The sequence below is a fragment of the Notechis scutatus genome, chromosome 1 (assembly GCF_049901735.1).
Source record: "Notechis scutatus isolate UNSWTSFEM ecotype Mainland chromosome 1, rNotScu1.2, whole genome shotgun sequence".
In the NCBI taxonomy this organism is placed as follows: Eukaryota; Metazoa; Chordata; class Lepidosauria; order Squamata; family Elapidae; genus Notechis; species Notechis scutatus.
This window is the reverse complement of record NC_142009.1, coordinates 333,779,932-333,852,020: the sequence shown is the minus strand read 5'-3', so window position 1 is coordinate 333,852,020 and position 72,089 is coordinate 333,779,932.

Here is a 72,089-nt window from a genome sequence, read left to right as displayed (position 1 = left end):
GAAACTGAACAAGGAGAGATTCAAACTGGAAATAAGGAGAAACTTTCTGACAGTGAGAAAAATCAACGCATGGAACAGAAGTTGCCCTCGGAAGTTGTGGGAGCTTCATCCCTGGAGGCTTTCAAGAAGAGACTGGACTGCCATTTTTCAGAAATGTTGTAGGGTCTCCTGCTTGGGCGGGGGGTTGGACTAGATGACCTACAAGGTCCCTTCCAACTCTGATTATCTGTGATTTGTTATCTGTTAGAAAGAGCGCAGAGAAGAGCAACCAAGACAGTGGTGGCTTTCCCAAAAAATTTTCCTATCCGTTCTACGAGAGTGTGCTTCGTATTTCCACTGGCGGTACGTCAGAACCGGGCTGGACCGGCTGAATACCACCTCTGATCCAAGACGATTAGGGGACTGGAGGCTAAAACATAGGGAGAACAGTGCAGGAATTGGGTAAGTCTAGTCTAGTCAAATGGAGGACTAAGGGCAATGTGATAAAAAACCAACCATTCAGGTTTGCATATAACTGGAGATGCGTGAACTATAAATAGGAGCTTTATTATGGAGCTTTTACAAAAGGGGATTCTGTGCTCATGGGTGGAGCCACAGAAGACATTTCTGTGTTTATATACAGTTTCTGGGGTTTATATACAGTTTCAAATATACAGTCTCTGACCCTTTCCGGATTCACAATCTATCCAGCTACGGATCTCCCTACGCAACACCCCTATCATTGTAGCATAACATCTGTTTCCTTAACCTGTTTACCCGTTTCAATTTCCAGTAATCTCCATCATTAACATGACATTGATAACATGATAAAATAATAGAATATTCTTACATAATATTCCAGTAAATTATCTTAGGTTAACACAGAGGTTAAAAATGGCATTACTATTGCTTTATATTTTCACAGGGATAATTTTACATATCACAGGTGACATGATAGCAGTCTTCCAATATTTGATGTGCTTCCACAGAGAGGAGGGGGTCAAGTTACTTTCTAAAGCACCTGATGGGCAGACAAGGAATAATGGATGGAAACTGATCCAGAAGAGATTCAACCTAATTGAGAACAATCAACCCATGGAACAGAAGTTGCCTTCAGAAGTTGTGGAAACTTCATCCCTGGAGACTTTCAAGAAGAGGCTGGACTGTCATCTGTCAGATATGGTGTAGCATCTCCTGCTTGGGCAGGGGGTTGGACTAGATGACCTACAAGGTCCCTTCTAACTCTGTTATCTATATTGCCAACTCGGAGAGGTATAAGATCTTTCCTGTGTTGTTGGTTGCTTATTTAAATCTGGATTCAGAGGCTGATTTTTTTTTTTAAAAAAAGAATCATCTCCAATGAATGGAAGCAGAGAGATTAAACACGGGTAGTCCTCAACTTACGACCCCAACTGAGCCCCAAATATCTGTTGTGAAGTGAGACGTTTGTTCCGTGAGCTTTGCCCCATTTTATGACCTTCTTTACCACACTTATGAAGAGAATCACTGTAGTGGTTAAATCAGTGAAATTGTGAATCTGGCTTCCCCATTGACTTTGCTTGTCAGAATGTTACAAAAGGGGAATGACTGCAGAACACTTCGACCGTCATAAATATGAGTCAAATATATATTGCCAAACACCTGAATGTCAACTCAAAAATATTTCTGTGGTCTTTTAGAGTTGTCAGCAGAAAAGGAGTGGGGGAAAGCAGTGCATTCCTTAAATGCTTCAGATAATTGCTAGGCAGCCGAAGCTTCTGGCGCACAAGATTATTACTGGAGAGCATGATTGATGACTTTTGGCTATGGATGTGTCCCATTGGAGAATATACACCCAGGGGGTGGGGGGAAGACCAGAGTCAAGGCTGAGATGAATGATGTGTCTCAGAGTCAGCTGCACCCATGGCATGTTCACTCCTAATAAATGATTTTTTTTAAAACTCTGAGAGATGCGGCTAGAGACTCACAATTCGAATGGGGGTGGACTGTCGGAGCCCTGACACTGGGCTCAATTGCAGTCGTACGTCGAGGACTACTACCTGTACTGCAAAACCAAGATGAATACCTTCGGAGGATGGCCCTTCGGCGTGTCGATCGATTCGAGAAGGGGGAATTAAAAACGACGACTGAACAAATTGCTGCTTTGAACTTTCAAAGTGGTGGCAACAAATTTCTCCCGGAACGGTTTGCGTGGGAATCAATGAACAGCCTGTGAATTATAAATGTAAAAAAAAACAGGAGAAAAGAGAGCTCCGTAATAAAGCTGGGGCTTTTTGTTGTTGTTGTTGCAGGCATTATATACAGGTGGTATACGACTTACGACCAAAAGGACACATACAGACTGGGTGAAACCAGGCTCAATAGCAGGAACTGGGAGAGGGATCTCGGAGTCTTAATGGACAACCAGCTAAATAGGAGCCAGCCCTGTGCAGCAGCAGCAGCCAAAAAAGCCAACACAATCCTAAGTTGCATTAACAGAGATAACAATCGAGATCAAGTGAGGTACTAATACCACTCTATAAAGCCTTAGTAAGGCCACACCTAGAGTCCTGCATCCAGTTTTGGTCACCACACTATAAAAAAGATGTTGAGACTCTAGAAAAAGTACAGAGAAGAGGATGATGAGGGGACTGGAGACTGGAGATGAATGGTGTGTCTCAGAGTCAGCTGCACCCAGGTAATGCTGGCATTTTCACTCCTAATAAATGATTTTTAAAAAAACTCTGAAAGATGCGGCTAGAGACTTGTGATTTGAATGGGGGCGGATTGTCGGTGCCCTAATAGCCAGCCGACATTCCCAATAAATCACTGACTGAGGTCCTGGGTTCCGGCCACTCCAATTGCTCTCCGACATCTGGGGTGCGTGGAGAGAAACTCAGGCAGCCAGGGCAGAGATCGGGTGATCAGGAGGAGAAACAGACTTGGCCTCCAAGTTTGATCACGGGGATACAGGGATGTTGCAAAGGGTCATAAACTTTTAGCTATGCAATATGGAACGAATTCCCTTTCACCAGGAGACGGTGAGTTCTAGTCCCGCCTTAGCCATGAAAGCCAGCTGGTTGATTTTGGGCCAATCACCAGGAGACGGTGAGTTCTAGTCTTGCCTTAGGCATGAAAGCCAGCTGGTTGATTTTGGGCCAATCACCAGGAGATGGTGAGTTCTAGTCCCGCCTTAGCCATGAAAGCCAACTGGGTGGCTTTGGGCCAATCACCAGGAGACGGTGAGTTCTAGTCCCGCCTTAGACATGAAAGCCAGCTGGGTGACTTTGGGCCAATCACCAGGAGACAGTGAGTTCTAGTCCCGCCTTAGACATGAAAGCCAGTTGGGTGGCTTTGGGCCAATCACCAGGAGACGGTGAGTTCTAGTCTTGCCTTAGACATGAAAGCCAGCTGGTTGATTTTGGGCCAATCACCAGGAGACGGTGAGTTCTAGTCCCGCCTTAGACATGAAAGCCAGCTGGGTGACTTTGGGCCAATCACCAGGAGACGGTGAGTTCTAGTCCCGCCTTAGACATGAAAGCCAGCTGGGTGACTTTGGGCCAATCACCAGGAGACAGTGAGTTCTAGTCCCGCCTTAGACATGAAAGCCAGTTGGGTGGCTTTGGGCCAATCACCAGGAGACGGTGAGTTCTAGTCTTGCCTTAGACATGAAAGCCAGCTGGTTGATTTTGGGCCAATCACCAGGAGACGGTGAGTTCTAGTCCCGCCTTAGACATGAAAGCCAGCTGGGTGACTTTGGGCCAATCACCAGGAGACGGTGAGTTCTAGTCCCGTTTTAGCCATGAAAGCCAGCTGGGTGACTTTGGGCCAATCACCAGGAGACTGTGAGTTCTAGTCCTGCCTTAGGCATGAAAGCCGGCTGGGCGACTTTAGGCCAATCACCAGGAGACAGTGAGTTCTAGTCCCTCCTTAGGCATGAAAACTGGCTGGGTGACCTTGAACCAATACCCCTCCCTCCTCCCTTCCTACCTCACAGGGTGGTGGTTGTGGGGAGAACAGGAAGAAGAAGGCGATAGGTTCAACACCTTGGATAGTTTATAAAAAAGAAATAGTAAAGGCAAGATATTGATCAATAAATTGTAGGAAAGAGCCCTCATCTTATTCCAGTCGGCATCAGAACCACGTGAATTCTGATAGCCCTTTTGCTGAAGCCGCTCCGTGGATTGATACTCAAGTCACCGCCTTGTCATAATTACATTTTAATCTTTGCAGCTCTCCAGATGGGGATGATTTACAACATCTGGCCAAGGTGGAAAGAGGCTGGCCACTGTAGATTAGTGCCCTTCAAAGGCTCACGGGCTGTCCTTTACCAGAACACTGTCTTGACTATGGAATTTTATTCGTTAGAATGAAACGTTGACTTTCTTTATGGAGGACAGGGTGGTGATTTGGAGAGATTTTGAAAATCCTGCCTCTCGTAAACCTTCTGGGACTAAGGAAGGACTAGAACCCAGATCTTTCCCCTCCTAGTCCAGCCCCTTTCCATTACTCCTGATTGGTTCTTGGGCTGCAAGAGTGGGACTTGTGATGATCTGGGGCGTGGCACAAAGGCAACACAGTCACATAAGTAAGAAGAGTCCCTTTAATACCTCCAACTTTTCCCCCAATGTCCAGGTTACCTTTGGCTGGAGAAAATACTCTCCCCAAAAACAGTCTTTAAATGGAGGAAATTCAGTCTGAAAACAAAGTACATACAAAGTGTAAATAAAAATCCACACAAACCACACTGCAGTAATTAACTGGACAGGGCAGGAGAAGGAATTTCAGACTTGAAAGGCCAGCAAAACACACACAGTTGGGAAGACGCCAGGAACCCAGATAAGCCTGGACAATAACAGATAATTCATGATTTGCTTCCAACAACTTTGCTGTGTGCATCTTCCCTTTTAAAACACTGTGTTCCCAGCTACAGCTAATGAAGGGAATCAGGGCCCTTTCCTCCCCTGTAAGCCATGCAACTCACATTGCTCCCTTCTCCGTTCCTCCCTGCATGCCCTAGGATGAAGAGGGGGTGGGCCTCGGTCTTCCTCTGAACTCTCTCTGCCTTGCTCTACCTCACCCCTGCTCTGCCCAGCCGGACTGTGCCCTTCCCCAGTTTCTTCCACAGCCAATGGAGCCACATTCCCACTCTCTGTCAGCTGCTCAGCCTCCCCCTCCAAATCAGATTCTGACAGGGGCATGACAGGACTGGTCCAAAATCAGCTAATCAAATTGACCAAGGTGGGACTACACCTGATTGGCTCTTGAGTTGAGTCGCAGGGAGCAGCCCAAAGTCCATTGGTGGGCTTCCATGACTGAACGGGATTAGAACTCGTTACCTCCACTGATTTTTAGAGACGGATAGAGATAGAGTGATATAGGTAATCCTCAGGTTTAGGGTGGCCATTGTGACTGGGAACTCTGTCATTAAGCACCGCAGCCATACAGTGTGGCATGATGTGGCATGTTGCTTAACAATGGCAATTCGCATGCCACCCCATTCCCCATGGCCCGTTTTGGCCAGTAGAGGCACCACAGGCCGGTCCTTTGATATTTCTATGCCGGCCCTATAGACCAGATCTAAGTACCCCCAGGGGCCGGAACCGGGCCTTGAGTTTGACACCCCTGTACTATGGCTTGGAGTATACTCGAATACAGCTCAGGCATTAATACAATTGAGCGAGTCCAGAAGTATTTTATGAGAAGAGTACTCCACTCCTCTGCTCGCAACAGAATACCCTGTGTCACCAGACTTGAAATTTTGGGCTTGGACAACCTTGAACTACGCCTCCTATGGTTGGACTTAAGCGTAGCACACAAAATTATCTGCTACAACCTTCTACCTAGTCCCGTCAATGACTACTTCAGCTTCAACCGCAACAATACAAGAGCACACAACAGATACAAACTCAATGTAAACCGGTCCAAACTCGACTGCAGAAAGTACGACTTCAGCAACAGAGTGTTCAATGCCTGGAACGCACTGCCTGACTGTGTTGTTACATCCTCTAACCCACCCCACTCCTTTAACCTCAAATTATCCACTCTTGACCTCACGGTCCTCACCCCATTCCTAAGAGGTCCGTAAGGAGTGTGCATAGGTGCACCCTCATCCCCGTCCTATGGTCCCCATTTATTCGAACCTGTTTCCCGTATTCTTACTCGTGTTTATAACTCATACCTATTGTCTTGTAAGCAATTGACGAATCAAATAAATAAGTAAATACATTAAATAAATGGTATTAGTACCTCCCTTGATCTCGATTGCATCCTGGAGGAAACGGAGGCTCACCTGACTGGAGTGAGATGAAATTATCTCAGAGGCTGGGCCAAGGGTTCAAGGAGTGTCACCGATTTACCCGCCCCCTCCTTCCTCCCCTGCCTGAAATTCTCAAAATATCCTAACACATAATTTGTCACTTGTCCTTCAGAGGCTTGTTTTTATTTTATTTTTTTATTTTTTTTACCCTTTTCAGGAAAATCACAACCTAGGAGATTGCAGCGCACCAGTTCCAGCTGTCCACTCTTTCTTTCCTTTCCCCATTCTCTCGGCTCAGCCCCCCCCACATCCCAGAGGCTGTTATCTCGGTGTGAAACCCAGAATTGAAAGCACGATTGACCCAGTAATTGTCTAAATCAACGTGGCTCTAATTTAGTGGAATACGGTTTGAGCTGCTAAAAGGCGGCTCCCGCCGAGAAGGAGATGGAGGCAGCACCAGGGTTTCCGAAGGTCGGGAACATTTTCTTAAACGGCGCGTTGTCTGGCTGGAAGATGCCAGAGAAGCTCGCAACGTACCATGGGGAGAGCTTAACCCGCCAAGAGTGAAAGAGAGAGAGAGAGAGAGAGAGAAACTGGGTCACGGAGGAGGCAAAGCCACAAACCAGGATGGCAGAGCAGGATGAAAAAGTAAACTTTTGGGCAAGGAGGAAGGAGGCATAATAGGGGTCTTCCAATATCTAAGGGGCTGCCAGTCTCCCGGTGATTGGCCCAAAGTCACCCAGCCGGTTTTCATGCCTAAGGCAGGACTAGAACTCCCAGTCTCCTGGTGATTGATCCAAAGTCACCCAGCTGGTTTTCATGCCTAAGGAAGGACTAGAACTCCCAGTCTCCTGGTGATTGGCCCAAAGTCACCCAGCTGGTTTTCATGCCTAAGGCAGGACTAGAACTCCCAGTCTCCTGGTGATTGGCCCAAAGTCACCCAGCTGGTTTTCATGCCTAAGGCAGGACTAGAACTCCCAGTCTCCTGGTGATTGACCCAAAGTCACCCAGCTGGTTTTCATGCCTAAGGCAGGACTAGAACTCCCAGTCTCCTGGTGATTGACCCAAAGTCACCCAGCTGGTTTTCATGCCTAAGGCAGGACTAGAACTCCCAGTCTCCTGGTGATTGACCCAAAGTCACCCAGCTGGTTTTCATGCCTAAGGCAGGACTAGAACTCCCAGTCTCCTGGTGATTGGCCCAAAGTCACCCAACTGGTTTTCATGCCTAAGGCAGGACTAGAACTCCCAGTCTCCTGGTGATTGGCCCAAAGTCATCCAGCTGGTTTTCATGCCTAAGGCAGGACTAGAACTCCCAGTCTCCTGGTGATTGGCCCAAAGTCACCCCGCTGGTTTTCATGCCTAAGGCAGGACTAGAACTCCCAGTCTCCTGGTGATTGACCCAAAGTCACCCAGCTGGTTTTCATGCCTAAGGCAGGACTAGAACTCCCAGTCTCCTGGTGATTGACCCAAAGTCACCCAGCTGGTTTTCATGCCTAAGGCAGGACTAGAACTCCCAGTCTCCTGGTGATTGACCCAAAGTCACCCAGCTGGTTTTCATGCCTAAGGCAGGACTAGAACTCCCAGTCTCCTGGTGATTGACCCAAAGTCACCCAGCTGGTTTTCATGCCTAAGGCAGGACTAGAACTCCCAGTCTCCTGGTGATTGGCCCAAAGTCACCCAGCTGGTTTTCATGCCTAAGGCAGGACTAGAACTCCCAGTCTCCTGGTGATTGGCCCAAAGTCACCCAGCTGGTTTTCATGCCTAAGGCAGGACTAGAACTCCCAGTCTCCTGGTGATTGGCCCAAAGTCACCCAGCTGGTTTTCATACCTAAGGCAGGACTAGAACTCCCAGTCTCCTGGTGATTAACCCAAAGTCACCCAGCTGGTTTTCATGCCTAAGGCAGGACTAGAACTCCCAGTCTCCTGGTGATTGACCCAAAGTCACCCAGCTGGTTTTCATGCCTAAGGCAGGACTAGAACTCCCAGTCTCCTGGTGATTGGCCCAAAGTCACCCAGCTGGTTTTCATGCCTAAGGCAGGACTAGAACTCCCAGTCTCCTGGTGATTAACCCAAAGTCACCCAGCTGGTTTTCATGCCTAAGGCAGGACTAGAACTCCCAGTCTCCTGGTGATTGGCCCAAAGTCACCCAGCTGGTTTTCATGCCTAAGGCAGGACTAGAACTCCCAGTCTCCTGGTGATTAACCCAAAGTCACCCAGCTGGTTTTCATGCCTAAGGCAGGACTAGAACTCCCAGTCTCCTTGTGATTGACCCAAAGTCACCCAGCTGGTTTTCATGCCTAAGGCAGGACTAGAACTCCCAGTCTCCTGGTGATTGGCCCAAAGTCACCCAGCTGGTTTTCATGCCTAAGGCAGGACTAGAACTCCCAGTCTCCTGGTGATTAACCCAAAGTCACCCAGCTGGTTTTCATGCCTAAGGTGGGACTAGAACTCCCAGTCTCCTGGTGATTGATCCAAAGTCACCCAGCTGGTTTTCATGCCTAAGGAAGGACTAGATATCCCAGTCTCCTGGTGATTGATCCAAAGTCACCCAGCTGGTTTTCATGCCTAAGGCAGGACTAGAACTCCCAGTCTCCTGGTGATTGATCCAAAGTCACCCAGCTGGTTTTCATGCCTAAGGAAGGACTAGAACTCCCAGTCTCCTGGTGATTGATCCAAAGTCACCCAGCTGGTTTTCATGCCTAAGGAAGGACTAGAACTCCCAGTCTCCTGGTGATTGACCCAAAGTCACCTGGCTGGTTTTCATGCCTAAGACAGGACTAGAACACCCAGTCTCCTGGTGATTGACCCAAAGTCACCCAGCTGGTTTTCATGCCTAAGGCAGGACTAGAACTCCCAGTCTCCTGGTGATTGACCCAAAGTCACCCAGCTGGTTTTCATGCCTAAGGCAGGACTAGAACTCCCAGTCTCCTGGTGATTGATCCAAAGTCACCCAGCTGGTTTTCATGCCTAAGGAAGGACTAGATATCCCAGTCTCCTGGTGATTGGCCCAAAGTCACCCAGCTGGTTTTCATACCTAAGGCAGGACTAGAACTCCCAGTCTCCTGGTGATTAACCCAAAGTCACCCAGCTGGTTTTCATGCCTAAGGCAGGACTAGAACTCCCAGTCTCCTGGTGATTGATCCAAAGTCACCCAGCTGGTTTTCATGCCTAAGGCAGGACTAGAACTCCCAGTCTCCTGGTGATTGATCCAAAGTCACCCAGCTGGTTTTCATGCCTAAGGAAGGACTAGAACTCCCAGTCTCCTGGTGATTGATCCAAAGTCACCCAGCTGGTTTTCATGCCTAAGGAAGGACTAGAACTCCCAGTCTCCTGGTGATTGACCCAAAGTCACCCGGCTGGTTTTCATGCCTAAGGCAGGACTAGAACTCCCAGTCTCCTTGTGATTGACCCAAAGTCACCCAGCTGGTTTTCATGCCTAAGGCAGGACTAGAACTCCCAGTCTCCTGGTGATTGACCCAAAGTCACCCAGCTGGTTTTCATGCCTAAGGTGGGACTAGAACTCCCAGTCTCCTGGTGATTGATCCAAAGTCACCCAGCTGGTTTTCATGCCTAAGGAAGGACTAGATATCCCAGTCTCCTGGTGATTGATCCAAAGTCACCCAGCTGGTTTTCATGCCTAAGGCAGGACTAGAACTCCCAGTCTCCTGGTGATTGATCCAAAGTCACCCAGCTGGTTTTCATGCCTAAGGAAGGACTAGAACTCCCAGTCTCCTGGTGATTGATCCAAAGTCACCCAGCTGGTTTTCATGCCTAAGGAAGGACTAGAACTCCCAGTCTCCTGGTGATTGATCCAAAGTCACCCAGCTGGTTTTCATGCCTAAGGAAGGACTAGAACTCCCAGTCTCCTGGTGATTGGCCCAAAGTCACCCAGCTGGTTTTCATGCCTAAGGCAGGACTAGAACTCCCAGTCTCCTGGTGATTGACCCAAAGTCACCCAGCTGGTTTTCATGTCTAAGACAGGACTAGAACACCCAATCTCATGGTGATTGGCAAAATGCATAGTGTTTCAAGTAGATTTCTGAGTGAAATACAGAGTGTTGTTTTTAACCTCTTAAGGTCCTACATGGCTGAGAAGCTTGAGTCCTTCAAAACATTGTTTTCAGTAGCTTCTTCCAGAAAACACACAAGCTCCTTTTTTCCTGTCTTCCAGACTTCAATCTACCTCATACTAGCTGGATCCTAAATGAATGTACAACTGAACCCACACATGCAACCTTCTACAATGCTGTAACAAATCTGGGACTGGAACAACTAGTAACCAACAATACTAGGCTTAACAACTGCCTCTATCTCATCTTCTGCAATAGTTTGAATTCAATTTACGGAATACAAATTAAAGAACCCTTTTCCAACAGTGACCACAACATGATTGATTTTTGTCTCAACACACATCCACACAAAAATCATCACAACGACAAAATCCCCAATTATAACTTCAAAAAAGGCGACTATGATCTTATAAAATCAACGATCTCTCTTCCCTTGATTGGCAATTTCTATTCACTGGATGCAATACTGTTGAAGACCATTACAACATATTTTTACTTGAAGTCAAAAGAGTCATCAAACTATATGTACCAATAACAACTCCCAAAACCAGGAAAAACAGATTACCCATAACAATAAGGAAGCTTCAATCCAAAAAGAGATCACTTTGGCGAAAAAACAAATCTGGTCACGTTGCCAACTTCAAAAGCTGATACAAAAATTTATGCCACCAGATAAAACCTGAATGCACTAATTATCACATTAAACAAGAGGAAAACCTTCTACACACAAATTCCACCCGCGCTTTCTACAATTTTGTAAACAACAAACTAAAAGACTCAAGGTCCATCCCACGCCTGAAAGGACCTAATGGCAAAGACTGCAACGAGGACACCATCAAAGCCAACCACTTTAACACATTCTTTGGCTCAGTATTTGTAAACAGCAATGGATGAAGCCCAGTACTTCCTAGATGAACTACAAACAACTACAATGATCTAATACATATCGATTTTACAGAAGACATTGTTGAAAAAGCACTGCGCAATCTAAAACCATCCTTATCTATTGGACCGGATGGAATATGTGCCTACTTCTTTAAAAAGCTATCCACTGCCATAGCCGAACCTCTAAGCATAATCTTTGAAAAATCTTTCAGGACCAGCTCCTTGCCAAAACTATGGTCACAAGCCACGGTCATCCCCATCTTCAAAAAGGGAGACCCCAGCCTAGTTGAAAATTACAGACCAGTCTCCTTATGCTGCGTCACCTGTAAAGTCATGGAATCAATTATTAACCAATCCATCATCCTCCACTTAGAGACAAACAACCTACTCTCTAATAAACAATTTGGTTTCAGAAGAAAACTATCCTGTAATCTGCAACTCTTACACTGCAAAAACATATGGACTACACAACTCGATCAGGGCAAAGCAATAGACGCAATCTACATAGACTTCTGTAAAGCATTTGATTCAGTGGTACACGACAAACTACTCCTAAAACTAAAATCTTATGGTATCTCTGGACACCTACATAACTGAATAGAAGCATTCCTGTCAAACAGACAACAAATGGTCAAAATTGGGAGCGTCCTATCAAATTCTGTACCTGTCAACGGTGGTGTCCCCCAAGGCAGTGTTTTAGGACCAACTCTTTTCATACTCTACATAAATGACCTCTGTGATCATATTAAGAACAACTGTGTTCTCTTCACTGATGATGTAAAACTATTCAACACCACAGACAATACTACTACCCTCCAAAAAGACCTTGACTATGTATCAGAATGGTCAATCAAATGGCAACTTCAAATCTCAACAAATAAACGCTCTGTCTTACATATTGGCAGAAAAAATCAGAAAATAAAATACAAGCTAAATAGTCAAAACCTTGTTGAGGATCCAAACTTTGTCAAGGACCTTGGAGTACTCATCCCAAATGACCTAAGTGCTAGAGCCCACTGTAACTACATAGCCCAAAAGACATTAAGAGTTGTTAATCTAATCCTACGTAGCTTCTTCTCTGATAATATCACACTACTAACTAGAGCATACAAAACATTTGCTAGACCTATACTTGAATACAGTTCATCAGTCTGGAACCCATATCATGTATCTGATATTAACACAATTGAAAAAGTCCAGAAATATTTCACAAGAAGAGTTCTCCACTCCTCTACTCATTGCAGAATACCTTATGCCACCAGACTTGAAACTCTAGACCTAGAAAACCTAGAACTATGTCGCCTTCGGTCCGATCTAAGTATAGTATATAAAATCATACATTGCAATGTCCTACCTGTCAATGAATACTTCAGCTTCAACCATAACAATACAAGAGCACGCAATAGATACAAACTCAAGGTTAACCGCACCAAACTTGACTGCAGAAAATACGACTTCAGCAACAGTGGTCAATGTTTGGAATACTCTACCGGACTCTGTGGTTTCTTTCCCAAACCCCAAAAACTTTAACCTTAGACTGTCTACTATTGACCTCACCCCCTTCCTAAGAGGCCTGTAGACCCCCTACACCAATCATGCCTACCGTCCCTGTCCTATTGTTTTTTATTTTTCTTATAAGTATCTATCTCATGTATTCAAAACTATATTTATTCTTATACCTGTATCTTGTAAGCAATTGACAAATCAAATAAATACTAAAAATACTCTGTTGTAACTGGAGGACTTCAAGAATGTATTTGATGACTTGGACGAGTCTCACTGTGCCTCTCCATCTTATTTATTTTGATTTTCACCCTAATTTTGGTTAATGATGTTTCTGTTTACTGTGGATGCTTTATTCCTCCAATGTATGTTTATTGTAGTTTAGCACTGGGAGACTTAGAAGATTATGGCCAAATGGCACTTTGCCAGTTTAATAAATAAATGATAAATAAATAGGTATCCTAAATAACCTACTTTTTAAAGCTTCAGAGGGTTATTATCTTGGATGAAGCCTCTCCTTACCTATTCTGTTCTATTAAAACAACTAATACAGGGACAAAAAGAGCACCAAAGATGATAAGGCCTCTGGAGGCTGAAACATATGAACAATTGAAGGAACTGGGTATGCCTTATCTAAAGTACAGATCGTTACGGGTGACATGATAAATGTCTTCCAATATTTGAGGGACCGCCCCAAAGAAGAGAGAGGTCAACCTACTCTCCAAAGTCCCTGGATTTAAGGAGAAGCAACCTGGATTTAAGGAGAAATTTCCTAACAGTGAAGACAATTAACCAGTGGAACTGCTTGCCACTAGAAGTTGTGGGTGCTCCATCATGGGAAGTTTTGAAGAAGAAAATAGACAGCCATTTGTCTGGAATAGTATAGATCAGTGATGACGCAACCTTTTTGTTGTGGAGTGCTGAAAGCGTGAGCATGCCGGCACCCAGAATGCAATGTGCCCCGCCCCCCTGCGAATGCGCGCGCAACACCCCTGCCGCCCCCTTAACTGCAATGCGCATGCTGGAAGTGATGAAACGGGCCCGTTTTTCGGCCTGCAGAGGCTTCGCTCGAGCCTCTGGGAATCCGAAAAAGGCTTCAAAGAGGCTGAAAAAACAGCTGGGAGGTGCACACATGGACAGTGCAGGTAAGTTTGACTGGGGCTCGCGTGCCCGCAATAATACCATCATGGGTATAGATTCTCCTGCTGAGGCCGTGGGTTGGACTAGAAGACCTTGAAGGTCCCTTCTATGTTCTAAGGTAAAGGTGGAGAATGATGGCCCCTTGATGACTTATGGACTTCGACTTTGAGAATTCCTGAGTTGAAGTCCACATGTCATCAAAGAGCCATCGTTTCCCACCCCTGTTGTGACAATCAAAACTACAAAAACACAAGAAGACACAGGTGGATACAAGGAAGGAGGTTACCAAAATAGAAACTGTTGCGGACCAACAATTCTGTTGCCCACCGGGTCACAAATAATTGGAAGTGACAATGCATAATTGTTCTGTCTCACCTTTCTTCTTTCTCAAAAGATGAAAGAGTACAAACTCACACAAACACAGGCAGGCAGGCTGACTCGGACTTCACAGAGTTAATTCTTTGGAACTGATAACGTCCTTGGCATTCCAACACGCTCTGCCTGCCAAGTCCGAACTGATAACAAGTAAAAAGCTACTCACAGAGAATTACAAGGCAGAGCACAAAAATCATTCGCAAAGAAAACCTGAAGTAAGATCAAACTTTGTCCCGTACAAAGTTCCAGCCGACAACACACCCACTTTTATCCCCTGTGGGGTGTGGCTCAATGACTCAGCTCACTCTCTGACCCTCCCACGCCTCCTACGTTGCTGCTCACGTTTCTCCCTACGGACACTGCTTAGGATCAAGCCAACATTCTTCCTCTTGACTCCCTGTCAGGGGCTGCTCCGATATGCCTTCCTTCTCCTGATTAATCTCAGGCTGTTCCTCTCGGTTGTCTGATGAAACCTGAGGCATTATCAGGGAGGAAGGCATTGCCAGAGAGGAAGGTCCTGGGGAGGAAGGCATTCCCAGTTCCTCCTCCTCATCTTCCAAGTCCTCTTCCTCTAACAGCACAGGCTCGGGAATCGGAGCCACAACACATAATGAGCTGGGAGTCAGAATTATTAAACTTTGCAGAACTTACTTCAGAGTGAGCTTAAACGGGATGTATCTATATAGAGAGATAAAAGCAATTAACGGTGCCTTATTTTATAGGCAATTAATTTTCATCGATAGTCATTCCATTCACATTCATTTGATTATGATCTTTTTCTGAGGCTGATCTCTGGCTAGTGCTTATGGAAAAGTAGATAAATTATAAATATTTAAATAGCTCATATATACTGTAGATAATGTTTGGGAGGGAAAAAAATGTCTTTAGGGTTGAGTTCAGTGTGAGTTGACAACTATTGTTGACAGCAAGAAAGCTTCTGGGGTACAGGTAGTCCTTGACTTATGGCCATTCATTTGGTTGTGGTCCGGCGGCGGTCTGTGGAGCTGGCAGCAGAATCCAGACAGCGGGGAGGAACATGGGCCAGCCCTGGAATCTGGGGAGGACATGGACAAGGGATCTGCATCTGACACAGAGATGGAGCCAGGACCATCTGGGAGTTATGTGCTAAGTCCGGAGCCTCCAGAATCTGACATCAGCGAGGCAGAGGAACAGAGGGAGCCTGTTCCCAGTGCACGCTTGTGCAGAGCTGCCAGAAGGCAAGAACAGTTAAGACAAAAGGGGTTATTCGGGAATAAGGCTTGGAGGTGATTGGCCCCTCCCACGAGACATAAAGGAGAAGCAAAGGGACATGAGCCTTTGCAGGAAGCAATTTTGTTCGTTCTGGTCGGTTTAAAATCTGAATCTCCATGTCGACTTTGCACTCTGTTTGGCCTTGTACAGATAATTGGCAATTTAGTTGTTGGCAGCCTTTCAAAGGAAATAAAGGTGGGTGCTTATCAGCCTTATCCAGAAAGACTGTGGCAGACTTCTGTTGGACTAGTCACAAACTGTTTGAGACTCATTATGGGGCTGTGAGTGCATAGAATTCACAGCCGTTGGAATAAAACAAAAGGTTTTTGAGAACAGTGTGTGATGGTTACTGTCTTGGTCAGAACACATTTAGTGACCGTTCAAAGCTACTGAAAAAGGGGACCAAGGTCCAATTCTCACATTTACGTCAGTTCCAGCATCCCCACAGTCACATGATTAAAATGTGGGTGATTGACAACTGGCAAGTATTTATGATTTGATTATAACTGTGTTTTTTTTTTGTTTGGACTAAGATGTAAATATAAACCGCCCTGAGTTAGATGGGCAGCCAATATATTTTATATAGATAAATAAAGAAATGACAGTTGCAGCATCCTGAGGTAATTGCGACCGCCATTTGCAATTTTCTGACAAGCAGAAGAAAGGAAGCCGGATTCACTTAACAACTGTGTGATTCGCTTAACGATTGTGGGGATTTGCTTAAGGAAGGGTCACAAGATGGGGCTCACCTCACTTATCAACCACTTTGCTTAGCAACAGAAATTCTGATCCCCATTGCGGTCGTATGTCGAGGACCCGAACACTGATTGAAACATGAGACCGAAGAAGAACAAGTCAAAGCATACGGGTAGTCCTCCACTTACAATAGTTCATTTAGGGACCATTCGAAGTCACAACGACACCAGAAGAAAGTGACTTAGGACCGTGGTTCACACTTATGACCGTTGCCACATCCCTGTGGTCACGTGGTCAAAATTCAGATGCTTGCCAACTGACTCATATTAATGACGGTCGCAGCATCCTGTCATCTCCCTTCCGACAAGCAAAGTCCAACAGGGAGAACCAGATTCGCTTAACGACCCTGTCCCTCATCTAACGACTGCAGCGATTCACTTAACAATGATAGCAGGAAAGAGCGTAAACTGGGGCAAAGCTCACTTTGCAACGGTCCCACTTAGCAACCGAAAGGTCGGCCTCCTGGAAACAATCTTTCAAGATTTCCATTTGTAGGTGAAATTTAGAAGGCAACCAGAGAAGGGGAAGAAAGGGTGAACTGGAGGTAATGAGGAATGCGTTTCTATGGTTATTAAGTCCCCATCTGTTGCCTCCTTCGTGTGGCCGTGTGGTTTTTCATGTTCCCCACCGTGGGAAAAGCTGTTTTCACTTCAGAGGAATTGCACATGCCGTAACAGAGAACAGCACCGGCAGCCAGAGATCAAGAGACGTAGAGAAAATTCGTTAGCAACGGTTTCCCTTTTTTCTCTCCTCTCTTTTTTTAAAGGCTTATGTAATCGCGACCCACCCACCCACCCTCCCTTCCCCTCCACTCCCAGGTATATTTTAAGCCTTTCTTTCTATTTTCTCGAGAAAATAAAATATAGGAAGCCCGATCAGAGGGAGGGGAGATACAGGGTGACATTTCGTAGATTCAAATAGAGAGAGAGAGAGAGAGAGAGAGAGAGAGAGAGAGAGAGAGAGAGAGAGAGAGAGAGAGAGAGAGAGAGAGATATGGAAGATAGAGATAGGTAAGTAGGTAGGTAGGCAGGCTGGCAGGCAGACAGACAGACAGAGATGGATGGACGGACAGACAGACGGATGGATGGATGGACAGACAGACGGATGGATGGAAGATAGACAGACGGATGGATGGAAGATAGATAGATAGATAGATAGATAGATAGATAGATAGATAGATAGATAGAAGATAGAGATGGGTAGACAGACAGACAGACATGGATGGATGGATGGATGGATGGATGGATGGATGGATGGATGGATGATAGATGATAAATAGATAGATAGATGATAGATAGAGAGATATGGATGGATGGATGGAAGATAGAGGTAGGTGGGTAGGTAGGTAGGTAGATGGATGGATGGATGGATGGATGGATGGAAGATAGATGATAAATAGATAGATGATAGATAGATAGATAGATAGATAGATAGATAGATAGATAGATAGATAGATAGATAGATAGATAGATAGATAGATGGAAGATAGAGATAGGTAGGTAGGTAGGTAGGTAGGCAGGCAGGCAGGCAGGCAGGCAGGCAGATAGAGATGGATGGATGGATGGATGGATGGATGGAAGATAGAGATAGATAGATAAATAGACAGAACAGATAGATAGATATTTCCCCCCTTTTTCTCCCTCCCTCCTTCCCTATTTTGGTTTTCTTTGGGCTCCATCGCTTCTATTTTCCCTCCTTTCTGTTTTCTCCTCTTTGGTCTACTCATTAAAAGCAGTGAATAAAATGGCACAAGCCCCTCCCCCCGTGTGCATCTCTCCACGTATCCTCTGGCAACCTCCCCCTGACTGCAGCTTTTGAATGGCAAAAGGAGGATCCCAGCAAACATGGATTTGAATCTGTGAATTAAACACCCGTTTGTGAGTCATTATGCCAACATCCTCCAGTGTCCTAGGCTGATACGTTTGCTCCACCTGGAGACGCCAGTTGCCAAGCCAGCAAATTTCTGCCAAACATAATATGCACCATCCAGTGATAAATGACGTTAGAAAAAAAAAAAAAAACCAGCAAAATCCATGCGTAGGAACAGAGAAGAAAAACAGGAGTACCTCGAAGCAGAAGTAGTCTGCAGATGAGAGAGACTATTATTCTATTATTCTTGGTCTCTCGGGCAAGTGTCCCAGAATAAAAAGAGAATTTCAAAGCTTCAAAGAGACTTTGCATTTAAGGAATCCACTCCCACAAAAGGTCTGGAGGCCACTATCTCACTTCTGAAAATTACATCCTATAACCCAGGATTTCTCAGCCTGAGCAATTTAAAAATTCTGTGGTTTTCAACTCTCAGAATTCCCCTGCCAGCTCGATTCATTCATTCATTCTTCATTCATTCTTCATTCATTCATCATTCATCATTCATTCATTCTTCATTTGTTCATTTGTTCTTCATTCGTTCATTCATTCTTCATTCATTTATTCTTCATTCCTTTGTTCATTTGTTCATTCATTCATCCATCCATCATTCATTCATCTTTCCTTCCTTCCTTCCTTCATTCATCCATCATTCATCCTTCATTCATTCATTCATTCATTCATTCATCATTCATTCATCCATTCATTCATTTTTCATTCATTTGTTCATTCATTCATTTTTCATTCATTTGTTCATTCATTCATTTTTCATTCATTTGTTCATTCGTTCTTTCATTCTTTCATTCTTCAAATCATTTACAAGTAGTTCTCAACTTACAAGGGTTGGTTTAGGGGCCGATCGAAGGAAAAGCAGCGCTGAAAAAAGTAACTTATTGATCGTTTTTTACACTTTATGACCTTTGCAGCATCCCTGTGGCCAGATGATTTACATTTGGGTGCTTGACAACTGACTCGCATTTATGACAGTTGCAGTGTCCCCTGATCCCCTTTTGTGACCTTCTGACAAGCAAAGTCAATGGAGAAAGCCAGATTCACTTAGCAACCATGCGACTCATTTAACAACAGCAGCAAATCGCTGAACAAATGCAATGAGAAAAGTCATAAAATGGGGCAAAAAAAACCCCTCACTTCACAAATGTCTCACTTAGCAACAGAAATATTGGGCTCCGCTGCGGTTGTACGTTGAGAGTGACCTGTACTTGAGGATTCGATGGATTATTGTGCTTTTAAGTGGGGTTGGTGCCTCGCAATCGCATCGATTTTGCTCCATGATGGACTGTCCCCCTCTCATGATAGGATGTTTTGGGTTTTCTAAAGGTGCCTCCATCACCACTGTAACAGAACAGAACAACAGCATTATGAAACAACAACATTAAATGTAAAGGTTCCCGTCATGCTCTTGTTAGAGTCGGACTCTGAGGGAGAGGAGGAACAGCCGACAGGGAGCAGAGGTGTGGCTCCAGAGGTTGTGGAGGAGGCTGGGGAAGGGCAGAGGCCGGCTGGGTAGTCAGAGGAAGAACCAGGCCCGTCCCCTCTTCAACCTAGGACACACAGGGAGGAACGGAGAAGGGAACAACTTGGCTTACGAGAGAGGAAGCGGCCATGATCCCCCTCATTGGTTGCAGCTGGGGAGATGAGTTTATAAGAGAGATGTTAAAACATAGCGTTGCCAGAAGCAAAACGTGTGTTATTTTGGGCTGAAGTTATCTCGGTTGGCGTCCTTCCAACAGACTGCCGTGTTATCTCCTTCAATTTGGTAATTACTTATGCTGGTCCATTGTGGAAATTTCATCATTGTAGTTTGTTTAGGGTTTTTTTTTCCACCTCTATCTGCTCATTAAGTTCGGACTGTATTGCTTTCTTTTGAAGACTATTTTTGAGTACATTTTATCTCCAACTGAGTATTATTGAACAGTGGAGCCAAGTTGGAGGCATTAAAGGACATTTATTTACGTTTTGAATTTTGTTACGTTTGTGTTACACTCTGGGTCATCACAGTTCCCCTCGTGTATACATGCTAGTCGTTTCCAGCTCTAGCGGGTGGTGCTCTGTTACAAAGCTGAAGAGCCAGCACTGTCCGAAGATGTCCCCATGGTCATGTGGCCGGCATGAACAAACACCGAAGGGCATGGAAACGATGTTACCTTCCCACCAAAGTGGTCCCCGTTTTTCTACTTGCATTTTTCTTTACATGCTTTCGAACTGCTAGGTTGGCAGAAGCTGGGACAAGGAACAGGAGCTCACTCCATGACGTGGCGCTAGGGATTCAAACTGCCAACCTTTCTGATCGACAAGCTCAGCATCTTCGCCACTGAGCCATCGCGTCCCCTACAGCATTACAAAATTATAGAAGTACAAAATGACACCGTTGGAAGGGACCTTGGAGGTCTTCTAGTCCAACCCACTTCTCAGGCAGGAAACGCTACACCATCTCAGACAAAATGGGTGTCCAATCTCTTCTTCGCAGAGACTGCCCATACACTTTTCTGCTGATGGCTGTCTTCTATTTTCTTCCACTTTCCCCAGTCTCAGAGCTTCTCCAGAGACCGGGTTCTTCACATCATATATCCAAACTAAGATCATTTGATCATTTGGTGATTTTCTTTTTCCCTTGAAAGAGAAATCAGGGCTGTTTTCTTTCAATGGTACAGAACAGAATTACACAGCTGGAAGGGATCTTGGAGGCATTTCGCTCAGGCAGGAAGAACGGAGAATGGAGCTGGAAATCAGGTTGGTGGGGTGGGGAGGGAAGGGAGATTTTGCAGTATAGCAATAGCATTTAGACCTACATACCGTTTTATAGTGCTTTACAGCCCTCTCTAAGAGTCAGCATATTGTCCCCAACAATTTGGGTCCTCATTTTACCCACCTCGGAAGGATGGAAGGCTGAGTCAACCTTGAGCCTGGTGGGATTTGAACTGCCAAATTGTAGGCAGCTGGCTGCAACAGAAGTAGCTTGCAGTACTGCACTCTAACCACTGCGCCACAGATGCTTCTCTATCCTTCCCCTTCCCCTGAGTAATTTGACTCTGTCTTCATGAACACATCCACAGAAAGTATTGTTTTGCTGTCTGTCATATTCACCGTAACATCTCAATAAACAGAGTTGGGATGCCCTTTAGCCCAAACAAGCTGATTATTTGTTTTTGGTTTTATTCTCTTTTATTTATTCTGTAGATAGCTTTCACCGTTCTGTGTAATATGATCCATTTTTTTTTTACTCCTGGCTATTGGAAATTGTACAGTTGTTTGAACTGGTCCAAGAGTGTTAATCAATTCATCAATCAATCAATCAATGTATTTATTTTACTTTCCATTCCTTTTCATCTCAGAATCATGGCTTGGATCACTAATCACAATTAAAAACCCCATAAACAACAACATAATAATAAATACATAATTGGCAGATGAGATCAAATCTTTCAGGGGGTCTGCTAGCCAGTTCAACTCTTTTAACTCTTAAAAGTCTTAGAGACTTATCCAGGTAGTCCTTGACTTATAACCATTTGTTTAGTGACCATTCAAAGTTACAACATCACTAAAAAAATGATTAACATGGTTTTTCACATTTATGATAATTGCCGTTATTGTTATATCTATAATCTATTATACTGTATATATTCTTCATCAATCAATCTATCTATCTATCTACCTAACTCTTTCATCTAGCTGTCTATAATATATTATCACTCTATCACCTCTATCATTTGTCTTTCATCTCTAATCTATTATCTATATCCATCATCTCCCTCTCCCTCTCTCTCTCTCTCTCTCTCTCTCTCTCTCTCTCTCTCTCTCTCTCTCTCTCTATATATATATATATATATATATATATATATATATATATATATATATATATATATATATATATATATATTTGTTTTCTGAGGTTCAGGGTATTTGTATGTGGATCTTTGGTTATTCGGGTTTTCTCCCGCGTAAGGTCGGAAGTATCTAGGCAACGTTTCAATGAAGTCTCATTCATCATCTTCAGGCTTCTGTCTTCAGCTCTGTGCTTCTCAGAGTGATGTGAGCTTGCAGCTGCTTCTTCCTTTTAACTGCTAGTGGGGGTGTGACTTGATTGGGTGGGGGCTTGGCTGTGTTCTGATTGGGTGGGGGTGTGTTCTCTTTGGTTGGGGTTTGGCTGTGTTCTGATTGGTTGGGGGTTGGCCATGTTCTGATTGGCTGGAGGTGTGTTCTGTTCAGGTGGGGGCTTGGTTGTGCTCAGGTTGGTCTTAGTTACTGGGGATTTGAGCTGGTGAGCTGGGATCTTGCTGTTTGGCTTCGAGTTCGTGGTCGTGCTGCATCTTCATGGTGGGGGTCAGTTCGCTTCATGTATGGCTCAGAGGGGTTTGAAGTGGGTAGTGATGCAGCTGCAGTGCGGCTTCTGGTCTGTGGTTGTGTCTCATCTTCTGTGTGGGTGTGAGTCTGCTTTTTACGTGGAAGTGTGGTGGTGGCATCTTGTGTGGCCCTCGTGGGTGTGGGTCTGGTGTCATTCATCATGTTAGGTACTCATCTGTTCATGAGGGCGGGTTTCCAAATGGCTGGTAAGCGGGAGGTGTCATCTCTTTTATTCATGCTGTGTGGGCATTTTTCTATCTCTATCGCTTCTCTGATTATTCTGTTGTTGAAGTGTTCGGTTTTGGCGATAGTTCCAGTATTTTTAAAGTCAATCTCATGTCCTGTGGCTTTGAGGTGTTGGACCAGGGAAGAGGTCGGTTCTTCTTTTTTGATTGAGTTCTTATGTTCTTCAACGCGTGCACTTATTATTCTGTTAGTTTGTCCAATGTATGTGGTGGGACATGCGGTGCAAGGGATTTCATATACTCCTTGGTTTTCTAACTCGATTTTGTCTTTAGGGTTTCTTAGGATGGTGGATATTTTTCTGTTTGTGCATCCATCCATCCATCCATCCATCCATCTATATCTATCATCTATCTAATGGCACTGATGATGATACCTTGTATGGGTAATGAAATGTCTGCAAGAAAACAACCAAGTTCAGAGAGCACCAACCACCCCACAGTCCTTTTCTTCCTTCCTTCCTTCCTTCCTTCCTTCCTTCCTTCCTTCCTTCCTTCCTTCCTTCCTTCCTTCCTTCCTTCCTTCCTTCCTTCCTTCCTTTCTTTCTTTCTTCCTTTCTTTCTTTCTTTCTTTCTTCTCCCCCCCTCCTCCTCTCCCCAAATCACACCCCCTTCTAGCACTGATGATGTTACCTAGTTGGGTCACGAAACGTCTGCAGGAAAACAACCAAGCTCAGAAACTACCAAGGATCCCTCAGTTCAACCCTGAGCTACAAATATTCTCCTTAAAAGAAAGATCTGGTGGGATGACTCCATCGTACGGGGCTGAATTCTCCATTTTCCATGAAGTCTTTGTTCCGAAAGCTACGAATGCCAGCGCTGAGCTTCTAGAGAAGCGACAGTAATTTAGGAGAAAACATTGGATATTAGTTGCACCGGAGACGGTCCATGCTTGAGTTTAAACAAAGAAACCAAGACATGCTGGACTCTCTGAGATATCATTTCCATAAAATGAAGATGAAACAACCACATCTATTAAGAAGAGCGATGCCAATTCAACCAATGCCATGGACTTTTGTCCTCTCATCACCACCGAGCCTCGGCTGTCTTTATTGCCGTGCAACAGTAACTGGAAACTCAGAGAAACGTATTTTTCTGGTGTCCATGGAAACCAAACATTTATGAAAAAAGATCACTCTCCACAACTGCTCTCCAATCTCCCCAAAGAAAGGAAGGAGAGAAGCTTCAAATGTGGAGTGCTCTTTGGGAACACGCCCCAAAAAATAACAGAAGGGACCTTGGAGGTCTATGAAATTAAATGGTGAAAAAAAAGAAAGGTTCTACATTTAGGCAAGAAAAAACAACATGCACAGGTACGGCATACAGGTGGACACCTGGCTCAATCGTAGTAACTTTGAGAGGGATCTCGGAGTCCTAGTGGACAATCACTTGAATATGAGCCAGCCGTGTGGCAGCAGCCGCCAAAAAAGCCAACACAGTTTTAGGCTGCATCAACAGAGGGAGAGAATCAAGGTCATGTGAAGTGATAATACCACTTTATAATGCCTTAGTAAGGCCACATTTGGAATATCCAGTTTGGGTCGCCGCGATGTAAGAAAAGATGTTGAGACTCTGGAAAGAGTGCAGAGAAAAGCAATGTCCTACCTGTCAATGAATACTTCAGCTTCAACCATAACAACACAAGAGCACACAATAGATACAAACTCAACGTTAACCACACCAAACTTGATTGCAGGAAATACGACTTCAGCAATAGAGTGGTCAATGTCTGGAATACTCTACCCGACTCTGTAGTTTCTTCCCCAAACCCCAAAAACTTTAACCTTAGACTGTCTACTATTGACCTCACCCCTTTCCTAAGAGGTCTGTAGGGGGCGTGCATAAGCGCACCAACGTGCCTACCGTCCCTGTCCTATTGTTTCTTTTATTCTTCTTTTATTCTTCTTATATGTACCCATTTCATGTATTCACAACTATGTATACACTTATACTTATTATCTTTTAAACAATTGGCAAATCAAATAAATAAATAAATAAAATAAATAAATAAACTGAGAGGATTAGGGGCTGAAGGCTAAAACATATAAAGAATGGGTGCTGGAATTGGGTAGGTCTACTTTCATGAAAAGGAGTAGGGGTGACACGATAGCAGTTGTTCCAATATCTCAGGGATTGTCACAAAGAACAGGGGGTCAATCTATTCTCCAAAGCATCTGAAAGCAGAACAAGGAACAATGGATGGAAATTAATCAAGGAGAGAAGCAACTTAGAACTAAGAGGGAATTTCCTGACAGTGAGAACAATCAACCCATGGAACAGAAGTTGCCTTCAGAAGTTGTGGGTGCTCCAACACTTGAGACTTTCAAGAAGAGATTGAACAGCCATTTGTCTGAAATGGTATGGGGTTTCCTGCGTAAGCAGAGGTTTGGACTAGATCAGTGGTCGCCAACCAGTGGACCAGGGACCACTGATGGTCCGGGAGAAAATTTTGGTGATCTGCAGAGAAATGTCTCCCCCAAAGTAATTAATCCAGGCTGCGCGGGAACACAAGGCTGCACCGCCCACATGGCCCGCAGGAACACAAGGCTTGCGTCACTTGCATTGCGAACAACACAAGGTAGGGAGGAGAGGGGGGAAAGGGCGGAAGGGGGAACTTGCCCCACTCACCCCACGTGCCTGGCCTGGCCACTGGGCTGCTTCTTTCCGCTTCTTTCTTCTTCTGCTTTTGGCTGCATGTACGGAAAGCAGCAGAAGTCTTTCTTTCCTTTCCACAAACTCCACCAGAAATGAGTCTTTGGGACCCTGCAAGGCCTCCTGCTCCAAGAGGCTGTGCCGGCATGACAAGTCTCACAAAGACTCATTTCTGGTGGAGTTTGGGGGAGAGAAAATTAGACTTCTGCTGCTTCTGCTGCTTTCCTTGCATGAAGCCAAAAGTCTCTCTCTCTCTCTCTCCCCCCTTGAGAATGGAGCTGGAGATGGTATCTTGCCATCCGAAACAAATAACGATTGATCAGTAGGAAAACGGGGTGGGGAATTTTCCTGCAGACTTTTGAGGGGATTTTCCCAGGGTCTCTGGTTCGCGGGATTTAAAATTATAAGTTTGGTGGTCCCTGAGGTCCAAAGGTAATCTGCAACTCTTACACTGCAAAAACATATGGACTACACAACTCGATCAGGGCAAAGCAATAGATGCAATCTACCTAGACTTCTGTAAAGCCTTTGATTCAGTGGTACACGACAAACTACTCCTAAAACTAAAATCTTACGGTATCTCTGGACACCTGCATTACCGGATAGAAGCATTCCTGTCGAACAGACAACAAATGGTCAAAATTGGGAGTGTCCTATCAAATTCTGTACCTGTCAACAGTGGTGTCCCCCAAGGCAGTGTTTTAGGACCAACTCTTTTCATACTCTACATAAATGACCTCTGTGATCATATTAAGAGCAGTTGCGTTCTTTTCGCTAATGATGTAAAGCTATTCAACACCACAGACAATACTGCTACCCTCCAAAAAGATATTGACTATGTATCAGAATGGTCAAACAAATGGCAACTTCAAATCTCAACAAATAAATGCTCTGTCTTACATATTGGCAAAAAAAAATCAGAAATTAAAATACAAGCTGAATAGTCAAGATCTTGTTGATGATCCAAGCTCCGTAAAGGACCTTGGAATTCTCATCTCAAATGATCTAAGTGCTAGAGCCCACTGTAACTACATAGCCAAAAAGGCATTAAGAGTTGTTAACCTAATCCTACGTAGCTTTTTCTCTGGTAATATCACACTACTAACTAGAGCATACAAAACATTTGCTAGACCAATACTCGAATACAGCTCATCAGTCTGGAACCCACATTACGTATTTGATATTAACACTGCTGAGAAAGTTCAGAAATATTTCACAAGAAGAGTTCTCCACTCCTCTACTCGTTGCAGAATACCTTATGCCACCAGACTCGAAATTCTAGACCTAGAAAATCTAGAACTACTCCGCCTTCGGTCCGATCTAAGTATAGTATATAAATTCATACATTGCAATGTCCTACCAGTCAACAAATACTTCAGCTTCAACCATAACAACACAAAAGCAAACAATAGATACAAATTCAAAGTTAATTGCACCAAACTTGATTGCAGGAAATACGACTTCAGCAACAGAGTGGTCAATGTCTAGAATACTCTACCTGACTCTGTGGTTTCTTCCCCAAACCCCAAAAACTTTAACCTTAGACTGTCTACTATTAACCTCACCCCTTTCCTAAGAGGTCTGTAGGGGGCATGCATAAGCGCACCAACGTGCCTACCGTCCCTGTCCTATTGTTTCTTTTATTTTTCTTATTTGTACCCATTTCATGTATTCATAACTATGTTTATTCTTATACCTATAATCTTGTAAGAGATTGACAAATGAAATTAAAATTAAAAAATTAAAAAAGGCTGGCGACCCCTGGACTAGATGACCTCCAAGGTCCCTTCCGATTCTGTTTATTCTATTCTGTTCTAGTTGAGTCTTCTAGTCTATCCCCTTGCTCAAGCAGGAACCCCTATACCATTTCAGACAAATGACTGTCCAATCTCTTCTTGGTTTCTTGGAAATTCATTTCATGAAGGGAAGCTGGACCTGAGGCCGGAATACAGATCAATTTCTCCAAGGTTGAACATGAGATGGACAAGCTTGTTAGACCCCTGCACAATCTTCAAGGCTTGAGAACATGGAATAATAGGGTGGAAGGGACCTTGGAGGTCTTCTAGTCCAACCCCCTGCTTAGGGCAGGAGACTCTGGTCTATAGCATTCTGGACAAATGACTGTCCAATCTCTTCTTGAAAACCTTCAGTGTTGGAGCACCCACAACCTCGGAAGGCAAGTTGTTCCATTGGTTAAATTGTTCTCACTCTCAGCACCTTTGAGGCCACACTTAGATGGAATTGCTTGTTCCTCAAGAGACCCTACACCAGGGGTCTTCAAACTTGACAGCTTTAAGACCTGTAGACTTCAACTCCCAGAATTCCTCCTCCAATCATGTTAGCTCAGGAATTCTGGGAGTTGAAATCCACCAGTCTTAAACTTGCCAAGTTTGAAGAACCTTGCCCTATACCATATGTCTGACAAATGGCAGTCCAGTCTCTTCTTGAAAGCCTCCAGTGATGAAGCTCCCACAACTTCTGAAGGCAACTTCTGTACCATGGGTTGATTGTTCTCACTTGTCAGGAAATTCCCTCTTAGTTCTAGGTTGCTTCTCTCCCTGATTAATTTCCATCCATTATTCCTTGTCTGACCTTCGGGTGCCTTGGAAGATAGCTTGACCCCCTCCTCCTCTCTATGGCAGCCGCTGAACTATTGGAAGACCGCTATCCTGTCTCCCCTGGTCCTTCTCTTCACTAGACTAGCCAGGCCCAGTTCCTGTAACCGTTCATTGTATGTTTTAGCCTCCAGTCCCCTAATCATCTTAGTTGCTCTTCTTTGCACTTTTTCTAGAGCCTCAACATTTTTGTAGTGTTTATTTTATTTATTTATTTTATTTGTCAAGCATGTATGAGAAAATCAGTATAAGTGTGAACATAATATATAAACATATAAGTATAAACAGGTATAAGTGTATACATAATAAAGAGTACAAATAAATGGGAACAGTAGCACAGTGTTGTGGTCCGCTGGCGGCCTGCAGAGCTGGCTGCAGAGTTGGACAGTGGGGAAGAACTTGGGCCAGCCCAGGAGTCTGGTGAGGGCTCGGACGAGGGATCTGCGTCCGACACAGCGATGGGGCCGGACCATCTGGGAGTTATGTGCTGACTCTGGAGCCTCCAGAATCTGAAATCAGCAGCGAGGAACAGGGGGAGCCTGTTCCCAGTGCACACTTGCACAGAGCTGCCAGAAGGCAAGAACAGTTAAGACAAAAGGGGCGAATCAGGAGTAAGGCTTGGAGATGATTGGCCCCTCCCATAAGCCGTAAAGGAGGAGCAAAGGGACATGAGCCTTTGCAGGAAGCAACTTTGTTCATTCTGGTCGGTTTAAACTCTGAATCTCCGTGTGACTTTGTCTTCTGTTTGGCCTTGTACAGCTAATTGGCAAGTTAGTCATTGGCAGCCTTTCAAGAGAGATAAAGGTGGGTGCTGATCAGCCTTATCCCAAAAGACTGTGGCAGACTTCTGTTGGACTATTCACAAACTGTTTGGGACTCATTACAGGTTGTGAATGAATATAATTCACAGCCGTTGAAATAGAACAAAAGGTTTTTGGGAACAGCAACCTAAAACTAATAAGGATACCAGTGCATGCAAAATACCGTGTTTCTCCAACAATACGCTCCCCCCCCCCAGTAGGAAGACCCAGCATGTTTTCTAGGCATAAAATGAAATTAAGCCCCTCCCCCCAAATTTAGGCCTAGTTTAAAACATGTAAAATTGGGGGGGGGAGGCAGGGGGGGAATTTGCCATTAGGAGTGCCCCACGGGTACCTACGCTTCACCATCAGCCGCTCCTAACACCATGGTAGAGCACGGAGGGCTCCCTTACCCCTCCCTTACCTGGGTCAGCAGGCGGGCGGCGTTGGCGTGGATGTCCGGCAGCATTTCAGCCGCTTCTCAGGCCTCCGTAGCTTCCACGGTTCCCACCGGTGCTGGCACCTCTCTCGCCAGCGCCGTCTCCAACAACAGCGTCTGAGTTGCTCCTGCTTTTCCCCCATCCCCGTAACAACAGGGGAAAAAAGATTTTGAGGTACCTGGGAGCGCCGCGCGCTGCGTTTTGGTTTAATCCCGAGTGGCTGGGTGGGCGTGAGAAGAGCCCAGCGAGCGTCTCTGCTGCTGCTACCCTTGGTGCTCCAGCTTTGGGCTCTGCAAGTTTGCAAAAGTCCCGTTGCGCAGCCCGTTCCTGCCTTCCAAGCGCCCAGGCCGAGCTGCAGCTGTCCCTCTCTCGCCAGCGGCGTCTCCAATAACAGCGGCAGCAGCGGCGGGAACCGTGGAAGCGTTTCAGCCGCTTCTCAGGTGGGGGAGCCGCCTCCGTAACTCCATGGTTCCTGTCGCTGCTGCCGCTGTTATTGGAGACGCCGCTGGCGAGAGAGGGACAGCTGCAGCTCGCCTGGGCGCTTGAATGCAGGAACGGGCTGCGCAACGGGACTTTTGCAAACTTGCAGAGCCCGAGGCTGGAGCACCAAGGGTAGCAGCAGCAGAGACGCCGCTCGGCTCTTCTCACGCCCACCCAGCCGCCGGGATTAAACCAAAATGCAGCCCGCGGCATTCCCAGGTACCTCAAAATCTTCTTTTTCCTGTTGTTACGGGGGACGGGGAAAAGCGGGAGTGACTCAGATGCTGTTGTTGGAGACGGCGCTGGTGCGCAGGGGGAGAAATTAATTCACCCCCGAAAAGACATCCTAGCCATTTTTTCGGGGCTCAAAAAAAAATAAGTCCCAGCCTTATTTTGTGAGAAACACGGTAGATGTTTGTGCAGGTAATATTATCAACCTTGATGCCAACCAAAACCAAGCATTTAATAGTGAGTGCCATACCATGTGCACTAATTAAACAGGTGGCAAGAAAGTAGGGGCAGGCAGGCACCACACAGGTTATTTAGACAGTAAACACAGTGTCAGACATAAAGATCTCAAGTGCCTGTATACAAATGCACAAAGCCTGGGGAACAAACAGAGTGAACTAGAACTACGAATACATGAAAGTAAATATGATATAGTTGGAATAACAGAAACTTGGTGGGATGAAACCCATGACTGGAACATACTGGTAGAAGGATACAAACTATTAAAAAAAAAACAGACCCCATAAAAGAGGAGGTGGAGTTGCACTGTATGTAAAGGACCACTATATTGCTACAGAAATGCATGAAACCAAAGATGAAAACCTCCTAGAATACATATGGGTCAATATAAAAGAAAAAAAGAATGACATGGCCATAGGTGTATATTATAGGCCACCCAATCAAGCAGAAAATATAGATGTCCTTTTTGCCAGCCAACTAACAAACATATGCAGGAAACACACAACAATAGTAATGGGAGACTTCAATTATCCTGATGTCAATTGGAAAACTAATTCTGCACCAAGTGAGAAATCAAATAAGTTCCTAACCAAACTACCTGACAACTTTGTTGTCCAAAAGGTAGAGGGTGAAACTAGAGGGACAGCCATACTGGACTTAATTCTTACAAACAGAAAAAGTGATAGAGGGAGTTGAAACTGCAGGAACCTTGGGTGAGACTGACCATGTCATACTAGAATTCAACATAACACAAACACAAGCAACAGAGCATAATGACACCAGAGTCTTGGATTTTAAAAGAGCTGATTTCAATAAACTCAGAGAGAACTTGGGAAAGATTCCATGGATTAAAATCCTAAAGGGGAAAGCAACTCAAGAATCTTGGGAAACTCTAAAAAGTATGATCATAGATGCCCAGACCAGCACAATACCACTGAGAAAGAAAAACAAGAAATCCAAGAAGAAACAGACTTCCAGTTTGAAGGGCTTCGGCGACAGACAGAAATCCGTGATCGTGCACAATTTCTGTCTGGGCTCGCCGCTGGAGCGCCCCGAGCCAGCTGGTTTTGGGGCTAAGCCACCCCGTAGAGGTGGTGAAGAGGGGGAGACCGCCAGCAGGGTTGAGGAGAGCCTCATCTCTCCTCCTCAGCTGGCCATTACTCCCTTTCCCGAAGGCGGTTGCAGCGGTGGTCAGAAATGGCCACCACAAAGAAGAACTCGACCGGAAAAGAATGTGCAGGACGAAGATAAGAAGTGAAGGTTGTGTGACCGGGTTAAATTGTAAAAGCAACAACCAAGGTACCCTGGAATTTAAACTTACAAAAAATAACATCGCTCCCAAAGAAGAGTCGGAAGCAGCGAAGGAAAGTGAAAAGGGAAAGGTTTGGCTTTTTTTTCCTTCTCTCTCCTTCCCTATACTGACAACTAAGAGACTTAAATAAGAAATTGGAAAAATCCGCTTTGACATCAATAGGCAATTAAACTGAAAATAAAACAAAATGCCAAAGGGATAATAAAGATTTCTGGACATTAAAAACTTTCTTTTTCATAAGCAGGAAGGGAGAGAAAAAGAATAAGGGCAGGATCTGGAATAGGGAGGAGACTGCCTGCAATTAAAAAGAATTTAAAGTAAAACTTCAACAAGACTTCTAAAAGATACATTTTAACTGAAACTTTGCAACTAAATAGTAACCCCAGGAAGAGAAAGTGGGGAAAAAAGAGCAAAAAAGAAACAGCTTGTGTGTATTTGGACTATTTGGTGATCTTTGGATTTTTGGTTATTATATTTGAATGACTAAAATCAATCGGGTGGTTGTTTAAAAATTTATACAATGGCACCACTTCTGGATGAATTGAAAATGGAACTTAAAAAGTACAAAGAAGATGCACAAGAAGGGAAGGGTTCTTTTGGTTTCATTTTTCAATTCTTAGAAATGGAGATTTGGAACTATGAGAAACAACAAGAAAAGACTGCAAAACAAGAAGACTGGGACAAAGAAGAAGCCATCTTTAATGAACAAGTGATTCTATGTGGGGAAGAAAAAGGAAAGGGGGGAATGAGAATGGAGAATTTAAGACTTAAAAAACAACCAAAGAAAAGAAAAATAATTTGAAAAATAAGTATAATACTGGAAAGCAACAGAAAAGGGGAATACAGAAGAGAGAAATAGAGGTAGAGAGACAAGGGGGTAAAAAGGGGAGAGAGAAGAAGAGAGGGAAGAAGGAAAGGAAAAGAAGTTACAAAGGACCGGGGCAAGATATAGAGAAACAGGACCTATTTAGAGATAATGGGTGAAAATCTAACTGAAAAAGGGATTCTGTAAAGGTACATAAAATTGTATTGTTATATTAGTAATAGAAATAACTTTAGAAAATTGGAAACAGCGTATGATTAAAATGAGGGATAAAATAGTTAGTGTAATTTAGTGAAATGTTTGTGATTAAAATAAGTGAAATAAAATAAATGAGAAAATTGAATTAGGAAGGAACGGGAACATTTTAATTAGTTAATGTTTTATAAAATATAAGTGAAGAGGGAGGGGGAATTAACTATGGAAAGCTTATAATTGTTCCCATAGAAGTATGATATTTAATTGAAAAGTATTAATGATAGAATTGAATTGGAATGGAATGTTGTTTTAATTATATATATTTATAATTTTTTTTCTTTTTTTAAGAATACAGTGTGTATTTTAAGAATGTACCAAGCAGAATCCAAATGGAAGTTATGTATTATATTGAATGTTACAACTTTAGGGAAAAGATATAAAGGCGTCATACTCCAATCAGTAACTACAGGAGAAATTTTGTTTAATGAGAAAAGATAATAGATAATTGAAACAGGACAGACAAAAAATATAAATACAATGATTTGAATTGAGATGAGATAATTAAAATAAAATTGAGAAAATTAAGAGGGGAGAAGCTATGCAGAAAATGTAAAATAGTAATAAGATATGGAATAGAATATAAAAATGAGCATGAACCTGAATTTGTGTCTGTATGAAGAAATGTAACCCAGGATTATGCTGCTTTCAAAAAAGATGTTTTATCTGTATTTTTTTTCTCTTTGTGAAAACTCAAATAAAATTTACAAAAAAAAAAAAGAAATCCAAGAAGAAACCAGCATGGCTGCACAAAGATCTCTCTGGCAAATTGAAAGAAAAAAAGGACAAGTACAAAAAATGGAAAGAAGGACATACAGCTAAGGCAGAATATCAGCAGATACCCAGAATCTGCAAAGACGAAGTCAGGATAGCAAAGGCTCAGAATGAACAAAGACTTGCAACAAAAGTCAAAGATAATAAAAAGAAGTTTCTTCCAACATATAAATAACAAGAAAAAAATCAAGGAAACAGTCGGTCCACTAAAGAGAGAAGACAGCAAGGAAGTAACAGGCAACAGAGAGAAAGCAGAACTGCTTAACTCATTCTTTGCCTCCAGTTTTGTTCACCACATTATAAAAAAGATGTTGAGACTCTAGAAAAAGGACAGAGAAGAGCAACCAGGATGATTAGGGGACTGGAAGCTAAAACATACAACAAACGGTTGCAGGAACTGGGCCTGGCTAGTCTAGTGAAGAGAAGGACCAGGGGAGACATGATAGCAGTCTTCCAGTATTTGAGGGGCTGCCACAGAGAGGAGGAAGGGGTCAAGCTATTTTCCAAGGCACCCGAAGGCCAGACAAGGAATAATGGATGGAAACTGAACAAGGAGAGATTTAACCTGGAAATAAGGAGAAGCTTTCCGACAGGGAGAACAACCAACTCATGGAACAGAAGTTGCCCTTGGAAGTTGTGGGAGCTTCATCACTGGAGGCTTTCAAGAAGAGACTGGACTGCCATCTGTCAGAAATGGTGTAGGGTCTCCTGCCTGGGCGGGGGGTTGGACTAGATGACTTACAAGGTCCCTTCCAACTCTGATGATCTGTTAAATCTGTCTCAGGAAGCCTTGGTTAGAACAGACAGGAACCTACTGTGGTGACCAAAACTGGATGCAGTACTCTAGGTATGGTGGTCCTACTAAGGCTTCATAGAGTGGTATTGGTATCTCTCTTGATCTTGATTGCATCCCTCTGTTAATGCAGCTTAGGACTGCATTGGCTTTTTAAGGCAACATAAGCTAAGGATCAGGGTTCCCTCTTCGCACGAGAGGAATCCCTTTTGTCTGAATATTTGGATAAATTGTAATCGAGGCATGAACCCCAAAAAGCCCTCTTTGGCCTTCAGTCTGAGCCTCCCTATGGGTAGATTTATCGAAGCCAAACTCAGTCTGCAGCAGACGAAGGACAAAATCTAATTACGGTGCACCAGCTTGTTTGCAGCGAGCAAGATTGGGCAGCGGTTCAAATGGACAACAACAACAAAAAAAGGAGGGGGTGTTGATTTGACTCTTGATGGAGGCCATTGGTTTGATTTAAAGAGGTTCCTGGAATGTTTGCTTCAGACCATACTGGAGGGAGGGAGAAAGAAAAAGAGAGAGTGAGAGAAAGAGAAAATAGCAAGCCAAGAAAGGTTTGTGCCAAACCCCAAGGAACGTGCAACTTGACAAAAAGACCGCCGTGTACCAGGAAAAAACATTGTGGGTTGGAGTGTTTGTTTCTTTTGTAAAGTGGCTTGGTTTTCTGCCCTCTGCAACTTTAGAGAGGGAGTCGTCTATCGCAGAATCAGGAGTGCAGAAAGTTAGCACCCACCCCTCTCCTAGAAGAATGAAATAATTTGAATAAGGCAGAATATTATATTTCCCTGAGTGAGGAATGGAGAAACATGGTTTTTTTTAGAGAGAGAAAGCAGCCCCCGCCTTTTCTTAATAGCCCACAGCAGATGTCAGCACTTAAGAGATAAAGAGATAGTTGATTTAGAGAAATGGCAAAAATTGTGGTCTCAAAATTATAAAATGACAATGTCAACAGCGTATAAAGAAAATTTGTATAAGATGTTTTACAGGTGGCATTTTTCCCCCCGACAAGAATAGCAAGAATGTTCAAGAATAAATCCGAAAAATGTTGGAAATGTCACCAGACACCTGGCTCATTTTTCCATATGTGGTGGACTTGTGCGGATGCTAAAAAATACTGGACTAAAATCCACATGTGGTTGGAAAAAATGACTTGAAACCAGAGATATTTTTATTGGGAATTTTACCTGAAATATATAGTAAAGACTTGAAATACCTGGTTGTAAATGTATTAACAGCGGCTAGGATTGTATTTGATAAAAACTGGAAAAATGAGAAAATACCATCACAGCAGGAAATCATTAAGAAAATATTGGAATGTGCTGAAATGAGTAGATTGACATTTGAAATTAAAGAACAAGAGGATAAACAATTTTATAAAATTTGGGATCTTTTCTATCAATGGTTAGACAACAAAGTACAGTAATGAAATATGTAGATTTTTAGAAAATAATAAATATATAAAGATGTACTTCTTTCTTATTATAACTACAAAATGATTTTAGGATAGATTTGGGATGATAATATGAACTGTTATAAAATAAATTAAGTAAATTATGGTTATCTTGTAAAACATGAATGAATAAAAGTATAGTCAAATGATTGATTAATAATGATGCTAAGGTATTTAATTTTTGATTGACAATATGAGATTATATGTAATGTAATTGTAATTGAAGACTACGAAATGGAAGCACAAAACAATTTGTAAACGAACCGGCACACTGTATGTACACCTATGGAAGATAGCTTGATGTTTTTATGTTTTGTTTGTTTATGTTTGTGTTTAAAAACCAATAAAAAAAATTTAAAAAAAAAGAGATAAAGAGATAGATAGCTCTATTCATAGGCAAAGCAAATACTGCAGGCAGAAATCCATTCAAGACAGGATATTTTGAAATTCTCTGCAGCAAAGTCTGGACAAAGGATTCTCCCTCAGTCAAGATCCAAACCAGGACAAAGCCATTAAGCCATAATAGGAATTGCCCAACACTCTTTCAGAACACAAGTCTCTTCATTGCATCCTCTCCGCAGCAAACTTCAACCAAACCTGGAAGCTCAGACAATCGACCGAGCCAGCTCTGACCCCTACATAACCCCTACAACAACCAATAGAATACATGTTCTTGCACAGGAACAGGAAGCTCAAGTTCAAAGCCCAAGAGAAGGTATCATAACTTTCACTCTCCATTCCATGTGGTCAGCTGCCCAGAATCACACGTGGTTGGTGGTTCTGCTTCATCATTAAACCCTCTTTCCAATCAACCTCCATTTTGTCTCCGGGGCCTTTCTTCCGGCTTGGAACTGAACCAGATGAATATTGCTTCCCACAGGAGCAATCAGCCACTTTGACCCATGGATGGAAGTTTGCTTTACCATTTGTCCAGAATGGTATAGGATCTCCTGCTCAAGCAGGCGGTTGGACTAGAAGACCACCAAGGTCTCTTCCAACCCTGTGATTCTAAGTCAGGGGTCTCCAAACTTGGAAACTTTAAAACTTGTGGACTTAAGCTCCCAGAATTCTTCAGCCAACATCAACAGGAGTTGGTGAGTTATAGTCCTGCCTTAGCCATGAAAGCCAGCTGGGTGACTTTGGGCCAAACACCAGGAGGCGGTGAGTTCTAGTCCAGTGCTTCCAGCAGTCAATTCAGTGGTCATAAGTCACTTTTTTCAGTACCTTTATAACTTTGGACGGTCACTAAACAAACTGTTATAAGTTGAGGATATATATATATATATATATAGAAAGGTTTCACACACACATATATATATATATATATATATATATATATATATATATATATATATATGTGTGTGTGTGTGTGCAGCTGTGTGTGTGTGTGTATTCTTAAGTTTTCACAGGTACTTACATGTATGGCATTCAGCTTTGTTCGGGTATTTTCCCACGTCATTGTAGTTGTGCTTTTAAAGTTGTAGCAACGTTTCGGCAGAATCTCATCTGCCATCATCAGGCTTCTGTATAGATATAGATATAGATATAGATATATGTGCCATCACGATGGCACAACTGTAATGATGTAGGAAAATACCTGAACAAAGCTGAATACCATACATATATATATGCAACCTCCCAATATATATATATGCAACCTCCCAATATATATATATATATATATTGGGAGGTTGCATTTATCCAAAAGGAAGAAAGAGTATCTGTTAAAGAACCGGTCATGAAGAAGGATGACAACATTCAGTTTAATCGTGATGCACGATTCCAAATCGCTGGCGGACGCTTCATCTTCTCCGCCTGTCATTGGGACTGCAGATGTTTGTTCTTTTTCTTCCCCTGGCCGATTTTGTCCCTGCCTCTGGATGGAGTCCAGCCGCAGTTTACTGGATTAAAAACAAAAACAAAAAAAAACCCAACCCAACAAGTCCACCACGCATTCAGAAAACAATTACAATTTCCTGGTCTTTCGGAATTATAAAGTTAGCGGCCTGAGACAAACAGATACATTGTGCTTACTACTCGGTGGAGGGGGGGTGGAGGGTTGGAATAGCGGTAAAAACCCGAGAATGTATTAAAAAATAACATTAATTGCTCCATCAAAGCAGAAAAATTCTTCTGTCACTTTTTACACTCTTTAGATTAATTATACTGTTGGCTGCAAGGCTCCGTTATGGAGAGATACCTAAACTAACTTTTCTCCAATGTCCTCCGAGCTACGTTGCACTCAAATAAACCCTGGACAAATTCCATTTTTTCCCCCGGATCTTGGTTTATGTGGGTGTGGGGGAAGGATAAGGGCTCTGCTTTGGAGGTAGGGCTGACACACTAGGCCTCAACTACGTACAACCAGAACTGAGCCCAAACATTACTGTTGTTAGGGGAGACATTTGTTCTGTGAATTTTGCCTCCTTTTACAACCTTTCCAGCCTCTGTTGTTAAGTGAATCACTGCGGCTGATGAGTTAGTAACATGGTTGTTAAGGGAATCTGGCTTCCTCACTGACTTAACTTGACAGAAGCTTGCAAAACGGGATCACGTGCAGGGTGAGGGATTCAAATATTTTAGCAACCGGTTCTCAGCCCGATTGCTGGGTGGGCGTGGCCATAGTGGGTGTGGCTTAGGTAGCCTCCTGCACCGTGGCAGTGGGGGGGGCTGTTTATGCCCTCCCGGGCTCCGGAGGCTTTCCTCAGACCTCTGGGAGGACGAAAACGGCCTCCCAGGCTCCGGAGGCTCTATGGAGGCCGGAAACGGGCCTATTTCTGGCCTTCCTAACCTTCCACCCTCCCTGAGCCTCCACGTAGGCCCTGCACTTACCTGACATCCAAAATGGGCCTTGTGGAGACTCCTGGGAGAGGTGGGGCAAGCCAGGAGTGGGCTTTGCCGGTTCACCGAACCAGTCATTAAAAAGATTAAAATTAGCTATCGATTTGCCCAAACCGGGGCAAACCGGTAACAGCCAACCCCCGCCCTCGATCACATGACGCCGGGACATTGCAACTGTCCAAAGTACATGCCAGTTGCCAAGCATCTGATTTTTGATCATGTGACCACGGGGACGCTGGAAAGGCCGTAACTATGAAAAACGGTCCTCAGTCCCTTTTTTCAGTGCTGTTGTAACTTGGGACAGTCGCTAAGCGAACTGTAAGTAAGTCAAGGACTGTATTTTATAGTCCCGGCGGGGTCAACAACGTTGTGAGGTCCATCTTCACCTGACTGATCATTCTCAAATTGCAATCATTCATTTAGTGGCCACTCTAAGTTACAACAGCACTGAAAAGAGTGATTTATGATAGTTTTCCACACTTACGACCATATCTCACATGATCAAAATTCAGATGCTTGACAATTGATTCATATTTATGACAGTTGCAGTGTTCCTGGGGGTCTCGTGATCCCCTTTTGCGACCTCCTGACAAGCGAAGTCAATGAGGAAGCCAGATTGACTTTAACAGTCGTATGGCTGACTTAACAATTGTGGCGGTTCACTTAACAACTGTGGCAAAAAACGGTCATAAATTGGGGACAAAACTCACTTCAGAATTGTCTTGCTTAGCAGTGGGAAGTTTGGGCTGAACTGTGGTCGTAAGTCGAGGATTGCCTGTATTATGAAGCGTAGTGAGAAGGTCGGCACGTTTCTACGGTCTTCTGAACTCCCATCAGAGAAACTGGTGATCTTGGATGAACTCAAGGAAGATCTCACCAACCTTGTGAGGAAATCTCCGGTGATCTTGTGCGTCTTAGGTGAAACTCTGAGATATTTGGTGAATTCACACGATTTTGACCAGTTTCGAATGAATTCAAGGAAGATCTTTAGATGGTGGTGGCGGCATGTGGTAGATGCCTGTTTTGGGGGACAATTTGGGGTGAGTCATGAAAACGTTCAGGATCAGGGAGATGGGCTTTGGTGTTATGGAACCTCGTGAGTCTAGGGAGATGGGCTGTGGAGTGAATCTTCACATTTGAGGGGAGCAGGGAGATGGGCTATGTGGTGAATCTTCAAATGTGATGGGCTACGGAGCGAATCTTCATATTTGAGAGGAGCAGGGAGATGGGCTATGTGGTGAATCTTCAAATTTGATGGGCTACGGAGCGAATCTTCATATTTGAGGGGAGCAGGGAGATGGGCTATGTGGTGAATCTTTAAATTTGATGGGCTACGGAGCGAATCTTCATATTTGAGAGGAGCAGGGAGATGGGCTATGTGGTGAATCTTCAAATTTGATGGAAACAGGAAGATGGGCTATATGGTGAATCTTTAAATTTGATGGGAACAGGGAGATGGGCTATATGGTGAATCTTCAAATTTGATGGGCTACAGAGCGAATCTTCATATTTGAGAGGAGCAGGGAGATGGGCTATGTGGTGAATCTTCAAATTTGATGGGAGCAGGGAAATCGGCTATGTGGTGAATCTTTAAATTTGATGGAAGTAGGAAGATGGGCTATATGGTGAATCCTTAAATTTGATGGGAACAGGGAGATGGGCTATATGGTGAATCTTCAAATTTGATGGGCTACGGAGCGAATCTTCATATTTGAGAGGAGCAGGGAGATGGGCTATGTGGTGAATCTTCAAATTTGATGGAAACAGGAAGATGGGCTATATGGTGAATCTTTAAATTTGATGGGAACAGGGAGATGGGCTATATGGTGAATCTTCAAATTTGATGGGCTACAGAGCGAATCTTCATATTTGAGAGGAGCAGGGAGATGGGCTATGTGGTGAATCTTCAAATTTGATGGAAACAGGAAGATGGGCTATATGGTGAATCTTTAAATTTGATGGGAACAGGGAGATGGGCTATATGGTGAATCTTCAAATTTGATGGGCTATGGAGCGAATCTTCATATTTGAGAGGAGCAGGGAGATGGGCTATGTGGTGAATCTTCAAATTTGATGGGCTATGGAGCGAATCTTCATATTTGAGAGGAGCAGGGAGATGGGCTATGTGGTGAATCTTCAAATTTGATGGAAGCAGGAAGATGGGCTGTATGGTGAATCCTTAAATTTGATGGGAACAGGGAGATGGGCTATATGGTGAATCTTCAAATGTTGTGGGACCAGGAGAATGGGTATGGAGTCAACCTTTAAATCTGAGACCAGAAAGATGGGCTATGGGGTGAATCTTCATACCTTCTGGGACCAGGAAGATGGAAATGGAGTCAACCTTTAAATCTGAGACCAGAAGGATGGACTATGGGGGTAAATTTTCATACCTCCTGGCCTGGGGCTAGAAGGATGGGCTACGGGGTGAATCTTCAAATCCCCTGGGATCAGGAAGATGGGCTATCGGGCGAGTCTTCCAACCTCCAGAGACCAGGCGGATGGGTTACGGGGTGAATCTTAACATCTCCACTCACCAGAGAGATAGTTTTTGGGGTGAGTTATCGCCTTTGTATGTTTGTCCATCTCAAAACCCGATGTTTGTTTCTTGCGGGTGTGTTTAAACAGAAGAAATCAATTAACAGGCCTGCGGTGGCTGGTTATAAATCAGCTATTTACATATTTAATGATTACACCTTTAATAAATTCCAGGGAGGGGATCCGAGTTGGCAGATCCCTCCGCTCTTCCTCAGGCATCATCAGTTATTCTGAAAGGACAGCTCGGGCACTAAATCTTCTCTTCACAGGAAAAAAAAACAAAAAAACGGGCCTTGTCAGAGAAAAATTGGTCCTCTCCTTCGCCCACTTGAAAAACCCTGGAGCCAGGCCACCAACATTACATTAAGAAAATTGCTTAGCTAGGACTTTCCACTAACACCTCCCCCCCCCAAAAAAGGGCGGGGGGCAACTTTTAATTTTGGCCACACAGGGAAAATCGATCGTCTGCCCTTCAGCTCTGCAGAGCAACGGAGAGAAGAAAAAAACAAAACCCATCCCTGTCTGACTAATCTAATTTTTCACAGCCTCATTGGGAGCATCCGAGGGGTTTCCGAAACAATGGCGACGATTTTAAGACCCATCTGGGATTTTGGGCTCCGGAATTCCTTTGATTAAATTAGCTGCCTCCGTCGCCTCGGCTGGAAAGAGAGAGAAATGAATTCTGATTGACCGATCGATCGGCAGGGCTAATATTTATAGCATCCCAGCGGTTACAACCTTTTAAAGTAATTTACGGTGACATGGAACCCAATTATTACAAGGGTGGGGGGGGAGGCAAGAAAGCCCCACAGGGTGGTGGGATGTGTGGGGGGGACACGCACACACAGGACTCCCTCCGTAGACATCGATTTAGAAACACACCCATTCCCCTGTGGAGATTCTCCGTCATCCTGGTCATACTGGTCTCAAAGATGCTTTCTCTTCTTTTCTTTCTTTTTTTTTCAAAAGGCTACTAGACTGGGTTTTATTTTATTTTTAAGAAAACATTTCACTCCTCATCTGAGAAGCTTTCTCGGTTCTGATGGAGGGATTGATGCTGACAGCAGAGACCGGATGATGGGGAGGTGGAAGGATCGGCTCTGATGGGATGGCGGTGATGAAGGAATGGAAGCCAAAGGTGGGTATTCAGCAGGTTCTGACCGGTTCTGGAGAACCGGTAGCGGAAATTTTGAGTTGTTCAGAGAACCGGCAAATCCCACCTCTGACTGGCCCCGCCCATGTCTCTTCTCTGCCTCCCATTGAGTCCCAGCTGATGGACTGGGTCTTCTTGGGTTGCCCTGCACAGGAGAACAGAGCTGGAAAGCAGGTTGCTGGGCTGGGGAGGGAATGGAGATTTTGCTGTATCCTTCCCCTGCCATGGCCAGCAAGCCACAGCCAGCAAGCCAAACCACAGCCAACAAGCCACGCCCACAGAAACTGGTAGTAAAAAAAAATGTTGAATCCCACCACTGAATGGAAGGATCGTATTTCTTTGCAGTTATCAGGTTGTTAGTACTCTCCCTGAGAGCTCTTGAAGCCACTTAGGAGTTTATCTGTATCCTCGGGGTGCAATTGGTTGTGGGATCTTCTTGCTGCAAGGGCTACGCTGTCGGCTGGAGATAGGCATTGTCGGCGGTCCATCTGCATTTGAAGAACAAAGGATGCTTTCTTGAAGAAAGTGAAGTGCACATTTTGGACAGAGAGGAACGTCGGTTTGAAAGACGGGTCAAAGAATTCATTGGTGTTAGAACTGAACACCCCTCCCTCCAGAGAAGGGAGGAATAAGGCACCAATTTATCTCCAGTGTGCAATACAGCCTTGGCAGAAGTCCTAAGAAGATCTCACAACCAATTGCACCCCAAGGGCGCAGATAAACTCCCAAATGGCCTCAAGAGCTCTCAGGGAGAGTACTAACGACCAGATGACTGCAAAGAAATGACGATCCTTCCATTCCTCCACCACCACCATCCTATCAGAACCAATTCTTCCATCTCCCCACCCTCCAGTCTCAACTGTCAGTACCTATCCGTCCATCCACCAGCCCCTCCATCAGAACTGATGAAGCTTCTCGGATGAGAAGCGAAATGTTTTCTTCTTCCTCCTCTAAAAAAAAAAATCCAGTTGCCTGTTAAAGAAAAAAGCGAAAAACAAACAAACAACAACCCAGAGACTGTAATTCTGCAGGAAGCAGAGGTAGCCGGGAGGAAGTGTTGGGGTGAGTTTGCACAATTTGGTGGTGATCGAATAGGACGTCCCACTAACAATGATTGATAGCTTAGGTGATCATGCAGAATCCTGATAACAAGAGAGGAGAAAGGTTGGTGGAAGATCTGCGATCCAACTTTTACAAGGATAAAAGTGGCTTCTGACAGCCAGAGGTGGAATCAGTGGTGAGATTCAAAAAATTTTACTACCGGTTCTGTGGACGTGGCTTGGTGGGTGTGGCTTGGTGGGCATAGCAGGGGAAGGATACTGCAAAATCTCCATTCCTTCTCCACTCCTGGGGGAAGGTTACTGCAAAATTCCCTCCGCATTCCACTAACCTGCTTTCCAGCTCCGTTCTCCTGTGCAGGGCAACCAAAGAAGACCCAGCCAATCAGCTGGGACTCAATGGGAGGCGGAGAAGAAATGTGGGTGGGGCCAGTCAGAGGCGGTATTTGCCAGTTCTCCGAACTACTCAAAATTTCCGCTACCGGTTCTCCTGAACTGGTCAGAACCTGCTGAATACCACCACTAGGTGGGGCGCATGTACAAATAATCCTCACAACTATACATTTACATTTACTGACCATTCAAAGTTATGACAGCACTGAAAAAAGAGACTTACGACCATTTTCCTTTTACTTATGACGCTTCCAGGATCCCTGTGATCACGGGATCGAAATTCAGACACTTGGCAACTGGTTCATATTTATGATGGTTACAGTGTCCCGAGGTCATGTGATGGCCTTTTGCGACCTTGGACAAGCCAAGTCACCTGATTCACTTAATGACCGGCTTACTAACAGAACAACTGCAGAGATCCGCTTAACAAACATGGCAAGAAACATAGTAAAATGGGGCAAAACTCACTTAATAAGTATCTTAGTTAGCGACAGAAATTTTGGGCTCAGCTGTGTTCGCATTGAAGGTTCTTAATCTACGGTCCATACAGCAGACAGGAGACATATCCAGATGAGCTAATTCAACTTTATAAAAGAAGGACCAGGGGTGACATGATAGCAGTCTTCCAATATTTGAAGGGCTGCCCCAAAGAAGAGGGAGTCAACCTTGGAAGTTGTGCAAGCGCCATCCCTGGAGGCTTTCAAGAAGAGATTGGACTCCCATCTGTCAGAAATGGTGTAGGGTCTCCCGCTTGGGCAGGGGGTTGGACTAGATGACCTACAAGGTCCCTTCCAACTCTGATTATCTGTTATCTCACCTCTTCTCCAAAGCCCCTGAAGGCAGGACAAGAAGCAAATGGGTGGAAACTAATCAAGGAGAGAAACAACCTAGAAGAACTAAGGAGAAATTTCCTGTCAGTTAGAACAATTAATCAGAGGAACAACTTGCCTCCAGAAGTTGCGGATGCTCCGTTACTGAAGGCTTTTAAGAAAAGAAAGGGCAGCCATATGTCTCAACTTGGATAGGGTTTCGTGCGCACAGTTTTTGGCACAGGAGCCCAAAAAGGTTAGCCACCACTGCTACCGGGTTTCCTGCCTGAGCAGGGGGTTGGACTAGAAGACCTCTAAGGTCCCTTCCAACTCTGCTACTCTGTTATTCTGTTATTTTAAGGCTTCGTTAAGCAGAATCTTGCATAACTTAAAAGTAGAAACCTGCCATTCTCTTTATAGGATTAGAAGCCATGGACTTCTGGGATTTTGTTCTTTATCCATTATGCAGCTCTGGGCTAACCTTTCTCTTATCCAACCTTAGACAGCAACTTTCCCCCAATCTCCGAAGCTCATTCCCACATGAGAGATCTGTAATCCAGGTGTCCACAAACCTTCGGGCTTTATGGTGTCCATGAAGTTGGATGGGAGAAAAAAAAGAATACACAGTTTTAATTTTCCCAACCTCCAGGTAAAATGTCACTTTTCATTCAATCAGGCATGTAAGCAAAGCGGGTAATTTATCGCCTCTCGGTTCCTGAAATATTTGTGAAGTTCAATGCATCTCCCTGCGTAAAATTATTCCAATTACTATTTTTTTTCATCTTTTGAGAACCGTATTTGAGCATAATTGGCTTCCTTTGTACTACAGTCTTTGTGGGATTTTTTAATTCTTTTGATGCAGATAACAGATTTTTTTTTTCCTCAGAAGAATTTCAGCAAATATGCAAAGGGGTCCATGACACAAAACATAAAGAAATTTGCAACATTTAAGTAGGAAAATTTTTATTCCCCGTGTCGGTTAGGACCTTGAACCCAACTGCTTCATTCTTCCTGGCCAATGGGAAAGGATTAGGGTATTTGTAGTCCAAAAGGCTGAATCCTTCCAGTTTGGGGCATGTATAAATTCTCTCTCTCTCTCTCTCTCTCTCTCTCTCTCTCTCTCTCTCTCTCTCTTTCTTTCTTTCTTTCTTTCTTTCTTTCTTTCTTTCTTTCTTTCCTTCTTTCTTTCTTTTCTTCTTTCCTTCTTTCCTTCTTTCTTTCTTTCTTTCTCTTTCTTTCTTTACTTCTTTCTTTCATTCTTTCTTTCTTTCATTTTTCTCCCTCTTTCTCTGTCTCTCTCTCCTTCCTCCCCCTCCATCCTTTCTTTCTTTCTTAATCACTTTTCCTTTCTCCCTCTTCTTCCTTCTTCTTTGTGGCTTAGTGGCCTGCTAGCGAAGGAAAACCATCATCCACAGCTTCAGGTAGGTTTTTTTGAAATCTGAAGTTCACCCAGAGCCCTGAGATTGTGAGTTATTCAGAGCTAGTTTAAATAATGAGTCAGTTTGAGGTAAATTATTTGACTTTCTAATTAATTAGCTACCCAGATCGCTAACAATAACCCTGGTTGGCACACAGGAGTTAAATAAAGCAACAAATATTGTGTCAAGGAACAAGCAATATAGGTATGACAGCAATATAGGTAGTCCTTGACTTACAACCACAATAGGGACTAGAAGATTTGTCGTTCAGAATTGCAGTTGTTAAGTTAAGCATCCCGTGCCTGCACCCCATTACACATCTTGTTTGGCATGGTCATTAAATGAGGTAAGTGGAGATTATCTGTAGTTTTTTAACAGACTTAATAGCATGGATCCAGCTATAAAGGAAATCCTCAACTTACAACCATCGGTTTAGTGACCATTTGAAGTCACAACAGCACTGAAAAATGTGACTTGACCATTTTTCACACTTATGACCATTGGAACATCCCCGTGGTCACGTGATCAAAATTCAGACGCTCAGCAACTGACTCACATTATGACGGTCGCAGTATCCCGGGGTTGCGACCTTCTGACAAGTAAAGTCAATGTGAAAGCCAGATTCGCTGAACAGTGGTGTGACTAAGATAACAAACTGCAGTGTTTCACTTAACAACGGTGGCAAGAAAAGTCATAAAATGGGGCAAAACACATTTCACAACCGTCTCGCTTAGCAACGGAAATGGTAGTCGTAAGTCGAGGAGTACCGGGAAACGCTACTATTCGAATCAGGCTTACTCAGAAATAATTTTCACCAGTTGCAATGCTAATTGACCTCCATGACTGTCCGTATCCTTGCAACTTCTCTACCACTAACTACCAAGGGAAAAACAACGTTAAATTGCTCTTAACTGAGGTGGATATATTGAAGGATGCCAAGAAAGGAACACAATTAGTAAAGTTGCCCGGCTGTCATTGGGTTTGCCATCAATTTTTTTTTTTAAAGTTCAGCATTTAATATTTAATAGCACTAATAATATTATTCGCTATTCAATTATTCATCGTAATATTCAAATATTTATAATATTCAATGTTTAACCATGGAAAATTGGCTTCAAAAACAGGCCTTTGAGAAGATTAACAGCATTTCCCAACTTGGCTGACTTCCAAAGGCGCAGACTTCCGTTCCCAGAATTCCTAGCGACACACACAGCGCCGGCTGGCTGGGGATATCTGGGAGTCGAGGTCCACCTGCGACCGAAGTTGCTGAGATTGGAAAACGTCGAATGAACAGTGGGCTCCTTGGTGCCCGCTCAGCTTAGTTCTTTTCTTGTAGACGTTTCATGACCCAACTAGGTAGCATCATCAGTGCTAGAAGGGAGTGAGGTTTGTGGGGAGGAAGAGGAGGAGGAGGAGGAGAGAAGGATTAGGAGGAGGAGGAGGACTCCTCTGGGGTCCCTGGTGCCCGCTGAGCTTGGTTCTTTTCTTGTAGACGTTTCATGACCCAACTAGGTAGCATCATCAGTGCTAGTGGGGTTTGTGGGGAGGGAGAGGAGGAGGAGGAGGAGAGGAGGAGGAGGAAGGGGAAGGGGGGAAAAGAGAAGGAGGAGGAGAAGGAATGTGAAGTCCTTGGTGCTCTCTGAGCTTGGCTGTTTTCTTGCAGACATTTCATTACCCAACTAGGTAACGTCATCAATGCTACGAGGCGATGGGATTTACACAGAGAAGAGGGAGGAGGACTGAACTTGCTTGTTTTTTCGCAGATGTTTCATTACCCAAGTAGGAAACATCACCAGCGTGTGATGTTTCCGTGACACCCAGGTCTCGATGTTATTCCTTTCTTAATGAGGCAAAACAAAGAATTTTTTTAAAAAGTACATCAAGGTTATTTACTCCCCCTGCCCCAAAATAGCTACAAACATTACACTGATTAAAATAAACCAAAGATACGCGTAAGAAGAGATGCCAAAGAAATAAGGAAGAAAGGGAAAGGATCCATATAATAGGAATCAAGAATTAATTTTAAGTCTCAAACTGAGGATTCAACCCAGATCGTACGGAAACCTATTGCTGCGTCTTTTTATCTCAAAACTTTCTGAGCATCGATAAGGAACGTGTCTCTTCAATGGATTCCTTAACATCTGGAGGATAAATTTCTTTCTCTTTGCACAAAACCATTATCTTCAGTTCGGCCCCAGACTTCTAAAATCAGGGATCCTCATAAATTCCATATATTAACAGACTAGCCCAGTACCCGTGCTTTGCTACGAAACTATGTGATTGGGCTTAGTTTTTGTGGAGGATATTAAGCGGGGGGGAAATTCTGCCTCTGCCTACCAGTATCCATCGGTATTCATCCGGCTAGAGTGCCATCAGTGTGTGAGAGAGTTGAGGGCTGTTTGGAAACTGAAACAGTATTTGCTGTGTGAGCAAGGAGACAGCAAGGAGCCTGGGCGTGGCTTAGCTCAACTGTTCTGTACTAAAGCTGCTTGGTGCTCTGAAACTGAAACTCCTCTGCTTGTGTTTTGCATTTGGAAGAGATTTCTTTTCAGGTGGAGGTGGGGAGTAGAACTCCTTAGCATCAGAGCGCGTTAATAACAATATAGGAAATACTAATTTGCTCTAATGCTCATTTTTTTAAAAATCCTTTCTTAGTGAGCATCTAGAAGCCAAGAGGAACATATAGGCCAAATTTCAAGTTTGTAGGCTTTATGGTTCTGGAGATTTTATGAAGATGCATGAGTGGTATTTTGCTTTTTCGCTGGCTGGGGCGTGTTTGGGCTGGAGGTATTGGGGGCGGTCTGTTTGTGTCCAGGTGCTTGCCTGGATTGTGGTATAGATATCTATATCTCTATATATAGAGATATAGATATAGATATAGATATGGTATTCGGCTTTGTTCGGGGATTTTCCCACGTCATTGTAGTTGTGCTTTTAAAGTTGTAGCAACATTTTGGCAGAATCTCATCTGCCATCATCAGGCTTCTGTATTGTGTTCATCTGTGTATAGTGTATAGTGTGTATAGTGTTCGTCTGTATAGTGTTCGTCTGTTTGTCTGTATAGTGTTCGTCACAGATGAACACAATACAGAAGCCTGATGATGGCAGATGAGATTCTGCCGAAACGTTGCTACAACTTTAAAAGCACAACTATAATGACGTGGGAAAATACCCGAACAAAGCTGAATACCATACATGTAAGTACCCGTGAAAACTTAAGAAAACAATATATATATAAACAAAGTTGGAAGGGAGCTTGTAGGTCATCTAGTCCAGCCCTCCACCCAAGCAGAAGACCCTACACCATTTCTGACAGATGGCAGTCCAGTCTCTTCTTGAAAGCCTCCAGTGATGTTAGGAGAATAGAGATAGTCCTCAATTTACAAACAGTTCATTTAGTTGATCATTCAACAGCACTGGCTTTCATGTGCAAGGCAGAACTAGAACTCACCGTCTCCTGGTTTTTTCATGCCTAAGGCAGAACTAGAACTCACCGTCTCCTGGTGTTTTCATGCCTAAGGCAGAACTAGAACTCACCGTCTCCTGGTTTTTTCATGCCTAAGGCAGAACTAGAACTCACCATCTCCTGGTGTTTTCATGCCTAAAGCAGAACTAGAACTCACCGTCTCCTGGTGTTTTCATGCCTAAGGCAGAACTAGAACTCACCATCTCCTGGTGTTTTCATGCCTAAGGCAGAACTAGAACTCACCGTCTCCTGGTGTTTTCATGCCTAAGGCAGAACTAGAACTCACCGTCTCCTGGTTTTTTCATGCCTAAGGCAGAACTAGAACTCACCATCTCCGGGTGTTTGGCCCAAAGTCACCTAAGTGGCTTTCATGCCTGAGGCAGAACTAGAACTCACTGTCTCCTGGTGATTGGCCCAAAGTCACCTAAGTGGCTTTCATGCCTGAGGCAGAACTAGAACTCACAGTCTCCTGGTATTTGGCCCAAAGTCACCTAAGTGGCTTTCATGCCTGAGGCAGAACTAGAACTCACTGTCTCCGGGTGTTTGGCCCAAAGTCACCTAAGTGGCTTTCATGCCTGAGGCAGAACTAGAACTCACTGTCTCCTGGTGTTTGGCCCAAAGTCACCTAAGTGGCTTTCATGCCTGAGGCAGAACTAGAACTCACTGTCTCCTGGTGATTGGCCCAAAGTCACCTAAGTGGCTTTCATGCCTGAGGCAGAACTAGAACTCACTGTCTCCTGGTGATTGGCCCAAAGTCACCTAAGTGGCTTTCATGCCTGAGGCAGAACTAGAACTCACCATCTCCGGGTGTTTGGCCCAAAGTCACCTAAGTGGCTTTCATGCCTGAGGCAGAACTAGAACTCACTGTCTCCTGGTGATTGGCCCAAAGTCACCCAGCTGGCTGTCAGGTCCAACACAGCCTCTCTGCCTGGATCCCAGCACCGGCTTTCTCCTTTAGGACCCAATTCTGCTGAGCCAAATCAAGGTCCTTAAACTGGGATTGGAGACCAGAAAGCAGTTCTGGTCCCAGTTCTTCCAGTGAGAAAGGAAGAGGACAGCAATTCCTCGACAGGAAGAAACTGGGATGGATGAGGGAGGACCCAATTAAATTATTAGCACGAATAATAATGAATAATAATTTTGTCTCTCCGCCAACGTGCCTGCAGGCAGCAAGCGAAGCAGGTTGCCCTACAGGAACTCTGCAGATGGCATGGAAAACAACAAGAGCATTTAAATGCCATAAAAACCAGAGATTTCCACGCCATTCACTGGGGGAGAGTTTGGAATCGGAGGCGGTGGGCGCACACGTGGGTCCTTTTTTCCCCTCAGAAGGCGCCGGTGTTGATTCACTTGCGAACCTCCGCAGCCTGGCCACCTTGCTTGCTCCAGCCAGCCAAGCGATGAGGACAGAAGCCGCTCATGTATGCATGCTTGCACACGTGTGTGTGTGTATGTGTGTGTGTGTGTGTGTGTTTATGAGGGAACATGAACACGACAGTTTGCCTTATAAATTTGCAGGCACTGTAATGCTCATAATGGATGGGTCTTCTTTCTTTCTTTCTTTCTTTCTTTCTTTCTTTCTTTCTTTCTTTCTTTCTTTCTTTCTTTCTTTCTTTTTCTTTCTTCCTTCCCTCCTTCCTTCCTGCCTGTTTTTTTCTCTCCCTCTTCCTTTTTCTCCTTCCCTCCTTCCTTTTCTCTTTATTTCTTTCTTTGTTTCCCTCCCTCCTTTCCCTTTCTCTTCCTTCCTTTATTCCTTCTTCCTCCCTTCCTTTCACTCCATCCCTCCCCTTCCTTCCTTTTCTTTCTTTTTCTTCCTCTTTCTTTCTCCCTTTCTTTCTCTTTCTCCTCCTCCCTCCCTCCCTTTCTCCCTCCCTCCCTCCCCTTTCCTTTCCTTCCTTCCCCCTCCTTCCCCCTCTCTTCCTTTTTCTTGCTTTCTTTCCTCTTCTACTTCCTTCCTTTTATCTTCCTTCCTTTCTTTCCCTCCATCCCACTCCCTTTGTTTTCCTTCCTCCTCTTTTTTTCTTTCTTTCCTTCCTTCCTGTTTCTCTCTCTCTTCCTTCCTTCCTCCCTCCCACCCACCCTCCCTGTTTCTTTCTTTCTTTCCTTCCTTCCTTCCTGTCTGTTTCTCCCTCTCTTCCTTCCTCCCCTTCTTCCCTCCCCATTTCTTTCTTTCCTCCCTCCCTCCCTCCCTCCCTTCTTTATTTATTTATTTATTTATTTATTTGATTTGTCAATTGTTCACAAGATAATACGTATAAGTGTATACATAGTTCTGAATACATGAAATGGGTACATATAAGAAAAATAAAAGAAACAATAGGACAGGGACGGTAGGCACATTGGTGCGCTTATGCACGCCCCCTAGAGACCTCTTAGAAAAGGGGTGAGGTCAATAGTAGACAGTCTAAGGTTAAAGTTTTGGGGGTTTGGGGAAGAAACCACAGAGTCAGGTAGAGTATTCCAGACATTGACCACTCTATTGCTGAAGTCGTATTTCCTGCAATCAAGTTTGGTGCGGTTTACTTTGAGTTTGTATCTATTGTGTGCTCTTGTGTTGTTATGGTTGAAGCTGAAGTATTCATTGACAGGTAGGACATTGCAATGTATGATGTTATATACTATACTTATATACCTTCCTTCCTGTTTCTCTCTCTCTTCCTTCCTTCCTTCCTCCCACCCGCCCTCCCTGTTTCTTTCTTTCCTTCCTTCCTTCCTGTCTGTTCCTCCCTTCTCTTCCTTCCTCCCCTCCTTCCCTCCCTTTTTCTTTCTTTCCTTCCTCCCTCCCTGCCTTCTTCCCCTGTCCCTTTCCTTTATTTTCATCTTTCTGCATCCTCATAACAGGAGCTGCTGCTCAAATCACCTCTGCAGGAGAGAGAAGAGCAGATAGCAGAACCAACGGAGGCGAGACCTTGGCGGTGTCTCCCTCACACTGTGATCACGAAAGACACGCCGATAAGAAAGAGAGCGGAAAAGGAACAAAAGCTCCGGAGAAAGAGGCAAATAGATCTGGGAGCTACGCTGTTTCTTCGGCCCCCAAATTGCCACCTGGGAAACCGAGTCTCCACTTAGCCACCAGAATCTCTCAACATTGCTAATTTTAAGGTACAGGTTGTTCTTAGAGCTACGACCGCAACTGAGCTCAAAAAATTCTGTTGCTAAGATGGGGAAGCCAGATTCGCTTAATGACCATGTGGTTCCCTTAACAACTGCAGGGATTCGCTTAACAACCATGGTGGGGGGGAGTCGTAAAATGGGGCACAACTCCCTTAATGACTGTCTGGCTTAGCAATGGAAATTTCAGGGTCAATGTTGGTCCTAATTTGAGGACTACCTCTACTGATCAGAAAGATAACAGATAATACAGATAACAGATCATCAGAGTTGGAAGGGACCTTGTAGGTCATCTAGTCCAACCCCCCACCCAAGCGGGAGATCCTACACTATTTCTGACAAATGGCAGTCCAGCCTCTTCTTGAAAGCCTCCAGGGATGAAGCTCCCACAACCTCTGAAGGCAACTTCTGTTCCATGGGTTGATTTTTCTCCCTGTCAGAAAGTTTCTCCTTGTTTCCAGGTTGAATCTCTCCTTGTTCAGTTTCCATTATTCCTTATCTGGCCTACAGGAGCTTTAGAAAGTGTTTGCAGAATACTCCAGAAGCCAGAGAAAGGGCTGATTCTTGAAGAGATCGGGGCTCTAGAATAGTAACCATCTCTTGGGAGTAATAATTGCAATAGCACTTAAGACTTATGTTTAGAATGCTTTACAGCCCTCTCTAAGCAGTTTACAGAGTCAGCCTATGCCCCCACCCCCCGAACAATCTGGGTCCTCATTTTACTGACCTCGGAAGGACGGAAGGCTGAGTCAACCTTGAGCCGGTCAGGATCAAACTCCTAGCAGTGGGCACAGTTAGCCTGCAATGCTGCATTCTCATGACTGTGCCACCACAGCTCTTCCTTCCTTCCTTCCTTCCTTCCTTCCTTCCTTCCTTCCTTCCTTCCTTCCTTCCTTCCTTCCTTTCCTCCCTGTCTCCCTCCTTAGCACTTATATACCACTTCACAGTGGGCAGAGTTAGCCTGCAATGCTGCATTCTCATGACTGTGCCACCACAGCTCTTCCTTCCTTCCTTCCTTCCTTCCTTCCTTCCTTCCTTCCTTCCTTCCTTCCTTCCTTCCTTCCTTTCCTCCCTCTCTCCCTCCTTAGCACTTATATACCGCTTCACAGTGGGCAGAGTTAGCCTGCAATGCTGCATTCTCATGACTGTGCCACCACAGCTCTTCCTTCCTTCCTTCCTTCCTTCCTTCCTTCCTTCCTTCCTTCCTTCCTTCCTTCCTTCCTTCCTTCCTTCCTTCCTTCCTTCCTTCCTTCCTTCCTTCCTTCCTTCCTTCCTTCCTTTCCTCCCTCTCTCCCTCCTTAGCACTTATATACCGCTTCACAGTGGGCAGAATTAGCCTGCAATAATACAGCATTCTAATCACTGTTCCACCATGGCAGAGAGAAAGAGAGAAAGAGAGAGAGGGAGGGAGACAGATTGCAGATGGGCAGAAGATAGATAGGTGGGTGTGGGTGGGTGAGAGAGAGGGGGGGGAGAGAGAGAGAGAGATGATAGCCATAGCACTTAGATTTATATACCGCTTTACAGTGCTTTTACAGCCCTCTCTAAGCGGTTTACAGAGTCAGCATATTTTCCCCAGCAATCTGGGTCCTCGTTTTTCCAACCTTGGAAGGACGGAAGGCTGAGTCAACCTTGAGCTGGTCAGGATTGAACTGCTGGCAGTGGGCAGAGTCAGCCTGCAATACTGCATTCTCACCACAGTCCTTCCTTCCTTCCTTCCTTCCTTCCTTCCTTCCTTCCTTCCTTCCTTCCTTCCTTCCTTCCTTCCTTTCCACTTAGCCCGTAGACTTATATATAGCTTCACAGTGCTTTATGGCCCCTCTCTAAGCGGTTTACAGAGTCAGCCCATTGTCCCACCAACAATCTGGGTCCTCATTTTACCCACCTTGGAAAGGACGGAAGGCTGAGTCCACCTTGAGCCCCACCAGGATCGAACTCCAGCCTGTGGGGCAGTGTGTTAGCTACACCATCACGGCTGGGATAGTGGATTCGTGCCCTGAACCGGGGGGGGGTTGGACTAGATGATCTCAAGGGTCACCTTCCATTCTAGCATTCTATCGTCCTAACCCAAAAAAAGGTTTCGGCTTGCCCTGCACCACAAAATGACTTCAGGTTAACCTGATTGAAACTCTGCGAGCTATTCCAACCGTCACAGGAGGGTTTTTTGTTTTTTTTTAAAAAAAAGAAAGGATCAGTGAAATGGTATAATAAAGCCTCCTGTTGGTGCAGGGACTGGGGTTGGACTAGATGACCTCCAATGTCCCTTCCAAATCTCTTATGCTGTTATTCTGATCTGGAGCTAAGTAATTTTTGCAGGTGTCGGTCCTGCAGGATGGAAGAGTCGCCGTGACTAGATTTTAGACTCCATCCATATTTTGGGTTTTTTTTTTTGTTTTTTTTTTGCTTATTCTCCTTCTCCCTTGTGTATTGACACCACCCTGGTGCAGCCTAAGTTTTATGACCGCTCCGTGTGCGGCAGCGGCTGTGCCTTGCCGATGTGGCTGGCCGTTTGTTTTATTTACAGTGGAGGAGGAGGAGGAGGAGGAGAAAGAGGGGAGGGGTAAAGAACCCCCCCTCCATCCTTCTCTGGCTCGCCCGAGACTGAGTCAGCAAACGCTTTCTTTAAAAGGAGGGGGAATCATTTTCCAGGAGGGAGGGAGGGAGAGGGGGAGAGGGAGAGAGGGGGAGGGAGGGAGACGGAGGGCCTCCAAAGATGCAAGATGGAGAGGTTGTAAAGTTAATTTAATTTCATCCTCTCCATTATGCAGCTCTGGGTTGCCTTGTCTGCCTCCCCCACACTTCCTCTGCCCCCTGCCCCCTCCTCACCCTGTGGATGGAATGGAATGGAATACAACACAATACAAGAGAAAATATGGAATGGAATGGAATACTATACAATACAGTACAATGCAATAGAAAATATGGAACGGAATGAGGTGGAGTGGAATGCAATGCAATGCAATGCAATGCAATACAATACAATACAATACAATACAATTCCAAATATGGAATGGAGTGGAGTGGAATAGAATGGAATACAATGCAATACAATACAAAATATGGAATGGAATGGAATACTATACAATACAATGCAATACAAAATATGGAATGGAATGGAATACTATACAATACAATGCAATACAAAATATGGAATGGAATGGAATGGAATACTATACAATACAATGCAATACAAAATATGGAATGGAATGGAATACTATACAATACAATGCAATACAAAATATGGAATGGAATACTATACAATACAATGCAATACAAAATATGGAATGGAATGGAATGGAATACTATACAATACAATGCAATACAAAATATGGAATGGAATGGAATGGAATACTATACAATACAATGCAATACAAAATATGGAATGGAGTGGAGTGGAGTGGAATGGAATGGAATGGAATGGAATGCAGTGCAGTGCAGTGCAGTGCAATGCAATACAATACAATACAATACAATACAATACAATACAATACAATACAATACAATACAATACAATACAATACAAAATATGGAATGGAATGGAATGGAATACTATACAATGCAATGCAATACAAAATATGGAGTGGAGTGGAATGGAATGGGGAATGGAATACAATGCAATGCAATGCAATGCAATGCAATGCAATGCAATGCAATGCAATGCAATACAATACAATACAATACAATACAATACAATACAATACAATACAATACAATACAATACAATACAATACAATACAATACAATACATACAATACAATACAATACAATAAAAATATGGAATGGAACAGTTACAGGAACTTGGCTTGGCTAGTCTAGTAAAGAGAAGGACCAGGGGAGACATGATAGTGGTCTTCCAATATTTGAGGGGCTGCCACAGAGAGGAGGAAGGGTTCAAGCTTTTTTCTAAAGCGCCTGTCGGCCAGACAAGGAATAATGGATGGAAACGGAACAAGGAGAGATTCAACCTGGAAATAAGGAGAAACTTTCTGACAGTGAGAACAATCAACCCATGGAACAGAAGTTGCCTTCAGAAGTTGTGAGAGCGCCATCACTTGAGACGTTCAAGAAGAGATTGGACGGCCATTTGTCAGAAATGGTGTAGGGTCTCCCGCTTGGTCGGGGTGGGGGGGTTGGACTAGATGACCTACAAGGTCCCTTCCAACTCTGATTATCTGTTGTGGAGGAATGGAATACAATAAAATAGAAAATATGGAATGGGATAGGATAGGATCGGATAGGATAGGATAGGATAGGATCTGGAAGGGACCTTGGAGGTCTTCTAGGCCGCTGCTGAAGCAGGAGAACCCATACCATCTCAGACAAGTGTCTGTCCAGTCTCTTCTTAAAATCCTCCAGTCAGCGGTGGGATTCTACCAGTTCGCACCCATTTGCTAGAACCGGTTGTTAACATTCGAAGCAGTTTGGAGAACCAGTTGTTAGAAGAAATTTTTACTGGCCTAATCCTGTAAGGAAGGCAGGAAGGAAACATTCTGGTGTTGCTTACAGAAACTGCCTCTCCGTTAACCCTTATTAACATTCTTGGCAAGACTAGACTTCCTGTCTCAGGAACTTCTCTGGAGTATTTTTTCCCTCCTTTGCTGGTACTTTGCTTGTGTGGAGTGACCATTCAAAGTTACAATGGCACTGAAGAAAGTGACCTATGACCATTTTTCACACTTACGACTGTTGCAGCATCCCCACAGTCATGAGAGGCCAGGCGAGGAGATGCGTGCCTCGATGTGAGTGATATTGAGTTGGCCACGCCCAGCCAGTCACATGACCACCAAGCCATGCCCACCAACTAAGCCACACCCACAGAAACAGTTGTTAAAAAATTGGAATCCCACCCCTGCCTCCAGGGATGGAGCGACCACAATTTCTGGTGGCAAGCTGTTCCACTAGTTAATTGTCCTTACTAAAACATCTTTTTTTAAATAAAAAAACCTCTTTTGCTTTTGAAAACCAAGTTCTGTGATTAAAAACCCAGCTTGCTGTCCAAAGGGTTTCGCTTCTCTTTTGCAAACCGGAGTCTGAAAAAAAATAGACTGCAGGCAGTCCTTGACTTACAACAGTTCATTTAGTGACCGTTCAAAAATGACCACGGCCCTGAAAAAAAAAAGTGACTGGGGACCATTTTGCGCACTTTGTTAGCAATGATGCGACGGCCCACAATCACTCAATCAATAGGAAGACCTGGTTTTCTGAAGAAGCCCACAATGCTAGCAGGGTTGAAGGAAGGAGAAAGAGGAGAGGATGACCAAGGATGATGGACTCTGTTGTAGTGGTGATGGGGGCCACCACTGAAAGAGCTGAAGGACCAAATTGAGGACAGATTCCCCCCCCCCCCCCACGAGAAAAATCTATGTGGTTGCTAGGTGTCAAAAACGACTTGATGGCACTTAATCAATCCATCATATAGTAATCATTTTTTTAAAAATCAAGATATCAGACAATAAAATGCAATCAACCATTAAAACATGAGCGTCGTAAAGCTACAGGACTGCATCTCGTTAAGCAGCCAAAGACATAAATGTTGAAGCAGCTTTGAAGGAATATTCTTTTTTTTTTTTACACTATTCCCAATAGGGAATTCTAGAACTGTAGGGTTGGAAGGGACCTTGAAGATCTTCTAGTCTGACCACATGCCCAGGGCAGGAGTCCTTATATCTTCCCAAACAAATAGATGTCTCCCCATCCAAGACTGTACAAGATTTAACAGTATAACAGAGTGGAGGGGCCTTCTAGTCTGACTCCTGCTCAAGCAGAAGGCCCTATACCTGTGATGGCAAATCTATGGCACACGTGCCACAGGTGGCACACAGAGACATTTGTGCTGGCACGCGACCTGCAGGTAAACTTACCTCACTGCGCATGAGCACACTTCACAGCTATTTTCGGCTAGTTTGAGGCCTTTTTCGGCCTCCAAGAGGCTTGAGGAAGGCTTCTGCAGGCTTTGCAGGCCGAAAACTAGGCCCGTTTCATCACTTCCTGTTTTTTTCAAAAATACTGGAAGTGTTGAAACGGCCCTAGTTTTCAGCCTGCAGAAGCCTGCAGAAGCCTTCCTCAAGCCTCTCGGAGGCCGAAAAGGGCCTCAAACTGGCTGAAAATCAGCTGTGAGGCTCAGTGCAGGCAAGGGGGCGGCAGGGGTGGGTGGGGCTTGCACACGCATGCATAGGGGCCATGCGGGGGGCGCACATTGCCTTCTGGGTGCTGGCACATGAGAGCGAGTGTGCAAGCGCCTGCATAATTTTTGGCACAGGAGCCCAGAAAGGTTAGCCACCACTGCTCTATACCATTCCAAACCTCCATTTTAAACACCTCCAGTGTTGGAGCAGCAATAACTTCTGGTGGCAAGTTGTTCCACTGGCTAATTGTTCTCCCTGTCAGGAAATTTAGTTCTAGGTTGCTTCTCTCCCTGAGCAGTTTCCGTCCATTGTTTCTTGTCCTGCCTTCAGGTGCTTTGGAGTATATCTTGACCCCCTCTTCTCTGTGGCAGCCCTTCAAATGCAGGTAGTCCTCGACTTACGATCACAATCGGGCCCAAAATTTCTGTTGTTAAGTAAGACATTTGTTAAGTGAGTTTTGCCCCCTTTCATGACCTTCGTTGCCACATTTGTTCAGTGAATCAGTGCAGTTCATAATTTAGTAACACGGTGTCAACTCATAAAATATTTCTATGGTCTTTTTAGAGTTGCCAACAGAAAGGGAGGGGGGAGCAGTGCGGCAGCTTGGAAATCTAAAGTGCATTCCATAAATAGTTTCACAAAGATAGCAACTAGGTGACTGAAATTTCTGCAGTGCAAAATTCTAACTGGAGAGCATGATTGATGACTCTGGGCTATGGAGGTGTCCCATTGGAAGATATGAATTACGATACACCCAGGGGGTGGGAGAAAACGAGGACAATGAATTATATGTCTCAGAGTCGGCTACACCCAGGCAGTGCCGGACATGTTAACTCCCAATAAATTTTTTTGAAGTTTTGGAAGTTTGGCTCGAGACTCATGATCAAAATGTTGGGTAACTGCCGGAATTCTGACACACATTTGTTAAGTGAATCTGGCTTCCCCATAGAATTTGCTGGTCAGACGGTCGCAAAAGGAGATCGCCTTACCCCAGGACACTGCAACCATCATAGATATGAACCCGTTCCCAAGCATCTATATTTTGGTCACATGATCCTAAGGATGCTGCAATGGTTGTTAAGTGTGAAAGATGCGTCACAAGTCCCTTTTTTTTCCAGTGGCATTGTAACTTTGAACGGTCACTAAACGAATTGTTGAAAGTTGGGGACTGCCTGTACTGGGTTGCTTCTGCCAATCCACATCAACTGGGGAAAGGGGATTCGCTTAAGGATCGCGGGATTCCGTTAATAACTATGGTGACTCATGTGGTGACTGGCTTAAAAAACAGCCATAAAATTCAGGTCTGGCATGACGTTGGAGAAAATAAATCTAACAAACAAAGCGAATTAGCCATGGTGTCAACTATAAAGATAACTCGGTTGGTCTTTTTAGTTGCCAGCAGAAAGGGAGTGGGGGAAAGCAGTGCATTCCTTAAATGCTTCAGATAATTGCTAGGCAGCCGAAGCTTCTGGCACATAAGATTATTACTGGAGAGCAGGATTGATGACTCTTGGCTATGGATGTGTCCCATTGGAGAATATACACCCAGGGGGTGGGGGGAAGACCAGGGTCAAGGGGGAAATGAATGATGTATTTTAGTGTCGGCTGCACCCAGCTAACACCAACATGTCCACTGCTAATAAATCGATTTTCTTTTCTCTGAGATGCGGCTAGAGAAGTGATGGCTAATCTTTTGGGGCTCCTGTGCCAAAAATTGTGTGCCCGCTTCCATGCCAGCACCCAGAAGGCAATGTATGCGCCTTCCCATGCCCCCTGCGCAGGCATGCGCAATTCCCCCACCCCACCCTCCCGCCCCCTTACCTGCACTGCACCTCACCGCTGATTTTTCGGCCTCTCAGAAGCTTGAAAAAAGCCTCTGCAGGCTTTGCAGGCCGAATAATAGGCCCATTTCATCACTTCCGGTATTACAGGAAGTGATGAAATGGGCCTATTATTCGGCCTGCAAAGCCTGCAGAGGCTTTTTTCAAGTGTCTGGGAGTTCGAAAAAGGCCTCAAACCAGCCAGAAAATCAGCTGTGAGGCCTGCGCATGTGCAGTGAGGTAAGTTTGCTCGCAGTTTGCGTGCCGGACAAATGGCTCTGCATGCCACCTGTGGCACTCATGCCATAGGTTTGCCATCATGGGGCTAGAGACTCATGATGTGAATTGGGGTGGATTTGTTGGAGTCCTGACACATGTTTGTTGTTGGGGTTTTTTTTTGGCCAGTTTGCGACTGTCATTCTATTCCACAACTTTCTTTCACACATTTCGTTTCTTTTCTTTTCCTACATTTTTCTTTCAAGTTGGCTTTTACTGTTCATAAAATTCTCAGGTAAATACATTAAAAAAGGAGGCTTAGCCTTAGGGTTAGGGTTAGGGTTAGGGTTCCTGAACCTGAGCTCCTCTTGTTTAGAAGGGATTGGATGATGGTGGATGGACAAGCTTTCATTTTATCCGGCGGGGGGGAGGGGACTTTAGAGATCATCTATAGGTATTAACCACCTCAGGATACTGCAAATACAGGCCAGGTTGCCAAGCGCCTGAATTTTGATCACGTGGGGTTAGGGTTAGGGTTATAAGTTCGAGGAACAAGCTCTAAGTCTCTTTTTTCAGAGCCGTTGCAACTTCAAACGGTCACTAAACAGGTGCTTGTAACTCAGGGAATTACCTGTACTTCTCCCTCGGCTTTCCCCTTACTCAATTTCCTGCCCACTTAGTCATAATAATGGGGTCACTGCTGTAATCCAAGATTTTCTTACCCTCCACTGTCACAAGATTTAACTGCACACAATGCGGTCAGATTTATAACGCTCTTGTTTAAATGTCACCAAATCCGGAACTCAAATATGATAACTTCTTGGCATTTTGAAAGAAATTGAACGAAAGCCTCTGGGAACTAAAGCAACAGGTAGGGAAGAATTCATCGTGGATGGCGGTTGGTGAGCTTGGGGGTGTGTGTGTAGGTGGAGGGATTTCTTAACTGGGTAAAGATAATTTTATATCCAGAAGAAAGTAGGTCTCCAGTTCTGAATCTGAAGCTAACAGTCAGGAGTCTGTGGAACCCATGGCAGATTCAACGAGAGAGAGAGAGGAAGGGAGAGGGGGATGGAGGGAGAGAGGAAGGAAGAGAGAGAGAGAGGGTGGCTGGGTGGGAAGGAGGGAGGGAGGGAGAGAAAGGGAGGAAGAGAGGGGGAGAGTGGGAAGGAGGGAGAAAGAGGGAGGGAAGGAGGGAGGGAGAGAGTGGGAGAGGGGGCGAGGAGAAGGAGGGAGCAAGAGGGAGGGAGAGGAAGAGAGGAAAGGAGGGAGAGGGGATGGAGGGAGAGAGGAAGGAGAGAGAGAGAGGGTGGCTGGGTGGGAAGGAGGGAGGGAGGGAGAGGGAGGGAGAGAGAGGAGGAAGAGAGGGGAGGGGAAGGAGGGTGGGAAGGAGGGAGAAAGAGAAAGAGGGAGGGAAGGAGGGAGGGAGAGAGTGGGAGGGGGCGAGGAGAGGGAGGGAGCAAGAGAGGGAGGGAGGGAGAGGAAGGGAGGAGAGGGGAGCGAGGAGAGAGGAAGGAAGAGAGAGAGGGTGGCTGGGTGGGAGGAGGGAGGGAGGGAGAGAAAGGGAGGGAGAGAGGGAGGGAGAGAGAGGGAGGAAGAGAGGGGAGGGGTGGGAAGGAGGGAGAAGAGAAAGAGGGAGGGAAGGAGGGAGGGAGAGAGTGGGAGAGGGGCGAGGAGAGGGAGGGAGCAAGAGAGGGAGGGAGGGAGAGGAAGAGAAGAAGGGAGGGAGAGGGAGCAAGGGAGAGGGGGGAGCGAGAGGTGGGGAGGAGTGAGGGGAGAAGGGAGAGGAGAGAGAGAGGTGATAGCTATAGCAATAGTACTTTGATTTATATACATACCACTCTTTCTCTTCCCTTACATCCTTTTCCTTCCCTTTCTCCTCCCTCTCTCGCCTCTCCTCTCTCAAACCTTTTAAGTTCAACGGAGCTCTTTAAAAGTCTCTGGAGTCGCACTTAATTCCTGGTCTGGAACTATCATCTTGGCAGAAGTAGTTAAATACATGAATATAGCCTCACCATCTAATGCTTTTTTTACTCTAAGGAAAATTACAGTAACATCTATACATATATCTCCTCATAGTCCTCCTTGTTAGGAAGCGTCTCCTCAATTCCAGGTTGGTTCTCTCCTTGATTAGTTTCCATCCATTGTTTCTTGTCCTGCCCTCAGGTGCTTTGGAGAATAATCTGACCCCTCCTTCTTTGGGGCAGCTGCTCAAATACTGGAATCATTGACCGGGGGGGGGATTTTATTTATTTAGTTAAGAAATTTATATGGCTGCCCTACTTCCTCATGGTGATTTGGACAGCTTAACCCAAACTCCACCGCCTGGTGACAAGAATCAAACCAACCACTTGATGGGCTTGGTATCACCCTGGGGTCCTTCCTATTGTCCCACAAGAACTCTGTGAAGTGGGTTGGGCAAAGAGAGGGGGATTGGCCCAAAGTCACCCAGCCGGCTTCCATGCCCAAGGTGGGTCTAGAATTCACCATTTCCTATTTTTCAGCCTGGTGCCTAAACCACGAAACCAAAGACCTTTGACCAGGCCTTTTCGTTGCCTTTTATTTCACTTGATTTATTTGGTTTGTCAATCGCTTACAAGATAATAGGTATAAGTATATACATAGTTATGAATACATGAAATGGGCACATATAAGAAAAATAAAAAGAAACAATAGGACAGGGACGGTAGGCACGTTGGTGCGCTTATGCACGCCCCCTACAGACCTCTTAGGAAAGGGGTGAGGTCAACAGTAGACAGTCTGAGGTTAAAGTTTTTGGGGTTTGGGAAGAAACCACAGAGTCGGGTAGAGTATTCCAGACATTGACCACTCTATTGCTGAAGTCGTGTTTCCTGCAATCAAGTTTGGTGCGGTTAACCTTGAGTTTGTATCTATTGTGTGCTCTTGTATTGTTATGGCTGAAGCTGAAGTATTCATTGACAGGTAGGACATTGCAATGTATGATTTTATATACCATACTTAAATCAGACCAAAGACGGCGTAATTCAAGGTTTTCTAGTTCTAGAATTTCAAGTCTGGTGGCATAAAGGTATTCTACAACGAGTAGAGGAGTGGAGAACTCTTCTTGTGAAATATTTCTGGACTTTCTCAACTGTGCTAATATCAGATACGTAATGTGGGTTCCAGACTGATGAGCTGTATTCGAGTATTGGTCAAGCAAATGTTTTGTATGCTCTAGTTAGTAGTGTGATATTACCAGAGAAAAAGCTACGTAGGATTAGGTTAACAACTTTTAATGTCTTTTTGGCTATGTAGTTGCAGTGGGCTCTAGCACTTAGGTCATTTGGGATGAGTACTCCAAGGTCCTTGACAAAGTTTGGATCCTCAACAAGGTCTTGACTATTTAGCTTGTATTTTATTTTCTGATTTTTTCTGCCAATATGTAAGACAGAGCGTTTATTTGTTGAGATTTGAAGTTGCCATTTGTTTGACCATTCTGATACATAGTCGAGGTCTTTTTGTAGGGTAGCAGTATTGTCTGTGGTATTGAACAGCTTTACATCATCAGCGAAGAGAACGCAGTTGCTCTTAATATGATCACAGAGGTCATTTATGTAGAGTATGAAGAGAATTGGTCCTAGAACACTGCCTTGTCTTTTAATTTTAATTTTAAATTTGTCTTTTAATCCGTATTATTTTGTATTTGCAGTTACCACTTATCAGCTGCTGTTACTTTGTCTGAGTGGTGTTTTCATTTGCACATGGTGAGTTGTATTTTAATTGTATGGTTTTGTTGCAACTCTATCTTTTAGTGTGATTTATTGCAAAGGCTCCAGTAGAGCTTTGGCTAATGGGCAGCTTAAATTCTTAACATCGTATGTGTCTGTCTGTCTGTCTCTCTCTCTCTCTCTCTCATCTATCTATGATCATCATCTCTAACTATCTATAATCTATATCTATCATCTATCTGTCTACCATCTATCTAATCTATCATCTATCTATCTATCATCATCTCTATCTATCTATCATCATCTCTACCTATCTATCACCTTTATATCATCTATCTATCTCTATATAGAGACGTAGAGATATCTATCTCTAAAAAGATAGATAATCTTTCTACATCTCTATTTATCTTTTACATCCATCTCTCCTGACCGGCTCAAGGTTGACTCAGCCTTTCTCCCTTCTGAGGTTGGTAAAACGAGGACCCAGATGAGGGGCAAGATGCTGACTCTGTAAACCACTTGGAAAGCAGCTGCAAAGCACTGTGAAGCAGTATATAAGTCTAAGCGCTATTGCTATGGCTATCACCCTCCCCCTCTTTCTCCCTCCCCCTCCCTCCCCCTCCCTCCCCCTCCCTGCAGTGGCTAGAATCCAGCATTGCAGCTAACTCTGCTCACAGAGTTTTGTGGGACAGGACAAGCCGGACCTTCTTTGGGTTAGGAAGATAGAATGCTAGAATGGAAGAGGCCGGGATGCCCCTTGAGATCATCTAGTCCAACCCCCCCCCTGTTCAGGGGACGAATCCAACTATCCCAGCCATGATGGTATAGCTCAGTGGCCCCCAACCTTTTTGAACCGGGGCCAGTTTCACGATTATTTATTCTTCCACGGACCGGTACCTGAGTAACGTGAGACTCACTGCCATTTGAAGCGCCGCCTCTCTTCAACGAAACTAAGGCACGAGCACCCAAACGCCGCTTTCCAACCAAAAACCCGGAAGCAACTGAAACCCGGAAGCGCCTCGAAACAAGATGGCGGCACCCAAGCTTTGCGGCCCGGTAAAAATGATCCACGGACTAATACCGGTCCAGGGACCGGTGGTTGGGGACCCCTGGTATAGCTAACACTGCCCCACAGCCTGGAGTTCGATCCTGGTGGGGCTCAAAGGTGGACTCAGCCTTCCATCCTTCCAAGGTGGGTAAAATGAGGACCCAGATTGTTGGGGGCCAGAGGCTGACTCAGCAAACCTCTTAGAGAGGAGCTGAAAAGCTCCGCGAAGCGGTCTGTAAGTCTTAAGCGCTCTTGCTATTTCTAGGTGAAGTATTCCTTTATGGCCTTCATTCCTCCTCTCTCCATTTATGATTCCACTTAATTAAGTTATAAGGGAGAGATAATAATGTCCTTAAAGTTAGAAGCAGGAACATTTGCATTAAAAAGTGGCGGACGCCGTATCGCCAGAGCTTGCAGTGAGAAGAGAATGCAGCATGTTGGGGGAGCAGAATTATCTTCCCCCCAAAAATTGCAAAGGAGATCAATTCTCCATCCTTAATTCTCATAGAAGGGCTTCCTTAATTATCATCTATAAATGGGTTCCAGGACAATACCAGCTCTTTTAAATGGATTTGCTGACTTACTTTTTGAAACCTCCCCATTATTAGCTATTTCAACACAAGACGATTCTTGCCGCTGCTATTGCCATCGTTACAATACCATATTATTATGGCTACAGGGGATCCTCGACTTACAACAGTTCGTTTAGTGACTGTTATAATGGCCACTTTGGGGACTGCCCCAAAGAAGAGAGGGTCAGCTTATTCCCCAAAGCACCTGAAGGCAGGACAATAAGCAATGGATGGAAACTAATCAAGGAGAGAAGCAACCAGGAATTAAGGAGAAACTTTCTGACAGCGAGGACAACAACTCCCAAAACCAGAAAAAACAAATTACCCAAAACAATAAGGAAGCTTCGATCCAAAAAGAAATCACTTTGGCGGAAAAACAAACCTGGTCACGTTGCCAACTTCAAAAGCCGATACAAAGATCTATGCCACCAGTTAAAAACTGAATGCACCAATTATCACATTAAGCAAGAAGAAAACCTACACACCAATTCCATCCATGCTTTCTACAATTTTGTAAACAACAAACTAAAAGACTCAATGTTCATCCCACACCTGAAAGGACCTAATGGTAAAGACTGCAACGATGACACTATTAAAGCCAAACTCTTTAACACATTCTTTGGCTCAGTATTTGTAAACAGCAATGGATCATGCCCAGTATTTCCTAGTCTAACCACAGACAACTACAATGATCTCGTACATATCGATTTTACAGAAGACAATGTTGAAAAAGCACTGCGCAATCTAAAACCATTCCTATCTATTGGACCGGATGGAATATGTGCCTACTTCTTAAAAAAGCTATCCACTGCCATAGCCGAACTTCTAAGCAAAATCTTTGAAAAATCTTTCAGGACCAGCTCCTTGCCAAAACTATGGTCACAAGCCACGGTCATCCCCATCTTCAAAAGAAATTCTAGACCTAGAAAACCTAGAACTACGCCGTCTTCGGTCTGATTTAAGCATGGTATATAAAATCATACATTGCAATGTCCTACCTGTCAATGAATACTTCAGCTTCAGCCATAACAACACAAGAGCACACAATAGATACAAACTCAAGGTTAACCGCACCAAACTTGATTGCAGAAAATATGACTTCAGCCACAGAGTGGTCAATGTCTGGAATACTCTACCTGACTCTGTGGTTTTTTTTCCCCCAAACCCCAAAAACTTTAACCTTAGACTGTCTACTATTGACCTCACCCCTTTCCTAAGAGATCTGTAGGGGGCGTGCATAAGCGCACCAACGTGCCCTACCGTCCCTGTCCTATTGTTTCTGTTATAATTTTTTTTATTTTTCTTATATGTATCCATGTATTTATAACTATGTTTTTACTTATATCTATTATCTTGTAAGCAATTGACAAATAAGAATAAAAAAATAAAATAAATAAATAAACAAACAAACAATTAACCAATGGAACTGCTTGCCACCAGAAGTTGTGGGAGCTTCATCCCTAGAAGTTTTTAAGAAGAGTCTGGGCGGTCACTTGTCTGATGTGTGATAGGTTCTCCTGCTTGAGCAGGAGGTTGGACTAGATGACCTCCAAGGTCCCTTCCAGTTCTAAATTGGTCAACTGATTGAAAACAATGGCAATTGCAGAAAAAGTTGAAAGGCAACCTGGAATTAAGGAGAAACTTCCTAACAGTGAGGACAATTAACCAGTGGAACAATTTGCTTTCAGATGTTGTGGGCGCTTCATCACTGGAGGTTTTTTAAGAAGAAACTGGATAGTTACTGTGTCTGAAATGGTATGGATTCTCCTGCTTGAGCAGGAGGTTGGACTAGAAGACCTCCACGGTCCCTTCCAGCTTTATTCTATCCCACAAAGCCCTGAAAACTGACTTATGACCGTTTTTCACAATGACAACGGTTGCAGCATCCCCATGGTTGCGTGTTCAAAGTATATGAGCCAGCAATGTAGTGCGGCTGCCAAAATAGCTGATGCAATCCGAGGCTGCATCAACACAGGGATAAGTTTTAAGATCCCGTAAAGTGATAGGATCACTCTAGACCAGGGGTCCCCAACCACCGGACCCTGGACCGTGGAACATTTTCTACCGGGCCGCCGGTTTGCTGGGCGCCGCCATCTTGTTTTGATGAGAAAGTGCTTCCGGTGAGCTTTTCCGGTTGGAAAGCAGCGTTTGGGTCCTGAAGGAATCCTCGCGCCTTAGTTTCATCGAAGGGGGTGGCGGCTTCGAACAAAACTAAGGCGCGAGGATTCTTTCAGCACCCAAGGCAAGGCGAGCCGAGCGACCGTCCTGGAGCCGTCCCGAAGCCCATCGACAAAGGTCTAGATGACCTGCAAGGTCCCTTCCAACTCTCTTATTCTGTGATCTGGATGCAGGATTTCAAGTGTGGCCTCACCAGGCCACACTTGGAATCCTGCATCCAGATTACAGAATAAGAGAGTTGGAAGGGACCTTGCATGTCATCTAGTCCAACCCCCTGCCCAAGCAGGAGACCCTACACCATTTCTGACAGATGGCAGTCCAATTTCTTCTTGAAAGTTTCCAGGGATGAAACTCCCACAACCTCTGAAGGCAACTTCTGTTCCATGGGTTGATGGTTCTCACTGTCAGAAAGTTTCTCCTTATTTCCAGGTTGAATCTCTCCTGGATCAGTTTTCATCCATTATTCCTTCTCTGGCCTTTAGATGCCTTGGAGAGAATAGCTTGACCCCCTTCCTTCTCTCTGTGGCAGCCCCTCAAATATTGGAAGACCGCTCTCCTGTCTCCCCTGGTCCTTCTCTTCACTAGACTAGCCAGGCCCAGTTCCTGCAATCGTTCTTCCTACATTTCAGCCTCCAGTCCCCTCATCATCTGGTTGATGATCCAGCCCGACCCTAAGGAAAGAGCTGTCTTCCCTAAAGAGTCAATTTCCTGTCGGATCTATTGAGTCTCAACTGCCATCCCCAAGAAAACAGAAAAGGAAACAAGCAATCTGCCTGATCATTACTGCAGTGGTGTTTTTTTTTCTTCTTCTCCTCCTCCTCCTCGGTAAATAAATCTCCTTCTTGAAACTTCACCATTAGGCATCATCCATCTCCAGATGAGAAGCAAAAGGTCGGGCGCTGAGCCCAGCCACAATACATAAATTAATTAAAGTTTCAACGAGGGAGGTGAAAAACAGAACAGCCAAAAACAAGCTAGCTGGAATTGCCACTGGAGGAATGCCAGCCGGAAGAACCAAAAATGCTCTCAGGCCCCAGGTGGGCTGGGAAGATGAACCAGGTGAGAATTTGGGGACTTTTGAGCATCTTTTTCCAAATGTGGGGAAGGGAAAAAAACAAAACAAAACAAGGGTGGGATTCTAGCGGTTCGGACTGGTTTGGGCGAACCGGATGTTAAATTTGCATCTATTTTGCCGAACTGGTAGTTGAACCAAGCGGCTGGCCCCTCCCGCCCCTCCAGTCCCCTCCCAGGAGTCTCCATGCAGCCTCTTTTGGATGCAGGTAAGTGCAGGTTGCACACAGAGACTCTGGGACGGCGAAAAATGTCCCTCCCAGAAGTTCCAGAAATCTGAAAAACGGGCCTGTTTCCAGCTTCCGGTGGGCCTCCAGGGCCTGCGGGAGGCCGTTTTCACCCTCCCAGTGGCCCAAGGGGTGGGATTCAAATTTCTTAACAACCAGTTCTGTGGGCATGGCCTAATTTGTGAGTGTGGCTTGGTGGTCATGTGACTGGCTGGGTGTGGCTTGTAGGTAAATATTATAAATATTTATGTAAATGTTGAATTTTTTTATTTAAAAAAAGAGCAACTTTTACCCAAAATCAGGCAGGCAGCTTGAGTTGCTCACAGAATCACAGATTCACTCAGAGATCTATGTTTCTGCAATCTGCTGTGTCTGTCACATAAAATTTGCTTGCAAGCAAACTCACAAAATTGGCTAGCAAGCAAACTCACAAAATTAACTCACAGCACATCATGTATGTAAAGATTGATTTTTTTTTATTTTAAAAAGAGCAACTTTTACCCCAAATCAGGCAAAGCAGGCAGGCAGATTGAGTTGCTCACGGAATCACAGATTCATTCAGAGATCTACCTTTCTGCAATCTGCTACCTGAGTCTGCACTGAAAAATAGAAGCTTCAGTCCTAAGGAAGGTTCAGCTGTGCTTTTTAAATTAGCTAGAAAGCAAGAAATCCAACGATTTCCTCATCTAAATCTCCTGGCACAGCAGAACAGCTGATGGTTGGGGGTAAAAAAGAAAAGAAAAATAACAACTTACCAAATGCAGGCAAGTTTGATGGCATGCATGCCAGGTAAGCAGTGACGGGGCGGGGAGGGGCGGGGCTAGCCAGTGGCGCGATTTGCCAGTTCTCCAAACTGGGCAGAATCATAACAACCGGTTCTATAGAACCAGACCAACCAGGTAGAATCGCACCCCTGCTCTGGACCCTTAGGAAGCCAAAAAAACAGCCCTCCCGTAGTGGGCGTAGCCAGTAGGCCACGCCCACCAAGGCCACACCCACCCAGCAACTGGGCATCAAACTGGTTGCTGGGAATTTTGAATCCCACCCCTGGAAAAAAAAAACATTGGAAGTCACATTCCTGCATCCCAAGGATGCCATAAAGTAGGTCTCGGTTTCCCTTCAAATCAGGATGAAAATAAAACTAGCTATTTGCAGGTGGTCCTCGGCTTAACAACCATTAGTTTAGCAATTGTTTGAAACTACAATGGCACGGGGGGAGTGACTTATGACCACAATTCACTTAACAATTGCTGTGATTCAGGGAACAATCGTGGCCAAAAAGGTCATACAATTGGGGCAGAACTGGCTTAACAACGGCTGTGCTTGGGGGCCGAAAGTTTGGGCTCGATTGTGGTCAATTGTGGACTGGCCCCAAAGAACAGGAGGAAGAGCTGCTACCGAGAACGAGGGTTGGATAAAAGTAATCTGAGGGTTAAATAAAACCAGAGGTGGGTATTCAGCAGGTTCTGACCAGTTCTGGAGAACCGGTAGCGGAAATTTTGAGTAGTTCAGAGAACTGTCAAATCCCACCTCCCGAGTCCCAGCTGATCGGCTGGGTCTTCTTTGACATAACAGACATAATAGATAATCAGAGTTGGAAGGGACCTTATAGGTCATCTAGTCCAACCCCCTCCCCCGGCCAAGCGGGAGACCCTACACCATTTCTGACAAATGGCAGTCCAATCTCTTCTTGAACGTCTCAAATGATGGCGCTCCCACAACTTCTTGAAGGCAACTTCTGTTCCATGGGTGGATTGTTCTCCCTGTCAGAAAGTTTCTCCTTATTTCCAGGTTGAATCTCTCCTTGTTCAGTTTCCATCTTATTATTCCTTGTCTGGCCTACAGGGGCTTTAGTTGTCCTGCACAGGAGAACGGAGCTGGAAAGCAGGTTAGTGGGTTGGGGAGGGAATGGGGAATTTGCAGTAACCTTCCCCCGCCACGCCCACCAAGCCACGCTCACCAAGCCACGCTCACCAAGCCACGCCCACCAAGCCACGCCCACAGGTCCAGTAATAAACATAAAAAAATGTTGAATCCCACCAATGGATAAAAGTAACTTGAGTCAGGAGCCGAAGTGTAATGTGAGAAAGTGTCTCGGAGAAGTCGTAAGTCAAAGACTTGGGCCAATTAAGGTGAAGAGGAGCCTGTTTGAGCTTCTGGCCTTTGGATTAGGCAACCCCGGTGCGGTTGTCCTGCCAGAAAACTAAAAAGATTTCCGCTCCTTTCCAACAGAGAAATTCAGACCGAAGCCCAACTTTCTTTTAAGATGAGAGATCTTTCGCTCCCCCGAAAGGACCCGCTTGTATATAAAATTGCATTAGCCAGTCATTGGCCCTCTCTGCAGACCAGTTTGGCAGGATTGAGATGTAAACCTTGAAACACGATTAATCTTCAGAGCCTTTGGCCCGCTGACCTTCTAAGGGAGCGGGGAGTAAAAACAGAGCTGCAAAAAAGGAGAAATCCCTCAGCGGCCATCACAATGGACACCGGCAGCTGGCTGGGAAAAGCCGGTGGGGTTTTTTTGGCGGGTGTGTGGGGAGGTCAGCCGGCTGGCAGTAGGGAGGAAGGGCAGGATGGCCATGGAAAGGAAAGGGTTGCCTCTCCCTCTCCAGGCAATATTAGGACCCGGGGTTGCAGCAGCAGGGGTGTCCGGAGGGCCGTCAAGGGTTGGAGGGGTGCAGAGGTGGGTATTCCGCCAGTTTGGACCAGTTCTGGAGAACCGGGAGCAGAAATTTTGAGTCATTCGGAGAACTGGCATATACCGCTTCCGACTGGCCCCGCCCCCCATTTCTTCTCCGCCTCCCAATGAGTCCCAGCTGATTGGCTG